The 60,590-nt window shown below is 45.4% G+C and overlaps 2 protein-coding genes across 3 annotated transcripts; one reads left to right on the forward strand and one right to left on the reverse strand.

Moving 5' to 3' along the window:
- Positions 1-18,410: 18,410 nt before the first annotated feature.
- LOC102934704 (tachykinin 4) lies at positions 18,411-25,088 on the forward strand. The gene is made up of 3 exons (XM_037886903.2): positions 18,411-18,822; positions 20,897-20,996; positions 24,691-25,088. The coding sequence occupies exons 1-3, from the start codon at positions 18,709-18,711 to the stop codon at positions 24,741-24,743; spliced, it is 267 nt and encodes an 88-aa protein (XP_037742831.1). The 5' UTR covers positions 18,411-18,708; the 3' UTR covers positions 24,744-25,088.
- Positions 25,089-26,839: 1,751 nt separating this feature from the next.
- KAT7 (lysine acetyltransferase 7) lies at positions 26,840-43,943 on the reverse strand. 2 transcript variants are annotated; one of them, XM_037886901.2, is made up of 15 exons: positions 43,338-43,943; positions 40,350-40,497; positions 38,444-38,620; positions 37,987-38,226; positions 36,682-36,764; positions 36,359-36,448; positions 35,309-35,407; positions 35,023-35,133; positions 33,883-34,074; positions 33,420-33,509; positions 32,499-32,639; positions 31,140-31,233; positions 30,278-30,424; positions 29,269-29,375; positions 26,840-28,682 (listed from the first exon to the last, which is right to left on the reverse strand). In XM_037886901.2, the coding sequence occupies exons 1-15, from the start codon at positions 43,350-43,352 to the stop codon at positions 28,581-28,583; spliced, it is 1,836 nt and encodes a 611-aa protein (XP_037742829.1). In that variant the 5' UTR covers positions 43,353-43,943; the 3' UTR covers positions 26,840-28,580. The 2 variants fall into 2 exon arrangements, with proteins under 2 accessions (XP_037742829.1, XP_037742828.2); XM_037886900.2 differs by lacking the exon at positions 43,338-43,943 and adding an exon at positions 40,977-41,117.
- Positions 43,944-60,590: the final 16,647 nt, after the last annotated feature.

Raw genomic sequence — 60,590 nt, forward strand, 5'->3', positions numbered from 1 at the left:
GCCGGATGCACAGACTTCCAGGGCTTGTGGGGATTCACTGGGCTGATCTGGTCCCGAGGCACCTATCATAAAACTGTGACGGCCGGGAGTGCTGCTGAGAGAGTGCTCTAATGTCCTGGGTCCAGGCACATGCCATGGGTCAGGGTTACAGAAGGTTAACACCATTGTTAAATGGCAGGGGTCGGTCTCCATTGACTCCTGCCGCGGTTGAAATTACAGTCCCTTCTTCCCCACCACCCCTTAGCTCTCTTTGCTCTGGCATTACCCCTGCGTTAGCATCATCCTCTCTCTTGATCTCCCCCAACTCTTCTCCAGTTTGTCATAGCTAGCCCCGGCCTGCTGAGAAAGGCTGGGATCCTCACTGCCTTTCGATCACCTGTCTCAAGGGACAGCCTTAAGTGACAAAATAAGGTAGTTAAAGCAGCGGGTGATTCATTTAGTCGGAAGGAGCAGTAACAGATCTGCTCAGCAGCCTCGAGCCGCTGGGGGGCGGGGGAGGGTGCAGCTGAGCCTCTTGCTCCAATGCGTCAGCTCATCAGATGCAGATGGAAGTTGCCACCTGATGTGCTCTGTGCCTCTCTCTTTCTGCTGCAGGGGAGCAAGCAACAGATGCAGAAATGGCAGGGAGAGAATAGAAGCTTCCTGTTCCCACTGGCGTGCCTGAGCTTGGCTCAGAAAGGCCAGGGGAAACACAGCTGCCCAAGCTGGCTTACAAGCCCATATATCTCCCTGCAGAAGATCCATAGATACCCCTCTGTCTCACTGCACATGACCCATAGATACACATATCTCCCCACAGAAGGTCCCATAAGGTATCGAGAAGGCCCATGAAGACCTTAATGATCTGTCCAATGTACATCAATGGCAGAACTGGGACTAAAACCCAAGAGTCCGGGGGTGAATTCCTGACCCCTTGAAGTCCGTGGGAGCTTTCCCAATGGCTTCAATGAAGGTGGGGTTTCACTCTGACTTGCCAGTTCACCGCTTTTGCCAAGCCAGACAGTGTCCCAGACACAGATTAACCTTGCATTGTCCCTTATACACCAGTGCTAGTGAATGTACCAGCTGTGCTCCTTTAGAAAGTTATGCTATCTAAAGTCTCAGCTGTGTCATGGAATGTGGGGTGAGGCATCACTAGCCAGGAGCTCCGGAGGATGGCCCAGCACTGATAGACACACGGACAGACTGGCCTTTCTCAGTCCATGCAAAATGCGAACAGACTGAAAACAAGCAGCGACAATTAAACCTTTCATACTTGATAAGTGCAAAGCGATGCACATTGAAAGGATCAATTTGAATGGCTCATCCACATTGATGGGTTCTAAATTAACTTGCAACCACTCATCAAAGCGGTCTAGGTGCCTCTGAGGTCAGGTCCACAAAAACCTCAGTTCACTGAGACCTGATAGTAAGAAAAAAAGCAAACAAGACGGCTGGCTTACGAAAGGGATAAGGAACAACACTTAAACAGATCATGCTGATATATACAGATGGCAGTGCATCACCTTGAACTCAGTGGTCATCCCATCTCCTAAGGGATATACCAGAAATAGAAGCAATCAGACAAGGACAATGAAAATAGAGAGAGACCTGGACAGGTTTCCATGCAAGGGGAGAATACTTAACATTTTCAAAAGTGCCTAAGGCCCAGCTGCGGGAAGGTATTGAGGCAGCTAATTCCCACTGAACTCAATGAACCTAAATACTTTTCAGGGTCTGGGCCTAAATGGCTTCAGAGCCTAACCCCCATTTTCAGAAGCGACACTTAGGCTCCTAAGGCCCAAGTCCTCAAAGACAATTAGGTGCCTAACGCCTATTGATTTAGGAGCCTAAATTCCAGTGACTTTCAATGTCCCCTAAATGCCTAAGTCAAGTTTGAAAATGGGACTTAGGCTCCTAAGTCACTTAGACCTACTCTATGCTTAAAAGTTTTGCTGGTATAGCTATACTTGCAAAACCCTCCTAGCAGTAGAGGGTGCAACAGTCCAACCTAGTAAGGCAATTCCTATGTAAGTAAACAGGCAACAAACTCCTCTGCCAGCCCCAAACTGTGTGGTAACAGACAGCAGCCTTTCTAGCTGCGATAACATGTAAAATTCAAATCCACGCTTCCAGCCCAGTAGCAACAAAGAATGGAACTTTTCAAACTATGAACAGACACAAACAATTCCTCTTCCACTGTGGGAACAACATATATCTTATCAAACCACTGGTGCACCAGTTCTGAATCCTGCAGCTGGTAATGGGCAATACCTGATGTTTCAGTGAAAAACAAAATATAAAGGCATAATATACCTAGGAAATTGCTCAATGCTGCCCACTTCAGAAATATTCCTTCCTGGTGTCCCTTGGGTTATACCCTGTTTTGTAAAGGGCCTGCTCAGTGCACAAGAAACACACGCTCGCTACAGCACTGCAGGCTGAGAAGCTGCTGCTTTATTCACCTACATAACAAATGGGGGTGGGGGACACCCACTAATGAAACAAAAAGTATGGGAGGTATGGAGCATAGCCCAACCCAAAATACTCTGTTAACTCCTTGATGACCATTTCACAATGTCTCCCCTCTTAATTTACAGCCCAGATATAACCCTTTAAATAACTAGGGTCTCCCCTCTCTTTCATGGGTAGCGTCTCTCCTGGGTAGCCAGGCAAGCCTCTGAGGGCAGAGAAACACTTACCCAGTCTCAGGCATTCTAGGCAAACAGGTGTCCTCCCTTGGCCGTGGCTCCTTAGGTGGTCATCACCCAAGGGCACAGGCTCTGGTGCTTGCACGTCACTCCACAAGCAGACAAGATCCTGATGTCGTCTTACGACTTGACCTTCACTTAAATGGACTTCAAAAGACAAAGGTCCAGTTTGTTCTAGGATAGCACCTTCTCCAGTGTGGACAGATATTCAGCATCACTTCTGTCTGCTATGAGGATATTGTCAACCTTCGCTACAACACACAGAATACCTTTCAATATGTTTCCAGGGCTCTCCGGAAAATCCCTGCTGTGGACAATATTCCATATGGCAGACTATTGTACAGTATAAGCCCTTGTGAGTATTCATAGAGTCCACCTCCAGTTTTATATGCTGGTATGCCTGCAACATGTCTGGCTTGCTACATTTTTTACCACCACCTAGCCCCACCAGCAGATCCTTGTCCCTGGAACAGGGTCATTGTCTAACTTGGAGACTCTTGGCTGCTTTCACCACGAGCACTTTAGGTGTTGGCCATTCAGAAAACCGCGCTGATGAAATACTCCCCCCATTTTCCAGCCTAACTCAGGCCGTCCTTTCTCTGAGGGCATAAGGACCTGGTCTTGCTCTAAAGTATTTTGGCTTGACTCCATCCTGGATATAAATCCTCCATCCAAGGTCCCTAACTCTTTTTTGTAAATGGCCGGATAAGCATCCAGGACTTTCTCGAGTGCTGGTGTTTGCTAGGCTCTAATTTGAAAATTTCCTTCCAATTCAGTTTTAGTTCCTACAACCAATCTCTGTCTTAACAGTTGTTTGCTGTTGCCCCCAGATCACAAGGACTCATAGCTTTTCCTTCTGGCTTTTATATTTTAGAAGGATAAGCACAGACCCTACCACCTAGCTGGGTTATCAGGTGTATGTCTGCAGGGTAACTCCTGCATTTGCTAGTGAGCTCAATCCTGCTTTGCATTGCTGACATGTATATTCATTGATCACAGCAGCTGAAGCCCCATTAGTACTGATTGATTGTTTAACTACTGTTACTTCCTTAGGTCCCACTGTCTTCCCTTTTAAGCAATTCATAGTGTAAACCTCCCCTCACTTCTTCCTCCCACTCAAGGTAAAAAGTCCTTTGCTTTGTCTTTTCTTCTGGTCTTTTAGCATCTACCCTCCTGGGCTTCCCATACTGTTTGAGAGTCACCTTCGCATTGTCTGGCTGAGTGTCCAATCTTGAGGCATTTATGGCACTGGGCCATTTTAAATTTACAAACTGATGCAACATAAGTTCCTCCATGCTGGAAATGAACCCCTGGAAGCTTGAGTCCCTTGCAGCTGCCTCTGGATTTTGTTTACTGAGTCTGTTTGATTGTCCTTGCAGTCAAAAAGTGAAAATTTTGCAAGTTTTTCACGCTGCTTCCATTGCGGTTGCTAATTCTGCTGCTTTGGGCCGGGTTAAGTTCCTGTCTGCCAGCAATTATCTTTGAATTGTCTCATTATTAACAGATTAAAATTTTTTATTAAAGCTAATGTTAAAAAATTATATAATACACAGGTTGTGAAAAGAGGGTCTGTACATCTGGGTATAGCGTTTGCAAAGTTTGTTTTAAAAGTCATAAGATACATATAGTGCATAATCGGCAATAATCCAAATTAAGGTGAATAAATTTACCAATACAGTTTGAATATTAGCATCCAAGTACTTGGGTACATCACTCATGGAAAGTTATACAGAGAGATGGTTGTGGAAAACACTAAATATATTATTTTAACGGTGGAGTGTGTTTAGGACTAACCACTAAATATGTTATTTTTTCTAAATCTCATGGTTTTAAGCCAGTCTCATGATTTTTGGGGCCTGACATGTGATTTTCCAATACCTGGAGTTGACAACACTACCAGGAGCTCTTAATACGGGAATGAAATTAAGAAATGGCAAATTTAGGCCTAGTAATAAACAAAACTACCTAGCATGAAATCTGCTAAACCCTGGAACAGTCTCCCATTGCTTGGGACACCATGAACGAGAGACAGCACGGCTGACTATGCTGTAGCAAACGAAGCTGTAATAGTTTAGCATCTTTTCTGTTCCATATGCCGCTTAGTAAAATCCTCACGGATGAAGGAAGAAACCTGCATAAGGGGAGAGCATTCTCCATCCCCATGGCCCGATAATCTCATTTTCTTCCACCTGAGCATGTGAATTCACATTGGCCCTCAGCTACGGTCACCCCAGAACCTCTGCTTTAGGGGATATGCTACTGTGGCAGATCCCCCAGGAGCCCTCTAGCTCCCTGTGCTGGTCACAGTGCACTGGTGACTGACACGCTGGACCCAGCTGAGATCAGGATGACTCTTGCCCAAACTTGAATACTGCTTTTGAAAGAGATCCCAGGGCTCATCGGGATGCACTGAGCATCTTGCAGACGATGGCACTGTTTCCTCCTTCGTTTTAGCTTGAGGCCTGTTTTCTCTCTCTTCCTCTGGCTCATTATAAGACAGAGGGACGAGCCATGGGTTTCGAAAGGACAGCCTGATACAACCCATTAGGCTGGGCAGTGAAAGCCTTCCCAGTGCAGTATGAATCTCTAGGCTGCTGCTAGGAGGACAGCAGCAGCAGGAGGGATGGGGGATGAGGTTAATTCACTGTGAAGGAATCAAGGACTCTGCCTGCAGTGTTAATAAACCAGGAGAGATTTGTAAGTAAAACAATCACTCACTCTAGCAATACCAGGAGAGGTTGCAGAGCTTTTGTTTCACTGAAGGGCTTATGGTGCCGGTGGAGAGGCCACAGCTTGTCAGGATTTAGGGCCCACTAAAGTCAATGGAAAGTCAGTGGCCCTATGGGTTTTGCTCTGAGCTGGAGTCTGCACCCACCCTTAATCCCTGAATTGGCTGTGGGGTGCGGAGATGGGTCAGTCAGTTAATCTGGTGTGGAGAGCTGCAAAGACTGATCTGAAGAGATGCTTCCCTCCCATTCAGGTGCTGCAATCAGGGAGGGACTGGCACACAGCATTACACTCAGGATTACAGCGACAAATCTCTTCCCTGGCCTGTAGCCTCCAGACAAGCGAGATCTCCCATTGACTTCAGTGGATTTGCCATCTTGTTCCTCTGTTGGTGTTTACTGAACATACAATAGCTGAGTTAAATCTAAATCAAGGGGGCAAACATAACCCCCCCCACCCCCGTGTGTGTGTCTAGAGGTCTCTGAGCTGGTTCCCAGGAGTCCACAGAACACAGCTCCACAGGGGTTCTCCCTGTGTTCTAACACACACGGGGCAGGCAGGAATGAGCCAATAGATCTGCCGTTCCAGCTCCCACGGAGTTGACTGCACTGGGGTAACAGCCATGGAGTAGCTCCAGTATGGCTCTGCAGCCTTGTAGTAGGGGAGGAATCCCTGTACCTCACGCACACCCCTGTCCCTCTTTCAGTTCTACCCTGTGTGCAGCCTGGTCACTGTGGCTGGGTACAGGGACCAGGATTGCCCCTCACCCCTGGTGCGAGTCACCACTGTGCAGAGGGGCCAGCACAAAGTCTAGGCACCACTGAAACCATGAGAGGCTTAAGTGGAAGTTCAGGACTAGGCCTCATGCTGGCCCTCTGTCCAGGGAGGAATGCTACCCCCAGTGCAACCTTAGAGACACTGTCAAGGATTTGTGGCTCCAATTTGAGGCTGAGGAGCTGACTCTGGCCCCTGCCCCAATATGCCTCTCTGGCAGCCATAGGGACGGCTGAGAAGCTGACAGGGACCATGGGAGAATCCCGCCTGCCCCCCATGTAAGTGACTGTCTGCTGCCCTACTCACAGCCCCAAGGGTAGCACGTGTGCCAGGGTGACTAGCTACCTTAAGGGAAGGCTACCTTAAGGCAGAGCAGCCCCGTGACTCTGCAGCAACCCCCATATTGCAGGCAAAAGCCGGGCTTAAAGGCACCTTTGCTTCCCTCCCTTCCTCTGTGCTGCCTCCCTCAGAAGATGCAGCGCAGAATCGGCCCTTTAGCATTTCTTTAAAATATTAATACAAACGTTCTCACGATGTTTCCTTTCAATAAAACCTGGAGCGAGGGGTGAGCGTCTTTTGCATTGGTTAAACAATCCCCTGCCCCTGCCGGGCCGAACTTTCACATGCTCCCCCAGTAGCTTGGTATTAGTGTGTGTGCAAGCCAGGGAAGAGAAGAGCCCCGTGCACCGTCCCCTCTCCAAGCAGCGTGCAGAGCAAGAGGTAAACAGAAAGGTAATGCCACTGCAACTCAGTTCTGTTCATTTTAACCTATCCTATCCATTTTAACCATTTTAACCATCTCAGGTATTTTTAGTAGCACATTGAGGGACACTTCAGATATAGCGGCTAATTCTCCACTGCACGACTCTTCCTTAGTGAGGCAAGAAGACCCATTCATTAGGGGCATTAGCCTGGACATAAGAAGTTACACGTTCAATTCCCTACTCTGCTACAGGCTTCTTGGCCATTCACTAGTCTCTCTGCCTCAGTTCCCCTGCTGGTGCAACGTGTGTTTTGTCCTCTCCAAAGTAGGGTTGCCAATTTTGATTGGACGTATTCCTGGAGTTTTCATCACATGACACAATCATTAGTTAATTATTAGTTGCTGGAGACTCCTGGCAGGGCTGGCAACTCCAAAGCGCCAGTGCACGTATGAATCTACTGCTGCTAGCAGCTCGCAGAATAACTACTCCGGCTCCAGAAGCAAAGGCCTGTCCTGAGTTCAGATCCCACTGATGAGATGACACACGGGGGAAGATTACTGTTGCTTTAGCACCTTGAATAGCCAGTCACACCTGTGCAAAGCGGACACTAATCAGAATAGGGGCCATGTCACATTCTGTGTGCACAGGTGTTAATGGTGAGCCAGGGAGCCAGGCAGAATTAGGCCTATGATTCTTAACAGCATTCCTTAAATTCAAAGCACAAAACCCCTTGACTATATAAAACAGGCAAGAGCTATTCACTTCCCCCGAGGCTGTTTTTCTTCCCTTTTGTTTTCTCTTTCTTTTCAGATCCTCTGCTATCATCCCAGACTCGGGCTGGGTGTTTTCTTGTGGTGCGTGGGCAGGAGCGCAGGAGGGGGGTGGGAGGGGAAGCAGATTTAATTATAGGGGACGCTTTAAAAAATAGAACTGAGTTTGCCCTCCCCTGTTTGAGCTGGTGGGAGATGCGGCTGTTCTTGTTCTTTCCATGGTATCGGAATAACACGGAGGAGGGATGGAGTCACTGGCAGATGGACTGTCCTACGTGAATTACAACTGAGCTCTGCCTTAAACTGCAATCACAATAGAAATGACCAAAATAATGTCACCTTCCTTCCTGCTTCTCTCTCCCTTTCTTTTTCCTCTCCCACGATTGATAGGAATATTAGCCACCTTGCAGAGCCTCACACGCGGATGCATCATTACCACATCCTGCCCCGGCCCACCACAATTACATCCAAAAAGAAACGCCAGCAGGGATTTCAGTGCTCAGTGGGAGAAAAGAAACAGCAGCAGCCAAGGGCTGGATTCCTGGGGCTCTGCCTGCTGAGGAGTGTATCGTTGAAAAAAAAGGAACATAAGAACCGCCACACTGGGTCAGGCCAATTGTCCATCTAGCCCAGTGTCCTGTCTTCCGACAGTGGCCAGTGCCAGGTGCTTCAGAGAGAATGAACAGAACAGGAAATCATCAAGTGCTCCATCCCATCACCCCTTCCCAGAGCAGAGGTGGGCAAAATACGGCCCGTGGGCCACATCCGGCCTGCGGGACTCTCCTGCCCGGCCCCTGAGCTCCTGGCCAGGTAGGCTAGCCGCCCGGCCCCTCCCCCACTGTCCCCTCTCCCCCGCAGCCTCAGCTCACCGTGCCACCGGCACAATGCTCTGGGCAGCGGGGCTGCGAGCTCAGCCTCACCCAGTGCTCTGTGCTGCGCGGTGGCATGGCTGGCTCCAGCTGGGCGGCGTGGCTGTAGCACCGCCAGCCACCGGTGCTCCAGGCAGCGCAGTAAGGGGGCAGGGAGCGGGGTGGGGGGTTGGATAGAGGGCAGGGGAGTTTGGGGGGGTGATCAGGGGGCAGGGGTGTGGATAGGGGTCAGAGCAGTCAGAGGACGGGGAACAGGGGGATTGAATGGGGGACAGGGGTCCCAGCGGGGCAGTCAGAAAGGAGGGCGGTGGTTGGATGGGGCAGCCGGGGGCAGTCAGGGGCAGGGGTTCCAGGGACAGTCAGGGGACAGGGAGCGGGGGAGGGGGGTGGATGGGGCTGAGGTCCCAAGGGGGCTGTCAGGGAAAAGGGCTGGTTGGATGGGGCAGGAGTCCCGGGGGGAGGGCTGTTGGGGGCGGGGGGGCTGGGCCACACCTGGCTGTTTGGGGAGGCACAGCCTCCCCTAAACAGCCCTCCATACAATTTCCAAAACCCAATGCGGCCCTCGGGCCAAAAAGTTTACCCGCTCCTGTTTCAGAGTATGGTTTTGCATCCCTGCCCATCCTGGCTAATAGCTATTGATAGACCTATCCTCCATGAATTTATCTCGTTCTTTTTTGAACCCTGTTATAGTCTTGTCCTTCATAACATCCTCTGGCAAAGAGTTTCACAGGTCGACTGTGTGTTGTGTGAAGAAATACTCCGACAGGCCCCGCCGATCAGTGCCTCCCCCTCCCTCCCCGCGCCTCCCGCCTGACACGATCAGCTGTTTCACGGCGTGCAGGAGGCGCTGGGGGGGGGGGAAGGGGAGGAGCGAGGGAGCAGTACGCTCAGGGGAAGGGGTGGAGCAGGTTGAGAAGAGGCAGGGTAGGTGTGGAGCGGGGGAGGGAAGAGGTGGAGCGGGGCAGAAAGAAGTGGGGAAGGAGTGGGACCTTTGGGGAAGGGGTGGAGTGGGGGCAGGGCCTGGGGTAGAGCCGGGGATCAAGTACCCCCCAGGACCTTGGAAAGTCAACACCTGTGTACCAAACTGACCCACTTCTGGTGAGAAGCAAACTCTTGAGTGTGCAGCTATTCTAGGGGTCCAGAATAGATGAGAACCAGGGGACCTGAGGCAGTAGTGGTATTTCAAAATGATACTGAGGAAAGAAAAAAAAAAGAAAGAAAGAAAGAAAGAAAAAGACAAGAACAACCTTAGACATGGTCCATTCTCTCCAGGTCATGACAGCCCCAACACTTTGTTTCTGACTTTAGGACCCAGCCCTTCAAGGTGCTCAGCGCTCCTCCATCCCCACGGGCTTCAGTGGGAGAGGAGGGTCCAGCACATTGCAGAATCAGGTCCTTACCTGGCTTGCTGCTGATCCACCCTTCACCCCCATATGCCCACTGCTATGGTCGTCAGCTGGAAGGGCTGCTCTCTGTCTGCTGCCCTTGCAAACCCCACGGTCATCCCCTAAAGAGCCCAGGGGCCTTATCATTACAAACAAAGTTATTGTTGTGGTGATGATGATGAAAATGCCAGTTGGAAGCTACAAAGAGAACAGTGCTTCCCCGCCTGTTTACCCGCCCGTGTCAAGCTGAGCAGCCATCTGGCATGGAGCGTGGTTGTTACGCAGTATTTTGTCCCTTGGGTTCCCCACATATGCTCCCTCTGCCTCCTCATTAACCTTCCCTGAAGAGTCAAGTGTCTCCATTGTTTCTGGCCTGTCCCCCTGAGAGCAAGCGGGGCTGGATTTGCATGACAAGGCTGAAGCACCCAGCTGTCCTGCGGGGTTTCATGATCACTGCATCTAGCAGCACCTGCCATCTCATTACCATCTCATTACCACTACTTGCATCAGGGCTGTACACGTTTCACTGTGCTCCGGGAACGAGATAGGCTGTGTTTTGGAATGGCCGTGGCTCTGAGCAGAGGATCTCTGGGGATCACTTCACTGCAGTTGGAAGTGTGATCTGCAGCTCAGGTAAGCATATTCACATTAGCTTTAACCTAGCTAGCATGGCTAAAAATAGCAGTGGAGACATGGTGGCCAAGACCCTCGTGCAGGCTAGCAACATGAACAAGTACAGTCCACGCTGCTGCATCTTCTCTGCTATCTTTAACTGCGCTAGCTAGATTAAAGCGAACGCCGGAGTGCCTACCTAAGCTGCAATCATACCTCTAATTGCAGTGTAGACATACCTTCTGGCTCAGGAAACCTCGCCAGGCCATTCCATCCCGCTCTAAAGCTTAGGCAATTTAAATGCACAGTCCATTCCCCAGTAACTGAACTACCCCTATATCCTCGCATTCAGTTGTCATTCTGTACCTGCTGAACTGGTAGCTGAATCTTTCCTAGGTGCTGCCAAGGCGTCTAAAATACAGCTTCACGAGCCAGGGGAGCAAAGGGTAGGCGGGTTCCCCTAGGATCACTATTGGCATTTTAATATTGCTGATGGTAATCTGCCGGTCGGGAAAGAAATTCCCTGCTCATAGCTTTCTGTACAGTCCTGTTTTCTTCTTGAGACGAGGGTCATGCATCTTCCCTGACCAGCCAACACTGATGTTGGTGAAGTGTCCCCAGTGATCGACCAACGCTTGCATAGCCATAGAAAAGTAGCCCTTTCTGTTGATGTGCTCTGTAGCAAGGTAGTCTGGTGCCAAAACAGGAATGTGTGCCATCTACCGCCACACTGCCGTTCAGGAACCCCATTGCTGCAAATCCATCCACTATGTTCTGCACATTGCTGAGAGTCACAGTCCTGCACAGCAAGAGACGATCAGTGGCCCTGCACACTTGTGGGACTTTGGTCTCTGCAATGGGGTTTCCAACCCCAAAATAATTTCCCACTGACCAGTAGCAATCTGGCGTTGCAAGTTTCCACAGCATGATGACCATTCACTTCTTCACTGTCGGTGCAGGTTTCATTCTGGTGTCCTTGCACTGGCGGGCTGGGGCAAGCTTGGCACACAGATCTAAAAATGTGGCCTTGCGCATCTGAAAGATCTCCAGCCACTGCTCATCATCCAAAGCTTGCATTACAATGCGATCCTACCCGTCAGTGCTCGTTTCTTGGGCCAGAAGTGGCGCTCCACCATCTGCAGCTGTTCTGCATACACCTTGAATTGGTTCTTGCTATGTCCCACAGCAATCTGACCTGAAGAAGAGCTCTGTGTAAGCTCAAAAGTTTCTCTCTCTCACCAACAGAAGTCGGTCCAATAAAAGATATTATCTCACCCGCCTTGTCTCTCTAATATCCTGGGACCAACATGGCTTCAACAACACTGCATACTCCAAGAAATCATCATGTTCAGTGAGGACGGCCACGTGGGTTCGTGGAATTTTTTTTTTTAAAGGCGCAAAAATTATGGGATACAGATGATAACATTATGGGATGGAGACAGTTGCACACTGGGCAGTTGACCCTTTGCTCCCAGTTAATTCTGCATGACTCATTTCTGCCCCACCATATATTACCAAAACTTCCCAAAAGACAGTGTGCTGGATGGTGGCAGGCTGAACACTGGGATACCAATCTATGGTGCACCACGCTGTGCATTGACACAAGCACTCCTGGTGATTACATACAGCGCCAATGCAAAGAACTGAGTATGCACGCACACATGCGATATATGAACTGCAGCGGCTTTATGCCTACATAAATTGTGTCTACAGAAGTTTGTAGTTTAGACGTGGCTTTGCTGTGAATTTCCCCCCTCAGGAAGAAACTATTCCAGGGACAGAGACTTGGGAAAGATTCCAGAAATATCTTATTATTATTTATTATTTGTATTTCGGTAGTGCCTGGGTCTTCCAGTGCTGAACCAGGACACCCACTGGGCTAGATGCTGTGCAAGCTCAGAAGAAAAAGATGGTCCCTGTCCCAAAGAGGTTACAATGTAAGTATAAGAGAAAAGACAACTGAGAGATGGAGAGACATGGGAGAAGAAAGAGTCCATACTTGTCAGCATGATGGGCAGCATGATGGGCAGCAGTCACAACACACCAGCTGCCTTTTGGTTGTTAATTTTTTTGTAGGCATCATGGCAAAGGAGAGCTTTTAAAAAGGGATCCCTTCATCTCTCCCCAAAATGCCCTCTGTTCAGGGAGTTCCTTTTTCTAGGAGGACCTTAACTTTTCATTTCCTAATTTCTTTAGTGTTTAAATTCATAACCTTGATTTTGTATTATCTAATCTAATCTATTTTCACAATACACACCGCAATCTCTCTCCACACACATAATCATAATTTATCTCCACAAATAATTATCTGTTTATTTAATCTGCCTAGACACATCAGGCTAGATTCTTATCTCATTACACCAGTGTGATATCTAAGTAAGTGGGGTTACTTTTGGATTTGCACCAGGGTCATTAAGATCAGAGTCTGGACTACGGCCACAAAAGTATTCATTGCATCAGAACGACCGGGAATAGAGTCACACGCTACCCTGTAACAGTGAGATTCCCCCTGCCACTAAGGGAACCTGAAACTGTGACTGGGGAATGTACGTTACATGATAATCCGTTAAGCACTATATAGCCATGCTAGGGGAAAACATAGACGACTCCCCTAAGTGTTCCTGATAGGACTAACTCCCAACCCTTCCTGTATGATCCCCAGATTTCTTTCTCCTTCTGGGGAATCAGGCTCAGTGGGGGGGTCCCCAACATTTTTTCCTTTGAGATTCCCAAATTACTAGCACTCAGATTTTCCCCAAACATCTTTGCATTCATATACCAGAATCCTTTGCAATTTATGCCACTACAATAATAATCATCAATCATCATCTCTTTCTCTAGAGGTTACAGCACAAGACTCGAAGCCAAGACTTCTGATGTCAATTGCTTGGCCACTGGGTTGCTATGTGAACTTGGGCAATTCACCTCATCTCTCTGTGCCTCAGTTTCCCCATCTGCAAAATGGAGATTAATAATACTTAACCTACGTACCTGTGAGATTTAATTCAAGCTGCTAGAGAAATACAAAGGATGTTATGCTGTGCAGCAGCATGGTGTCTTGATTCCAGTGACCTATGCCGAATTTAGCAGCCCTACTTCACAAATCCCCACCTGCACCAGGTCCCAGCAGAACTGACTCATTGAGGCATGATGGTTCATTACGGAGCACTCTATGAGGATGAAGGATAAAGTCAGAGCTAAAAGCACAACATCCTATGTTAGGAAGGCTTCCTCCTCAGCTCCAAGCCCCTGTAGACCTGATAGAGCCTGGCATGAATAAATTAGGCTCTGGCTAGTCTGATCATTGACAGAGACTGGATCTCAGAGGCACAGACATGGAGGTAGTTATATGGAGCTGCTCTCTGTACAATGCTGGAGTTAACAGCCTGTCCTCATGTCTATTAGAAACCCCTTTTTTCAAAGTTTTCAGCTGTGAAAACTTGCCCTGGGCAGAAGCACAGCCAGAATACTCTCTGTATAGGAACAGCATTTATTTCCTTCCATTTTTGACTAAATTCAGGGAGCAAATTAATTCAAGCATGTCCAAGTTCAAAGGGGAAAAATAATGAGCATTTGCCAGTTTGAGATTTGCTGTAAAAATCACGGGTCTGATTCTTAGTTACACTCTGGCAAAAAGTGGCCTTAAAGTGGGTGGAAATTGCTCCTTGAGAATGCCCCCTCTACAGGGGATTCTCCGACCAAGATAAAATTACTGCAAAGTCTCTAGATCCACCCTGCTCCCAGCCTCTGGGGTTGGGAACATATTGGGGGTATGGTTGGAGTAGTGCGTGCTATGACTGTCCTCTGTTTCCCTGGGCCAATGGAGGCCATGGGAAGCAGGGCATATGCTAGAGCAGCCACAAGGCTGCTACGACATACATGGAGGGGGCCGAACAGCGTCCTGCATGGCTCCAGAATACAGTGAGCACAAACATGGCCTAAAGCCCTCTTTGCCCCCAAGTCCATTCCCATTGCTGCCCCAAACAGTATGAAAAAGCATTTCCTTTTATCAGTTTTGAATTTGCCACCTTTTAATTTAATCAAATGTCCTTTACTCTCATGTTATGAGACAGAGAGAACAGAAGTTCCAGTCTATCTTCTCTAGACCATTCATTATTTTACATAATTTTATCAGGTCTTATCTTATTCGTCTCCTTTCTAAAAGATAAATTATCCCCATTTTTTCACTCTCTCTTCATATGAGTTTTTCCATGTACCTCTGCCTGTGAGAAGATTAAATATCTAATGCCGGGCGGAATCTGTGTTGCCTTTAATAGCTAATACATGCTAGAGGCTGCAATTTCAATATTAATAATACTTTGAACTTCTCTAGCGTCTTTCATCTGAGGGCTTGTCTACATGGGAAAGTTTTACCAGTAATACTGGTATAATAATACTGGTACAGTTAAGCCAGTATAACTCCCCAGATGCACATTTTCATTGCAGGGACTTTTTTTGGGTAAGTTTAAACGGCTTTCCCAGTGACATAAGATAAACTGAAAAAAGGCCCCCTTATACCAGAATATAGATGCAGGGAGCTAAACTGGTATAACTACACTGCTTTAAATTTGCCCCTTAGCTTATACTGCTAAAACGTGCTCATGTAGACAAGCCCGGAGAAGCTCAAAGATCTCTGTAAGCAGTCATTAATGAAGCCTGTTTTTCAGATGGGCAAACTGAGGCACCATGAATTGTCTAAGGTTACACAGGAAAGTGATGAATCGAACCCAGGAGTCCTGGCTTTCAGATCCCCAACTAGACAGGCTCTTTTCTGCAGTAGAGGAGCTCTGCTGGAGTGTTTTATACAACAGATCACCAAGGGAAGTTGTAAGGAAGAAGAAATTTTCACTGAATATCAATCTAATTTTTCCTAATCTAAACTTCATTTCAAAGTGTCATTATTTCAAATGAGGGTTTAAAAAAATCCCTCCTACACAGTGTAAGCAGTCAGCCAAGGAGAATGCTGGGTAAAGGTCTGGCTTCTGCTGGCAAGGTATTTAGCGGCAGTGTCTATAAACAAAGAAGCAGCGGGAGCATACAGCTAGCAAAGCAGGATTGCAATGAGATTCCTGAAAACTAGAGTAAGATGGGGACGTTTTAATGAAGTCCTTGTTCCATTAGTAACTGTCCGTTCTAGGGTTTAACTATGACAAGATGCTCTCAGAGTGGGTGCACAGAATGTATAGACTGAGTCAGATTCAGGTGAAATGTAGAAGCTATTCAATGGGTGAAAATGTACTGTTGATGTCATAGCAGTTAAATAAACTGATAAGGAAATACAGGATGAAAAGAAGTGGATCAGAAAAGAGGTCCACCTCGCCCAGTGCCCTGCCTTCAGCAGCGGCCAGTGCCTGATGCTTCAGAGGAAGGTGAACCCTTTCCCCCAGCATACACACATTTGCCTGGCCAGATATGTAATGCTGTATATGGGGTGGATAAGTATTCCTTTTGGAGCCCTTCAGCTATCAGCTCATGTCTGCTTGGTTATCCCTGTATTTGTGAGCAGCTTTGAAAAAGCTTGTTGGGTTATGTTTTTAGAGGTGGTATAGCTGGAAGATCAATACTGTGTTATGGGGAGGGGAGAGGGGAGGAACTCACCGGCTGGAAACAATGTTTGACAGGTTTAATTGGATGCTTCTTTGTGGTTGAGCTGTGGAGTCAAATTGACTCTCTTAACACTGTGGCTGGTTGTGTTGTGTGTGATTTCAGAGAAGTGAGACTCAACATATCATTTCCTGGCTCAAAGGCGGGAGCTGTCTCTTCTGATGAGCATGAAATGGATGGCAGGAAGAGGGATAAAATGACACTTGGCAGTGGAAGATGAAGCCCTAAACTCCTGAATTCCTGAGGGTCAGAGGATCTGGCATCCCCCCTGAGCAGAGTACCCATTGGAATAAGTTTCAGAGTGGTAGCCATGTTAGTCTGTATCAGCAAAAAGAACAAGGAGTACTTGTGGCACCTTGGAGACTAACAAATTTATTTGGGCATAAGCTTTTGTGGGCTAAAACCCACTTCATCGGATGCATGCTGTGGAAAATACAGTCGGAATATAATATATACACAGAGAACATGAAAAAATGCGTGTTGCCATACCAACTCTAACGAGACTAATCAATTAAGGTGGGCTATTATCAGCAGGAGAAAAAAAAAAACTTTTGTAGTGATAATCAGGATGGCCCATTTCAAACAGTTGCCAAGAAGGTGTGAGTAACAGTAGGGGGAAAATTAGCACGGGGAAATAGTTTTTACTTTTTGTAATGACCCATCCACTCCCAGTCTTTATTCAAGCCTAATTTTATGGTGTCCAGTTTGCAAATTAATTCCAGTTCTGCAGTTTCTCATTGGAGTCTGTTTTTGAAGTTTTTTTTGTTGAAGAATTGTGACTTTTAGGTCTGTAATTGAGTGACCAGGGAGGTTGAAGTGTTCTCCGTAGAGACTGTCCTGTTTGGCCAATGTGCATAGTAGAGTGAAGAAACAGATTGCCAGAGCCAGAAGAATACCCAGAAGTCACCTACTCCAGGACAGGCCCAACAAAGAAAGTAACAGAATGCCACTAGCCGTCACCTTCAGCCCCCAACTAAAACCTCTCCAGCCCATCATCAAGGATCTACAACCTATCCTGAAGGACGACCCATCACTCTCACAGATCTTGAGAGACAGGCCAGCCCTTGCTTACAGACAGCCCCTCAACCTGAAGCAAATACTCACCAGCAACCACACACCACACAACAAAAACACTAACCCAGGAACCTATCCTTGCAACAAAGCCCATTGCCAACTCTGTCCACATATCTAATCATGGGATAGCATCACAGGACCTAATCACGTCAGCCACACCATCAGAGGCTCGTTCACCTGCACATCTACCAATGTGTAAATATGCCATCATGTGCCAGCAATGCCCCTCTGCCATGTACATTGGCCAAACCGGACAGTCTCTACGCAAAAGAATAAATGGACACAGATCAGACATCAAGAATTATAACATTCAAAAACCAGTCGGAGAACACTTCAACCTCCTTGGTCACTCAATTACAGACCTAAAAGTCACAATTCTTCAACAAAAAAAACTTCAAAAACAGACTCCAACGAGAAACTGCAGAACTGGAATTAATTTGCAAACTGGACACCATAAAATTAGGCTTGAATAAAGACTGGGAGTGGATGGGTCATTACACAAAGTAAAAACTATTTCTCCATGCTAATTTTTCCCCCTACTGTTACTCACACCTTCTTGGCAACTGTTTGAAATGGGCCATCCTGATTATCATTACAAAAGTTTTTTTTTCTCCTGCTGATAATAGCCCACCTTAATTGATTAGTCTCATTGGAATTGGTATGGCAACACGCATTTTTTCATGTTCTCTGTGTATATATATATATATCTTCCGACTGTATTTTCCACAGCATGCATCCGATGAAGTGGGTTTTAGCCCACGAAAGCTTATGCCCAAATAAATGTTAGTCTCAAAGGTGCCACAAGTACTCCTCGTTCTTTTCATTGGAATGAATGTGTGTGTGTGTGTGTGCGCGCGCAAAAGGAATGTTTCAAACATTAGGGAAAAGGAGAGCACTCATTGGAATAAGTGTGTGTGTGTGTATCTGTTATCAGAAGCCTTTACAAAGGCATAAGGATATAGCTTTGCCATGCAGCACAGTCAACCTGCCTTGAGGTTTGAGTAATGGAAAGAGGGAATCAATGACAGCAGGACAGGGGACCAGAGAGCATCCCTCCCTCTCCTGTACAAAGCCCTCCTCCTCAGAGATTTACCCTAGAATCATTGGGTACTTCGTTAGGTCATAGGTGTAGCTGCTCATTGATTGGACTGGGGAAGGTAAATCCCTTTGAGAAATCTGGATAAATAGAGCTCAGATTTGCAGACTGGTAAAAGAAGAATCTAGGACTTTAACAAGACAGAGGAAGAACAGAAACAGGGGCTGAATTAGGGAATTGATGTCTTATGAAACTGATGTGCATAGCTCTTGCTCTTACCAACTTACAGTGCAGCTATAAGACAGAAATAAACAAAAAAGAGGGAGGAAAAAACCCAAGAACTCGCTTCTATACTCCCTCAGCAGAACACGAAAGAGCCCCGACCTTCTCACAGAGTTCTTTAAAACCCAACTATTTAAACATTTGCCAGTAGAGGTTTAGACAAGGATCTTTGTCGAGAGCTATGGAAAGCTTTAGAGCTTTTTTCCTGCTGATTTTTCTGTGTTCACAGATTTTCTGTTTTGAGGAAGATATGCCCAGTTTGGAGGAAGACCCTTGGACAGCCCCGTCTCTGAAGGTAAATAGCTTATTCTTCCTTTCTTTGTCGATTTTTGAAGGCTGGGAGGGTGTTTTGAAGCCATTTATGGCATGGGGAATTCATTCTCTCAGTATCTTAGCACAGTCTGATTTAACTTTATAGTCTCCTGCAAAGGAGGACCACTAAGACCTAGCAATGATGCTTTGCACTGATGTAGGACTTGATCTCGTCGAAGTCCTTTCCAAACAACAATACTCACACCACCCCAGGAAGGTGTGGTAGGTAGGGAGGTATTTATTATCTCCACTTTACAAATCGGAAAACTGAGACCTAGACAGGTTAAGTGACTTCACCTCAAGCTTCTCCGGTTAAAAAGGAAAAGTGTGTAACATTTTTAAAGGAATGATTTCTAAGAAGTGAAAAAGATCCATCAGCAATCCCATTGGTGCTAGACACCACAGCAATGGGTACATTAGAAATAAGGTACTTCGAAGCGTTACCACATATGGTATGTTTCTAGTCAGCGTATCTGCTTTGAAGCGCAGTTGCATACAGAAAAGGGGCTACGTTAAATATAGCACCTTCAAGTCCTATCTGCTCAGTTCTCTATCACTAGTAAGTGTTAGCCAACGCAGCTAAGGGACAGCAAGTTAAAATATATTCTGCTCCATGTATCAGCAGCTAAATTGTCATGCAAGCTTCCACCGAGTAATCTTTTCTACTGGTGAAAAAGGGAAAAAACAACAACTATACTTACCTTGTACGCAGTGCTTTTCATTTGTAGTTCTCAAAGCACTGTACAGAAGAAGGTAATGATGTTCATCCCTACTTTACATATGGGGAAACTGAGTCACAGAGCGAGACCATGATGTGCCCCAGATCATACAGCAAGTCAGTGGCAGAGCTGAAACCAGAATGCAGGAATCCTGACTCACAGTCTAGTGCCCTTGCCACTGGACCACACTACCATCCCTGTATGGCTTGGAGTTTCAGATCTCATGGTGAGTTGGCAGGCCTGGTAGTCTGAAAACTCCTCTTATGATTTGTAAACTATAAGCAAATTTGACTGGGAAATTGCTGAAAGCAAAAGATGGAACCCTGTAATGTCTTAATGATACACAGGAAGTGCCAGACTGGATCAGATAAGTTCGCTGTCCTTTCCCTGACAGTGGCCAGTACCAGCTGCTTCAGAGGAAAATGCAAGAACCTAACAGGTAGTTATGGGATAACCTGTCCATCAGGAAATTTTCCTTCTGACTCCCATCCATTAGAGGTTGGCTCGTGCCCTGAAGCAGGAAGGCTCATGGACCTTCAAAAATTCTGTGATTTTTTAATTTGAAACATTCTTTTTACTAACAGCACAATATATTAAACAGGAACTAATTCCTACCCTCTATAAGAGTTCCAGGGCATGAGGAGGTTAGAGTTAAAAAAACCCACGTTCATGACATATATTAATGCATCTGAGAATCTTTACATTAAAAGTGGCAGAAATCACTTATATGCTAGATCTCAGTAATAAGGAACAAAAGAAAAAGAGGAATTGTGAGTTTGTTTAAAACCAAACACTGAAACACACACGTCCCCGCAGTGCACACACTGAGCCTGATTCTCTATTGCAATGGAGAACTGGGCCCACACACACACACTGGAGTTTCTTTTACCTCTTCATTTGAAAAGTATATACAGCAAGGCTCCTGCTTTGCCTCCTGAGGATTAACAAGAGCCATGATCAAAATCACTCTTTGCCATTGCATGTTGTATTATCATTAATGTTCACAAGTGGTTAAAATTATCTGAGCTCTGAGCAGAAATTTCATAGCCTGGACTATCTAGCAACAGGGATTGGATCTCCTGGAGTCAGTTCAATGGAGGGATGAACTGAGGCAATGGCAATTAATGTCAAGCTGTGTTGAAATCCTATCAAATCTCTGTGGATATCAGTATCTGCATGTGTAGCAAGCTAACACATCCCTTAACTATTTCACCCTCAATGCTCCAAGCTGCTGCTTGAAGGGAAGTTTTCACTTCCAAACTCTCAGCTCTTTGTTCATGACTAACAGTAGAGATGGGATTTCAGCTTCTGTCCTTGGCTCTCCCTTTTGCTTTCTAGGATGAGGGCTTGCAGAGCAGCTCACTCCAGCGCTTTGCACAGCTGGTGAAAAGGGGGAAATTCCAGCAGTTCTATGGCCTGATGGGAAAACGGGCTAGTGGTAAGTTCAGTGCTTATCAGAAATTAAAACAACAGGCGTCCACCCTTGCTTAGCCCATCAGACCAATGCATGCAAACTGCCACTCAATGCAAGGACCTAGTACTTTCCCTCTTTCTACAAGAGAACTGTTGGGCTTTTCTTTTGGTGAAGGGGAGGTCAGTTGCTTTCATACTGCAGCCCTAATGGTCTTCTATTTTCCACTCACTTCTGTGATCCTTTGTGACAACCACTATTGTTCTGCCTGAAAGAGATTGAAGAGATTTCATTCAGAACGTATCAGTGGCACCCTGATAGACAAAGGCAGGGCTGGCCTTACCATGAGGCAAACTGAGGCGGCTGCCTCAGGTGCCAGACTGGGGGTGGGTGGGAGGGGGCGCCACTAGGTCCCAGAGTTTCTAAATTTTGGCCCAAGCGAGGGGGCATGGGAGTGTCATTTGAGCTCCCCGCCTCAGGTGCCAAAATGTTGTGGGCCGGCCCTGGACAAAGAGTCCATATTTTCACAATAAAACCACTTATCAGCGGAGCCAAAGGTTACCAACATTATCCCCATTTTAGAGATGGGGAAACTGAGGCTCAGAGAGGCAAAGTGACTTGACTCAGCTTACAGAGCGAGTTAGTAGCCGAGCTAGGAGCAGAACTTAGGTCTCCGTCCTCCCAATCCCTTGCTCAAATCACTAGACCAAATGGCCTCTCTGAGGAACAAGCCCTCCCTTGGCTCAGAGTGCTTCCTAAACAGAACAACTAGTCCCTGCTGGTCTCCACTCCACGAGGCTGAGACTACATCCGAGCACCGGGCAACACAGTATTAACCCATTGCCTCTTCCTCTCCTACATTAAATAATCACTCAAGAGGGAATCCCATTTCAATTATAGCATGTGACCTTGTACATCTCTCTTGAATGTGGGCAGAGTAATAAGCAAAATGCATATCTGACTTTACACGGATCACTTGGGAGAGGTTCAGGGGAAAAGAACGAGGTGTTCACACCCAACCTTCATTTCTCTCTTTCTTTTTAAAAAGGGGTGCCACATATTTCACTGGCAGGGCATAAGAGTGTGTGTTTCTTTTACCCTTGTATTTCCGTTTGTAAAGCCAGTGATGCATGTTCACCCCTACCCACAGCCCAGAGAGGCAGCCACATTGATTTTGCTTAGAGTCACCTGCCTCTGTGTCCCTAAAAATGGTCGATGAGCTTTTTCACCACCCAATCCTAACGGGAGTCTAAGCGGTACCTTGATCTGTTGCTAAGGGGAGGAGAAATGTTACTAATGAGATTGCTGTAACATGCTTCTGTATGAAAGGAAAGAGAGATGAGCACAAAACCCATCTTGAAACATACTCATGCTGCTTACCGCCCCCATAAAGGCAGATAAATACCAATCCTATTTTACAGATACAGAAACTAAGGCAGGAGGTGAAGTGACTTGTCCATGGCCACTGGAGGAGTCAGTGGGATTAGGACTAAGGTGGCCCAGGGTCTCAGTCTCACAGTCACACCCTCAGGATATACCTTTCAAAACAATGAGGGGCAGGGAGAAGCTCCAATCCTCCATCCTGCCCTCAAAGGATTCTTATTTGCACAGGTCAACACAACACCTAGTTCCGGGCTTTCCTGGTCAGTCAGACAGACTAACTTTGTCCAAGCTTTTTTTTTTTTTTCCTTCTTCTTCCTAGCTTTGCTTCAAAAGTTTTTTGTGGTTTAAAGTCCCTTCTTAGTGACAGTACTGTCCTCCTCGCTCAGCTCCAGAGTGGCTCTGGGCCTGCGGCAGAGGAAGAGACACAAGGCTCTTTGCACTTCTGGAGTATGGCCGTTCGGTGATGGACAGTGGCTCACAATACAGTAGTATAGGAGCAGGGGAATCTATGACAAACCCACAGAGTAAGGGCTTGTCTACACCCAGTGTGGGTATTGTTTTAGCTAGTATCTGTTTGAAATCCATATAGTTAAAGCTGTACAACCCTCCCCTAGTGTGGATGCAATAATGCCAGTATAAAGATGCCTTACATCAGTAAACTGCAGCCAGACGATGGGTTTTACTGCTTGAAACGATTTTGGTAGAAAAATAGTTTTACTGGTACAAAAACTGTGTGTAAACCAGGCCTAAAGGAAGCCGAAATGACCAATTCTCATTTCCACTGTAAATGTGCTATTGGTATGGGTCCCCGTCTACTTTTCCTGCCTGTAATAGGCTGCGTTTAACTTTTATAAAAGTCTCCTTGCCAACCTCTGCATCTCTTTGCCGTGCTAGGGCACCAAGGAGAGACGTTCATGGGACAAAGATCCTCCAGTGGAGGTGGGTGAGCTCCCATGCCTGACGCTCCTTAGGAGATCAGTCTCTCTCCCCTGTCAGCTATTCTGACAGGGAGCTCTCAGCTCATTATTCACCTGTCCTCCTCCTCCGCCCACTTATTTATAGGAATCCTCTCTAGCTGCTGGAGTTTGCAAGAACCTTGCTTGATGCAGACAGACGCTCACTGGTTCAAGTCTCTCTTGTGGCATTTGCGCGTGCATAGTTGTGTCTTAGTCATGCAGCACAAGGGGTTTTTTTTACCCCCTCTCCCAATCCCTTTCACTAAGGAACTGCCCTCTTGCAATTTACCAGCATATATACTGCATTCTGCTGATTTACTATTCCAGCTCCATCTCTTGAGAAGCAGCTGGCATTAACTAATTGGGAAATCTCATCCAACTCTCCTACCAAAATTAGTTTGTAGCACGTTTTTAAAAGAAAGATACTGATTCCCAAATACTGAGGTGTGGGGGTGGGGCATTTCCCACCTTTAAGTCCACATAAAACCACAGCCTAAAAGCTAGGAATAACTACTGCACATGATAGCATGACTTCATCCCCTCTGTGCAAAGTTATTCCAAGTCGCCATTTTTCTCTTCCATGAAATATTTTGTAGCTGCAGTTTATATGATTTTGAAGGAAGCTAAAACTTACTGGAACACAGGTCTCTTCTTACACCCACGCCCACTTGCATTTATTTTCTACTCCAGAATTATTATTTGTATTAGGGTAGCACTTAAGAGGTCCCAATCAAGATCTGGGCCCCAGTGTGCGAGGCTCTGTGCAGATACATAGTAAGAAACAGTCCTTGACCGAAAGAGCTTACATTTTCAACAGACAAGATCAACAAGCAGTGGGAGAAATGATCCCCAGTTTGCAGATGGGAAACTGAGCCCCAGAGAGATTGAGTGACTTGCCCAAGGTCATACAGGAAGTCTGTGGCAGAGCCAAGAAAAGTAATCTGGGTTCAGGAGTCCCAGCCTTGTGCCTTAACCAAAAGGCTACCCCTCCTATCAGGACTGAAGGTCTTCTCCCCTGCAGAAACTGGATTTCAGACCTGGTCCATACTAAAAAGTTAGGTGGACCCAGCTATGTGAAAAGTCCACCCCCCTGAGCGACATAGTTAAGCCAACCTAACACCTGGTGTAGACAGCACTATGTTGACAGAAGAATTGTTCCGTCGACCCAGCTACTGCCTCTGAGGGAGGTGGATTACCCACAGTGAGGGGGGAACCCCTCACTGGCACAGGCAGCATCTACAGACACCGAAGTGCTTCAGTGGTGCAGCTGCAGGGCTACAACTGTCCTGCTATCGCACTTCAAGTGTAGACAAGCCCTCGCTACTCTGGAAACCAACGCAAACAGACTTCCCTCACGCAGGCGTTTTTCTCTCCTCCTACAGATTCGACACAGGACTGGGACAACAGCCAGCCACTTCCTGCATGGCAGCCATAGCATGACACTCCATCAGTGACCAGCAGCCGCTCCTTTCCTTCACAAGCACTAGATTAGGATAGCTACGCCGTCTGCTCACGTCTATTCACGCCCCAGGAACGGAGCGACACAGTGCTTTCTAGTACCGGATAAGCACTTTAGAGTCTTTTCTTTTGTCAACCTGCTGTGATGTATAAATGTATTGCTCTTGCTGGGAAGAGTTGGTGCTTTCTTTACATCACATTCGAGGAGCAGGGCACAGGGTTAGTACATCCGTCCCTTACTCCTGTAGACCAACAGATACACACTTTGGTTTCCTTTTTGCATTATTTCTGCTGAGGTGATAAAGCCTGAAATTTAAGTTCTTAAAAATCGAGAGAGGAAGAGAACACTTATCTAGTATCCTTTCTTCAGTTTTTTTAAGTTAATAACCTGACTGCAGGGAGCTATTGGGAACATAAAAGTTGTGTAACTAAAGTACACAACTTATATGGCACAAAAGCTTTATTTTCTCTCCATCTCCCATTTCAATTCATTATCCAATAAGCACCCATTCTGGGGCAAGCACAAAAGCAGCACCTGAAAAGCTTTCAGTCACCTCTTCTTGGGCAGGGATGGAGATATTTTTTGTTCTGTATTTGTACACAGAACAATTGCTCAGCAGTGTTATAATGGGGGTTAGGTGCATCACTCTGGTAGGTTAGGCCACAGTGTTCTGTAGTCTAAGGTGGAGAGTGCAATTAGGTGGCTACTGCATTCAGTAAACTTTCAGCCATTAAGAGTATGAAGAATTTTATAGTAATCAAGAGCAGCTTCAGCTCAAAGAGATTAGTGTGTTTCAGCACCATCTTCCTCTCAAGAGATACATACAGCTGCTGGCTGAGAGAGAAGAGACGCTCCCCTCTACACCCCCACAAATATTGTGCAATCCATACAGAAGCCTTGAGCATCACATTAAGTATTTCCTCTTGTCCCTGTAGTCTAATAAATGGGGCAATGATCTATTGGTACAGCTACAAAGATCAATGGTTCTCTGCCAAATTCTCCACGATAGTCATTTTCTATGGCAAGAGTATCAGACAGGTGAGACATTCCCTTATTTCTAATCGCCAACCCTTCCACTATAGGAGAAGGGTGGGGAAATGATGCCAGCAGAGCTATTTGGCAATGCACTCATCATCATCATCATCAAGGTTTCATATATTCTCCTTGCTGATCAAAGGCTCTTCCTCTTCATGGAGTAACATAAGCAGATGGCAACACAGGGTAGGTGCACAGATGCTCATCCCAACCAGAGTGTAAGAGAGGGAAGCAGAAAAAAGGGGAACCCAGGGTGATTTGCTTCCCACAGCAAACCTCTGGAGAGAGATGGGACCAGAGTGGTTTCATTAGCTTCCAATTTAAATCAGAAATTGTAGCAAAGGCTCAAAATCTTTGTGGTCTGCCTTGAACTTCAAACTTTTGATCTTCAAAAGACAGAGACTTAGCTCTTCAAAACTCTCCTGGGGGGAAGAAATAGGTCTGGTTTCAAAGAGTTTAAGGCCAGAAGGAACCATTAGATCACTGAATTTTACCTCCTCTATAGCACAGCCCATTAATTATCAACAGCCAGATACCCGTATATTAAGCCTGAAGACTTCCCTTAGACTAAAGCATTTCAGTCCTCAGGAGGCTAAACTGTGTGCCACCAGCAGAGAACAGGAGACCAAAAGGTGCCATGGTCATGGAAGAACGGCTAGGGTAACCAACTAGGACCATCAGTCCTAGGAAGCTCCTCCCTTCTTACAACAACTTTGGGGGCCACTACAGTCAGACTTGGTATGAACGTTGGAAGTACGGTCTTAGAGCTATCGTACATTAGAGTTATACGCTCCCAACAGCACCATCCACCACAGAGAGGCATTTCTAAACAAAGCTAATACAGGATCTAGGACATTTTTAATGCAGCCAACCTGAAGTCTGCTTCAGTCACTATCCCCATTACAATGACAGCATAAAGGAAGGTTCAAAATTCAAGAATCTTACATGTTAGGAATGGAAAAAGCAGTCTCAACTCAACAGAAGAGCCACCTTAAATCCCCACTGCTCAGGAAAACTAAAAGGAAGGAACTGACGACTTGAGCAGAGAACATGCTTTATTGAGAAGTAGATACAGGAATAGCACATTCTACCACATCAGGGGAACAGGGTTTAGCTTGTGTACATGACTGGCCTTCTTCCCCACTCCCCAGAGTTCCACCCTGCCAGATGGTTCCAAGAGTATGTCTTCAGCTACAACGTAGGATCCAAGGGCACTTGACAGCAATCCTCAGTAATGCCCACAAAGATATAAATCCTGTGCCGAGATCTATTTATTTAGGGAGGCAAAGAAAAAGGCACAGCCCAATATGAAAGGGCCTGTAGAGAACTTATCCACACTGGGAACGGTCGGTGATTAACAAGAAATGGCCCTTACTTACCAGCACATGGTAAGTGCTTCATTTCAGACACCACAGAACAAGAGATCATAGGAAGGGTCTAAATGCAGCTATCACTCACCTCACACCTGTCCCCTTGCAGACAATAGATAGGAAACGCATGGAACAAGGACAGCGGTTATACCTGAAAGCCATTTTATGGAGGTTTCTTTTGGTAGTGCAGAGGGGCGTGTGTGTGTGTGGGGGGGGGGTCGGGTCACTGTTGTTCTACAAGAACAGACAGGATGTACTGTTAACAGAAAAGCAACCATCCATACAGCTAACCGGAGCCACTGTCGATGCACAGAATGTATGCTTTAGACAATCCAACAACTGATGATATTGCTTTATAGACTTGCTGTGGCTGTTTGGACAAGGTTATCAAAAATTCACCTGAAATTAACATTTTATTCCTTTAATATAGAGAGAGACTTTTCAAAAAGCTACAATTCAAAGACTGTTTTAGGAGAACGACTAAGTTGAAATACACTAAACTCGTTTCTATATGTGTAAAGGAAACCACCAACTCCAGCAACAAGGAAACTAGTGATATCTGACCTCAGAGGCCTGTACTGCCATGATACTAAACTCAGGAGCGCCTGCCACACCCAAAAGGGCTACTCTCTAACAGTATGTCATATCACAGTGCTCTCACACTATTAATCTGGACTCTTCCAGTGTAACACCAATGATCACACCACTCAATGACAGGTGCAAGTTGTGCAAGCTTCAGAGTGTACAATATTAGCAGTCAGTTTTTGTTACATGAAGACCCGGTATATTATGTGGGCAAGCTCTCTTTAAAGAGGTGTCATGCTGTCTTACTGAAACTAATTGATACATGGGGTAAGGAAGTTCATCAGACAGGGTTAGTTATAACAATGCTAAAGTCAGTAAACTGGCAACATGTTGGGAACCTGCTTGGATGCAGTTTTACAACCCTTTTCCCAAACAAAACGTTGATAGAATAATTTGGAGAACAGATTTGTAGACCTTGTTCAAAGGCCACAGAAGCTGTCCTGTCCGTTACTTAGAAAGCAGAGTGCCTGCAGAAAGGAACACAAACAGATTATAGGACACAACACAACCTCATTGGAATAAGAACATGAGGGCAGGACCAGTGACTGGACAGGTACAGTACCAGATATCAGAACTCCTTGGGCCAGTGCTTGGGTCCTATACAGATCCAATCCTTGCAACCTCATTGAGGCCGAGACATAAAGTTCCTCAGAACCAGCATCTGTGGTGTGCACAAAAGATCTGGGCCAGAACAGTACCAAGGGGAACTGATCTTCCTGGAGGGTACTGTACCAGCCAATCACAACAGCAACAGATACAACAGAGATCCCTAGGGTACTTCCTACTGCTGGGGTTCTTCACTGGCTTCTGGAGTGATGGCCAGTTAAGTTCCCTTGGGAGGGGTCCATTTCAAACAACTGGGATCCATTGTCTTATTGGTGTTTGATCTTTTTGCCTCTTTGGCTATCCATTCGTCAATCAGATCCTGAGAAAGAGAGCATGAAAGGGCAGGTTAAACCAAAGAGAATAACTGATGTGAATTATCCATTGGACAACCCACATGTGAGTCCAACACTTTGGAGATGACCTGCACACCATCTGCTTGGTACCACAGAGATGACACATTGTGAATGGAGCAGCCCATATTACTTTCTAGCAACTCCACTGATAACATAGGTCGGGCTGTCTTCACCTGCAGGTGAGAGCCCCAGGAAGGGGAAATAAAAAAAACAGTAAAGAAGGGAGCTGGGTTTGAGGATTTACTTGCTTAAGACTAGCAATGGAATTTCCCTATGTCAAAAACCACCACAGAAGGTGGTTAAAAAGCAGAGGATTTCTACACTAGTCGGGGAGAGGAGGGAAAAATCAGACTGGGGACCCACCTGACACTTTATCAGATATTTTGTTTCACTTTAAGATTAGAAAGTTCCCTCACCACAATCAAAGTGCAAGAAAACCCAACACAATGCATAGGGAATGTAGATTAAGATAGGATATTATCCTATGGACCTAACACACAAAGCTGAACTGTAAGAAACTAAAAGTGCAGGTGCAGACACCAGAAGTCTTACCTGTCTCTTTAAGACCAGGTGTTTGCCCTTCCAGTACTTGAGCATCTGAAGTGCCTGCAGAGTACTAACGATGTCAACAGGGTTCACTGCAGTCTCCTGGCTGATTTCTGAAAAACAAGATCACAGTCCACAAGAGGATAGAAGGCAACAGGCCAGACCACCAAGGAATTCCCTCAAGACTGCAGCTGTCGTACTTGTTTAGTTCTCAAATACCACTTCATGTTATGCTGTACCCACCCTTCATAATTATATCCACAAGATGCCTTGTGAATACTGAGATCTTTAACTTTAATGCCCTTACTCATTCTTCTGCTTCAGCTTGCTCAATGATTAGGGAAGCAGTGTTATCTAGTGGTAAGAGCAGGTACTGGGAGCCCGGAGTCCATTCCCAGCTGTGTCACTGACTTGCTATGTGACCTTAGACAAGGCATCACCTCCGTGCTTCACTTTCCTCACCTGTGAAATGGGAATAATTGTTATCGCCCAAGGGGTGGCTGTGAGGGTTGATTTTTGAAAGCATAGACATGAGCTAAGCAGCAGTCCATGTGCCTGCTGCATTCTTAATAACTAGATCTGCATAGCATCAAAGGTGTAAAACATTACTCATTTGTACCTAGTTATTCAGTCTTGCTTTTCTGGAGACTGAGCTGTGCAATGATGCTGACTTTCAAGCTGCTGTTTTGATCCCTATCACTCATTGTTTTTCTTTTTATAAATAAACATTTAATTAAGGGCATACAAGTGGGTGCGTTGTGAACCTTCAAAACCCAGCAACCTAGCTTAAATTTAAAAAATAGTGGCGTAAGACAGCAAGACAAAAACCCATCTAATTGCAGTCTAGAGGAGCCATGTCACTTCAAGAACCCCAGTAAGAGAAAGCAACTCACCCATGAGGGTAAGATGGGCCAAACGTCAGTCACTGCAGGTTTGGGGAAAGGGGTGATGAACAAAGAGCACAGAAACATTCCTGAACAAATTCTCTACTAGCTCATTTAGCACTAGAACACACCTTTGATAGAGATCTCTTTGCCTTGGAAATTATGCAGATAACGAAGAAGAACTTCCTTCCAGTAACTACGGTAGCTGATAAGGCCCAAGTCAGACAGCGGGCGTTCTGGAGAGCCAACCTTTTCTTCCACTTTGGAGAGTAAATAACCTGTGAGCAAGAGAAGACGTTTACTAACAGTATATCAGGCTCTCTCCTGACTGTCAGCTAGTTACAGCTAACTGCAGGGATTTGTCATCACGGATGCCCAATGAGCAACATGTGTGTTGCACAAGTTCACCAAGAAATAGTTAATCGGGGGAAGTCAATGCCTCCTGACTACCACCTTATGTATAGCACTGGAAATGCAGCTCAGAAGTCTTTTTCCATGCAGACAGACCAACTATAGCCTGTTAAGTGGTGAGCAATTATAATTCAGTCCAGGAAATACTGCTGACTTGCATCAGTATGGTCTGAGACACATTTGGAAAGAACCACAAGAGACAACTGTGCAGGTTTTGTTAGCATAAGTTTCCCTAAAAGGGAGTAACAGTACCTGGATATGAACTATCTTAAAGGCTCTTCTTTTGATTGGCCACTTCTGCACCCATATATCTGTTACAACCCTGCCCTGAATGGCCCCACTGAAACACACATGCAAAAGCGTGTGCTCAACAGCTCTTCTGGGAGTCAAGGGCACTGATACACTATGTACAAGCTTGGTTTGAAGGAACCTTATCTGACTCAGCTGTGCATTTCTCTGCTTCTCAAAGGTCAAGGAAGGAATACAGTATAGAGACAAAAGCTGAACTCTTGAAGATAGAGGGTTTGCCTCATTTCACAGACACTGCTGAAAGATTTTGCCATAACTTTTCCATATACTTACTGAAGTCGATGAGCATTTTGCCATAACCCTGCCTCATGTACTGGGGCATCGTCAGAATACAAGACACATTGTAGTTGAGGAAAGAATTCTTCTCCTGAAAGCGAGAAGAGGGAGAAATGAGTTCAGCAGGTCCCAATCTGCACAAACAGCAAGTACATCGCTATTGCGGCAGGCCAAACAAGGCAGCACAGCTGACGCAACACAAGGTGAGTGAAACAGCAGTGTAATAGCCAGCCTGACAATTAACTTTCAATATGAGCGTCCTCCACCCACCAAGCTGGCTTAGAGTTTATTACTGTATTAACCATTAAACTGGACCCCCACTCTCATGACTGCTGGGAGTAGGATGGAAGGCACATAGAGCCTTGTCGTAAGAGATTGTTGATTTAAAACAACTGCCAGGTCATTAGCTGGCACAGCAATCTCTGTTCTGAATCCAACAACCTTCTTAATTGCACACGCAACATAAAGTTAACACTGCACAAGAATGATATACACACTGCACTAGTAAAAAGTTTGATGAGGGAAGAGACCCACTAGGACAATGTAATCCGCAGGCCAACACAGGATATTTCTTTATGTTTCCCCAGTGCTTTATCCAGTCATAATTTAGGTGGTTTAAGAGATGGAGCTTCCAACACTCTCCTTGGGAGACTATTCTACTGTCTAATGGCTTTCATTTGCTGCAAATTTTTACTCTCTCAGGACAATTGCACCACAGAAACTGCATTTAAGTAAAGACCGCTAGGAAGTGTGCTTCACAAAGATGTAACAGGCATTAAGTAAAAAGCCTAGAGACACTTCTGTCTATTAAGGAGGCAACATGGGTGAGCAGACAAGACACAGGACTATGGGACAGGAGACCTGACTTTTACCCCAAGTTCTGCCACTGACATGTGGTGTGGCCATGGGCAATTCACTTCACCTTTATTCCTCAGTTCCCCATCTATAAAATAGATATATTTTCCTATCTCAAAGTGCTTTATAAAGCTCTAGGGATAAAAAGCATTGGAAGTGCTAACTACTCTTAGAAAATGAATCTAAATTTATCACAAAGGAATTCATCTCCATTTGACACAATGAGATCCTAGCTAACTTGTATACAAGTGGTTATGAATTACAGTTTAATATAACAATGTCTCTTTGCAAAAGTTTGATTTTGCTAGCAATTAGGAAAGCTAAATAGCAAAGCTTCTGAAAAAGCTTTTGTAGTTTAGCTTTGAAATTTTAGCTCTTCCTGGACACTTGGATGTTGGGACTTGTAGAAACCGAGGAGTGAGGGCCTACACAGATGACCTCTGTCTTAAGCTATGGCATTAATACAGGATTTACATATATTGGTGGTTGATTTCTACTGACCTTGGAGAAATACCCTATCAGGTGGCAGCCAGTGTTGTCAGCTTCTGTCATGACATAGAAGAGGAAGGGTTCAACATCATAATACAGAGTCTTATGATCCAAGAAAAGCTTCGCCAGCAGGCACAGGTTTTGGCAGTAGATCTGGAAGCAGAAGGAGAATCTGACACACCTGTTTGTCATGGTGCAGCATCTCTGAAAGAGAACCCCTTCCACTTTTGAAAGGATGGGAACTGTAACAAAATACAGATTAGAGTAGATCTGTTCTTCCACCAAACGAGTGTCTTCTCAAAACAGCTTCATTCCTAGCCATGGCAACAAAACCCCTCAATATCCAGTTTCTAGCAGGGCTTAGAAGGGTTTTCCACTATAGCAATGGCTCTAGCCATTTGGAGGCAACTGTACCACTTCACTAGACTAAGCCCTCAGTTGTACCTGCCAGTACACACTACGTGCTAGTCAACTGTGAATGCTCTAACCAGCAATGGAGCTGGGCTGCTCCACTGCAGTTTATAACATTCGTAACTGTATGGGAGACAGGTAGTGGTGGCATGAGTCCAGGAACTGAGGGTCCTCATTAAGGTTCAGAAGGGGAACCGAACATACAGTTGACAGCGGCGACTGTGCTTGTACGTGAACAAGCCGATGGAACCATGGATCTGCAGGAGGGCCAAACAACAGCCACAAGGAAGATGCAGACAGACATTATTCAGGGGCACTGTTGCAAGAACCAACCAGTGCACTGAGATAACGGCTAGCACTGAGAGAAGGGGCAGTGTAGGCACTAACACCCCTTCTGGAATCAGAGGGAAAGAGGCCATCCCATCTCCTGCTTCTCTACAGTGTGAGGCAGGTGACATATAAAGTGCATTAGAAATGTGAACGTCAGAAGCAAGACTCTGCCACCACTGCAATTCCAGTTACCTTGTTCTTTTTCCCATCCACTTCAAACACCGAAATCGAGCCTTTGCGGTAAATTTCATCCCCCGGTGGATGTTTCCAGACACATTTTGCCTACAAGAAAATGACAGTCAAAGTTAGGGTAACAATACTGCTCTAGCAGCTGCTTTGAAAGCAGAAAGAGCCTCTTGGATATCAAATAAGTGTTCCTAACAGGGAAACATTCATTCCTGTTCAGCTACAATGAGAAACTGGATTCCCAGCCCCAACTCCTACTCCACTGCGGTCCATCCAGCTGGCCCAGGGATTAAGGCAACCTGAGAAAACCTGTCTTCCTTTCAAAGCTGTGCAGAGCACTTAGCATTCTGGCAGGCAGGCTCCAAAATGGACTACTAGAGCCCAAAACAGCTCCTTTGTTTTGATGTGTTTTCATTATACTTCCGATCTCTAAGCCTAAGGAACTGGGCAACGACCACCAAGGATTTACCATGTGTCTGCGTAGTATTGTCTGACTCTTCATGTATTTGAGACAGAACTCGCACATGTAGAGGCGTCCCAACCGAGCATATTCTTCTGGATAGGGAGAATGATACCAGGTGTCCAGCTCATAGCGGCCAAAGGCAATTGTTTTAATCATGTTGCTGCCTTCTGTGATCTGGCCTTGAAGCCGCAACTTCTCCTATCAGCGGAAGGAATAGCGGAAATGTAATAAAAAAGGAAAGGGAAAAACAAACATTTATTTCCCTTCTGTGAGCTTCTTCCAGAACCATCTTACAAAATGCAAATCCCCAAGGAGCCCTTCCATGCTTCCCCTCTAGCCTGACACATATTAACAAGTTTCTTGTCATGCTGGTATGGCCTGTGATCTCCAGGACCTCACATCACTCAACCTTACCTTGTATTGTTAACTTGAAAGCAAATTTACCCTCCATGCCACTTTGTATTTTCTCCCTCCCACAAGGGGAAAAGGGCAATTGACCATTCTGGTCAAGGTGGGCCCAAGCTACCACCAGAGACCATCAAAATTGCTTCTGGACCAGCTTTAAGGGGTGGGAAGTGGCATCTCAAGAAGCCCTTATCAGTCTAGCTTAAGGCACAGTTCTGAACTCCAGGATGGCAGCGGGCTGATAGTTTAAAATGCTGTGCAAGAGGCCAGCCTCTCAACTTAATCAATACTCAGCTATTGTTTCAGTGTGTGAAGCTGTTGCCCATTCTGCCCAGGAACACATCGGTCTTCTCTCACAGGAGGAAAGCTGCAAATGAGCACTTGATAAATGGGACCGAATCACTCTCTTGCCTCAGAGCTCTTGCAATGTCCAAGACTGGAAATGCACAGCTCCAGCTCTGCCGTGGACATATTCATGGTTGTCAGACACCTCTAGACTCGTTATATTTTTAAGACCTAAATACAGGAAGACAGTCAGCCCTTGTGTAACTCCACTGACTTGGCTCTTATTTTGAAGATGTTTCACTCTGCATTCTATTGCCATTTACACTTTGCATGGTTCAGAGGCTCTTGTCACACACACTCACTTATCAGCATAAACACTGCAGATTCTGGGGACGTTCAGCTCTTGGAAAAGCAAAGGCTGCTGCTATCAGACATGATAAGGATTAGGAGTCTCACCAGGTCTTCAGACGCCCGTGCTTGTGCTCTTCGGAAAAGCTCCAGGTCATACTCGCTAGTCAGGTTTTCCAAGAGGGGTTCTCTGGTGTTGCCATAGGTTTGTCTGTGTTCCTGAAACAATTAAATATTAGGAGCTTTAAACCTCTGAATGATCTATGCCAACCCTGGGCTGCTGATCGCCACAGCCTTGTTAGCCCAGCATTCTGTAGAATGAGTGGAAAGCCAAGTCTCCATATGCTTGTGGCATACTATAGAAAGGAACTAAAGAAAAATATTACTGTCATACCATGTACTTTTCTTTTTGCTCCTTGGTTAGTCCCGCATTCCTTTTCTTCCTCAGCTCTGCTACTTTCTCTTTGTACCGCAGCTGTCTCTCTGTTGGTGCCTGAAAGAGAGAGACTAGGAATAGTCAATGCACTTAGCTTACTTCAGACATTGCCCGTATCCTTTCAGTTCTAAAGGACTCAGCATTCCATGTGTTCCCCCTTTCATCAAGTCTTTCTCCCCTGAAGGGTAGGCTCAGTTGACTGCTCGCCACCGGTAGCTAGGAAGGGCAACATGAAATCACAAGACAACATAAAAGAATATAGAGTATGTTACGTGAGCAATGGGTTGATAATGTGTGCTAGCTGCATCTTCCATAAAAAAATGTTTAAATGAGTTTTATGAATTTCAAAGCTCATGAGAGAACACAGATTAGAGTCAGGCAGAGCGCAGGCATGGAAAGGACAGAGTCCTCTTTCTTCCCCAGGCCCTGCACTTCTCTGCTAGTACGTCTCAATCCCAATGCACAGAACCATACTCTGTCTATGTGGGATTTTATCATGTGGACAAGTATTCCTTAGAAACAGACTCAGGTCAAACTTGTTACAAAGATAAACTCATCTAGATTTCAACCCATGTGTCCAAAATTTGAGAAGCATAAACCACTGAAGGCCTTCTCTTTGGTTTAGCAGAAGGTATACTGTCCAATGCGTTTCTGTAGAAACACATTTGTTCTGCATTTCAAAAAGCGCTAACGGAGAATAATCCCTCAGAACAGCCACAGCCTATTTCGTGCAACTATAATAGATTGCTGGATTATGATGTTTCCTATAGCAATCAGGGCCAGCCACATCCCATGCTCTCACCAGCAACTAGGGTTTGGGCTGCTCCAAACCCTCATCTCATGATTACAATAGAGAGGATAATGGTGCATGAGAGCCCAGGACAAAAGCCCATCTCAAAGATGAATCAGGGAGAAGAATGCAAGAATTCTAGTCACAAAAGCCTGAAGGCCCGAATTGAGGTTTTGCACCTAGAATTGGGAAACACTGCTTATGCAGAGAATGCATACCTGATGTCTGGTGGCATGTCTGTTGTTGTCATCCTGTCTGTGGGACAGCATCCTCTCCTCGATCTGTTTATCTCGGCTCTGCGCTCTCACCTGGAAATCAGAACAAAGCCGTCAAAGCATGTTAGAAGTCTTTTCTAGTTCCCCTTTGAATTCCAATATACAGAATGCATATTGTGACACAAATATGCATGGCTGTTTCATGTCTGAAGTGAGACTACACTTGGAGCATAACAACCACCAGTTTAACCCCAGGGTATTAATGACAGGCCTTGACATCTCGTATTGTAAAAGCAGAATGAAAACAGAAGAGGAGAGAAAGTTACCTTGCACTCATCTGCTGAGAGGTTATGATATAGTGGGCATCCTGATATGGAAAAGTGTCTCTCATGCTTCCCTGTTAGGTGTCCTGTGGAGAACCAGAGAAAAAACCTTACAGCCAGTAAGTAAAAAAGCCAATAATTAAAGCAACTTTAGATCAGGTAGTTAGACATGGTGGCTGGGTTTCAAAGAGGGGCCAAATAAGTTTATTCCCGTAAAACAGGACGAACAAATCTCATGATTCAAGAGATAAGCTGTAGGGGCCAAAAAGGAAACCCAAAAATATACACACTACACCACATTATCAGGTTAGATCATCTTCCTTCCAAGTACCCCGCTTCTGGCGGTAACAAGGGTCTTACCTCCAGGAGCCTATATTTTCCCCAAGCCTTTATGCTGAAGTCCCATCTTCTTTCTGACAGATCACTTTCCCTTCACATCACATCCATTCCCCTCCACTCTCACCCCTCCACTGCAGGGTGCAAGAATTCCAAAAGGATTTACTAGGATTGGAACCAACAAATTTCACTGATGTTCCATCCAGAATACCGCAAGATATCAATATAAACAGGGTTTTTTCATTTTGCTTCAAAGTGAATTTAGTACAGATTGCATTTGTTCACAGAACAGACAACGTTCAGACAGCAGCAGGGCAAGCTTCCTCCACACTATCCTGTCACAGCACTGACACACATTGACCACCTCAAGTGAGAAAGGGTATTTCAAACTCCATAGCCCATTCAGTTGCTTTCTTTGCTGAGAAACTATTAAAAAGGGGGCAACTGAAGTTTGTGTAGGAGGAAACTGAAACAAGATCAAAACTATTTCCACGTATGCCAAAGAGCCAACAGGTGGCATGGCAACTAGTCACTACTAACAGACGGATCTCAACTACTGACCTAGAAGAATATTCCATTGACCTTCCAGGCCCAACTCTGCAGAGAATTTTGCAGTAAACGCAGAGCTTTGTGTACAAGTGATAGTGCATCATGAGAACTCCACTGATCTGGGTGCAGATAGAGAAACTTGAAAAGCCTGAGAATGGATGGTTAGAGTGCCGATTTTTTCCTTCTCCACACCACCCTCAACCATTTCTGGCCAAAAGACACCCCTGAAAAGTACGTACTGCTGGCGTGTTCCATTCCCCCCAAGTGGTTTTCTATTTCAACAAATATCCTGATCCCAATCAAGTGCATGCAGCGGAGACATGCAACTCCACCCAGTGGGGTTCTCAACCCTGTGAAACGTGGGCTACTGAGCCCATTGTCAGAAATGGAAGGGAGAGGAACTAATCTTGGAGCTGGCTTTACCTAGGGAGTTGCAACCAGGTGTGGGACACTTCATGTTGAAGTTGTAGCTTTCATGGAAGCGGCGGCGCTTGGGGCGGTGAGACAGGTCACTTCCAGAATCCTTCATGGACATGTCCTTGGCAATGCTCTCATCATGGGACACATTTGGACTGGATATATCTATGTCAGACTCTGAAGAGGGGGCATTCCCAGTTGGGGTGCGCGGTGGAGACTCGTCATGATCCACTGCATTTTTGGTATCTGAATAAGAGTTGAGACGTTATAGATTTGCATGAAGGGAAACTTACAAAGAAATGAATTACATGACTTCATACAACACACAGCCACCTGCTGCAAACCCTTATCCTTAGGGCCCTGTGTTAAACGCTCAGTCTCATCGGGCTCGTCTCTGAGGGAAAGCACACCACTCAGCTGACATCATCTTGCAAGCATTCAGAGCCACACCTCGCTCCCGTACCTCTATCGGAGAAGTCGACCACTTGCTCTGTTTCCGATCCAGATGAGCGGGTCTGTCGGAGTGGGTATTTTTTTGGAGTCACAGGGGTGGGTTGTTGTTGACTGCGGGTCACCCTCCTAGTAGAATAGGCAGGCTCCTCTGTGCCAAAGGATGGTGGATTACGAACCGGGCTGGAATCTAGTTTAATAAAAAAAATAACAAACAAATTTAATTGAGGGCAACCACTACCAATCACTAAACTGCCTCCCCACCTGACCCCAAAGCCAGGGTCAAATTACCTCTGATTCTGCTCTTATCAACAATCTAAACTACAGGTTCAACATCATCTGACAGCTTGACCCCAACAGCAAGGTCTCTCTTCCAACACCATTGATACATCTACTGGCATCGAGATCTGTTCTGTTTGTCTAAGCTGCCCTCTTTCCCAGTTTTACAGACACTATGAGCCACCAACAATCTGAGGAATCGGGCACAAAGTCAACTTGCTCTGTACTCCATCATTTAGCCAATGGTTACAAACAACCTCCCACTGAGAAAGAGAAAAAGCTGCCTGTGAAGATGAGACTCATTACTAGTTAGATCAGCCCTCTGTATACCACAGCTGCTTTTGGTGCAAGGCAGTAGAATTGGGACCCTGCATGTAACCTTCCAGCGTTACCACCTTCTCATGCAGCAAATTCTCCGGCAAAAAAAAATGTTTTTTTCCTTTTAATTACTGTCAGCCAAGAACAGCAGTCCTTAAATCAACTATGAGAAATTGGAAAAGTAAAACATACCCTCAGTCTAGATGCCAAAATGTAGAAACATGCAAAATATATCCTACTGACACAATATATTGATTACACTCCATTATACAAAAGGCTTTCAACTAATCAGAAAATACACTCCTCCTCACAGCACAGAGCCTCAACTTCCATTTCTGAGCACCTCCAAGCAGCCTGAAGTCTCCAAATACCAACTTCCCTCTTTCTGTCTAGTTATTTATATGCTGTTCTCATCACCATGGTATCCAAGAGCTTAGTGATATTACTAAGCTAAAATTCAGGAGAAAAAGCCCTGAGGTCCAGTTTCAGGGATATGGTTACAATGAAGCCTTAACAGAACAGCGAATTCCAGGTGTGCCAGGCCTTTTTATGCAAAGGCATGTTTTGAACATTTCTTTTGATTACAATACAAACAGCTGTTCCTTAAAATAACTCAAGCGACTTTGAAAGTTCCCAAGATTTCTTTCATGTGAATGATACTTAGCACTTCTATATAACTACACGCTTAAGAATCTTTAAGTGCACCAAAACCACTAAACTGAGCATCACAAACGTTTGTATTAGGTAGGTAGCATCCATTACACACATAAGGAAACTGAGTTAGAGAGGTCAAGTGACTTTCTAAAGGTCTCAGAAAATCAGTGGCAAAGCTAAGAATAGAACCTAAGGATTCCAACTGCCAGTGCCTTGAACTACTAGACAACACTACCTCTCAGATCAGGGAATAGATAGGAGGTCAGACTCCCAACCCCCTGGTTAATCATTAAATTGAACAGCCTCATTTAGAATCATAGAATATCAGGGTTGGAAGGGACCTCAGGAGGTCATCTAGTCCAACCCCCTGCTCAAAGCAGGGCCAATCCCCAGTTTTTGCCCCAGATCCCTAAATGGCCCACTCAAGGATTGAACTCACAACCCTAGGTTTAGCAGGCCAATGCTCAAACCACGGAGCTATCCCTCCCCCTTGCAATGCCTTTGTTCCTTTCCCTGGCACACCTGTATTCAATGAGAAAAAATAATGAATGGGATTAACTAATGTGAAGGTATAGATTCACTAAAATTCCTTTAAGTAATACCAAGCCAAGAATACTGTGACTGCCCAGCCAGCTGCTTCTGGTGGGGCTAGGAAGAAAGGCATTTACCTTGAGAGCTCTGACTGAGCCTGGCTGAGGAGCGGGTCACCCGGGCAGATCTTCGCGACGTGCCATCACTTTCAGAGCTGTCCGTGTGCTCAGGATCTGTAGAGAAATCGGAGTCTTCGGTTCCATCTGAACTACTGCCTGCATTCCTCTGTAACACCACAGACCCAGACATTAGCACAGGAGCACTTCTACTTGCATTAATACTAGAAATAAGATAATTTCAATACACAACAAAAACAAACTAATGGCATTCAGGTAGTTTGCTCTGGAGGAAAAGCACGCTTTAGTACTATAAACATGAGATATCAGACAGTACCATCCATAATACAAGATTTTTTGCAAACAGATCAGGTCCATAAAGCTACAGATGGCACCAATTTCATTTAAGAAGAACATACTTGAAGTAGAGCCAAGGCCCAGTGCATCCTAGTGATGTGCAAGCACTGGCAGAGTTAGCAGTGGGGAAGACGGGACCCAAGACTACATGTTCTGACCAAATGACCATTCACTTGCCCCACTGGAGCAGGGTTTGGGGTCCAGAGCAGGAGTGATGTGAAAGAAAGCCCAGGACTGAGTGAACATGCAGGATTTCATGCCATGGCAGGTTGATGAATGCAGGTGCATCACCTTGAGTCTTCTAGATGCTCCTATATACAGGGAGTCCCAGCTACACAACCCTGGGATTTGGGAAGGAGCCCAGGAGAATCTGAGGGGGTAAAGAGGGGAGCATAAGGGGTAGCTGATGAAGTCCATCAAGGGTGAGCTTTGGCAGTGCACAATGGTCTAGTGTAGAGGGAGGTATGGGGGAGGGGTGAGATAAAGGCAGTCCTGTGGGAGTGGTACACTATAGCAGGAATATCTAAAGCAGCACACATTGCGGGTGCATATATGACATACCGTGAAATATGGGGGAAGAAATAAGGCCAATTGTAGGAGGGTGGCATAGACACAAGAATGGGGAGAGCTAAGGCAATCGGGGCGGTACAGGAGAGTGCCTGGGGAGGGGAATTAAAGCAGCCCAATGCAAAGGGATACTATAGAGGACCGTATGGGGGAAGAGCAAGGCAGTCCTGTGTGGGATGGTATAGAGGAGAGTATGGGGGAAGAGTAAGGCAATCCTGCGACAGGGGTGCTCTAGAGCAGTGGTTCTGAACCGGGGTACTGTACCCTTGAGAGGGGACAAAGAGGTCTTCCAAGGGGTACATCAACTCAGCCAGATATTTGCCTAGTTTTACAACAGGCTACATAAAAAGCACTAGCGAAGCCAGTACCAACTAACATTTCATACAATGACTTGTTTATACTGCTCTATAGACTATACACAGAAATGTAAGGACACTAGTTATATTCCAATTGATTTATATAATAATTATATGGTAAAAATGAAAGGCAGCAACTTTCCAATACTAGTGGGGCTGTGACACTTTTGTGGTTTTAGGTCTGATTTTGTAAGCAAGTCGTTTTTAAGTGAGGCAAAACTTGGGGGTGCGCAAGACCAATCAGACTCCTGAAAGGGGGGGGTCCAGTAGTCTGGAACGATGGAGAGCCACTGCTCTAGAAGACAGTAAGGCAACCCTAGGGTGGGGATGCTCTAGTGGGGAGTAAGGCAATCCTGCCCTGGGGATGCCCTAGAGGAGCCCACCGTGGGGGAGGGGGAGGCAAGGCAATCCTGGTCTGGGGGTCCCCTAGAGGAGCCTATGGCGGCGGCGGCGGGCGCAAGCCAATCCTGGCCTGGGGGTGCCCTAGAGGAGCCTATGGTGGGGGGCGGGGGGGCGCAAGGCAATGCTGGCCGGGGGGTGCCCTAGAGGTGCCTATGGCGGGGGGGCGCAAGGCAATCCTGGCCTGGGGGTGCCCTAGAGGAGCCTATGGCGGGGGGCGGCACAAGGCAATGCTGGCCTGGGGGTGCCCTAGAGGAGCCTATGGCGGGGGGCGGGGGGGCACAAGGCAATCCTGGCCTGGGGGTGCCCTAGAGGTGCCTATGGCGGGGGGCGGGGGGGCACAAGGCAATCCTGGCCTGGGGGTGCCCTAGAGGAGGCCTATGGCGGGGGGCGGGGAGGGGGCGCAAGGCAATGCTGGCCTGGGGGTGCCCTAGAGGAGCCTATGGCGGGGGGGCGGGGAGGGGCGCAAGGCAATGCTGGCCTGGGGGTGCCCTAGAGGAGCCTATAGCGGGGGGGGGGGGGCGGCGCAAGGCAATGCTAGCCTGGGGGTGCCCTAGAGGAGCCCACGGGGGGAGGGGCAAGGCAATCTGGGGGAGTAACGGAGACGAAATCCAGCGCTGCGCCCCTGTCCCTGGCTTGGGGGTGGGGTGCCCCTACCTACCCCTGCCGCAGCCGCTTTGTTTTGCCCCCGCTGCGTTACCGCTCGCTCGGGCGCGCTCCCCCGCCGCGTCCAACCAATCACGGCGGGAGAGGGGAGGGGCGGAGAGGAATCCTCTCCAATAGAAACATGAGTGAGAAAGCGGCGCGGCCCCCGGGCGCGACGGACGGGAAATTCCGGCCTATCCGCGTGCACCTCGCTGCCACAGAACCAGCCACTAAGGGAGGGCGGACTGAATGGGAGGGAAGGGAAAGCGAACGGGAGAAACAAGGCACGCGTGGGGAGAGGACGGTGGGAGGGAGAGACGGGCAGCAATGTCGTCCAATCAGCGTCCAGCAGTGGCGTAAGGCGGAGCCAATCAAGGACCAGGTCTCCAAGTAGGTGTCCAATCAGAAAGGCAAAAAGGCGGAACGTTCCTCAAGAGGGGGAAGGGGAAAAGATGACCGTTGGGGTGATGAGTGATAGCAGCGAGGACCAATCAGTGCTCAGCAGGCCCTACTGGGGAGCCATTCAGGTTGCAAGAGGGGCGGGTGCCGGGGGCTGAAGGCCGCTATTTTCGCTCGGTTTTCATGCCTGTAGGGGGCTGTTCGGTGGGGGGCAAACGGGGGCAAACACGGTCTAACCCCTTGTCCCTCCCCAGGGCCTTTCCAGCCTGCCCGGCCCTGTACTCACCTTCCTGCGCGGCATCCTTGGTGGGGGCGGGGGCAGCGAAGGCGGTTGCTCTCCGGTGCCCCCGGCCCGGGAAGCGGCGGTAGCCGCCGCGTTAGCACCGGTGGGCTCCGTGGTGACAGCCGTGTCTCTCGTTCTATCCCGCTGACGGTCACTCCGCGCCAGGCCGCTCCTCCACCGCCAACAGACCCCGTTGCCAGCTAGGTCCCTCACGCTTCCGCCGGGACACGGTCCACACCCCCCGTCACGTGACTCGCATCTAGCCTCACGCCAGCGGCCGCCGCCATCTTGGATTCGGACAGGTAGAGTGAGGCTCTGTTGACGATGACGCTGGTGGCAGCCATTTTGGATGTGGGCACTGACATTTCCAGGTGGGGGGGCAGCCCGCCATCTTGGTTTAGGGCATTAAGAAGGATTCGACCCTGTTGGCGCTCAAAGTTTGAAGGGACGCTGGGGATTCGGACACGATGTATTCCAAGGAGCCTGATGTCTGTGATGGATTGGGGCAGGCCAAGACTGCCTCTGAGGCCATGACCGGCCATCTTGGATGCTGTCACTAGAGCCCCTTGCTGGTTTCATTGATCGATTCGGTGGGAGTAGGTCGGTGAGTATCGACGATTTCCCTTTGGGAGGTGGGAGAGTGAGGTATTGTGGTCTCGGTACTGCACCTTGCCTTCCTCTCTTTCTGACCACCGGGGGCTTATGGGACTTCATCCCTGGGCTCTGTCTCCTCCAGACTCAGTCGGGTATCTGCTGCTGAGGCGGAGTTAGGACAGGGGCTGTCAGGGGGACTGGGAAACTGGGCTCCTGAGTTCTTTTTTGCCCAGCTTGGGGTGGCACCGTGAGTTGGTGGATGGAGCACATCACTAGGAGACCAGTGCTTATTGTAGGTTTGGGGCCTTAGGGTACTTTTCAAATGAGAATTCACAAATTATAGCTCTTTCCTATTTCAGTGAGCCAACACAAAAAAGTCAAATTTCAGGGGCTTAAAAAAATGGCCCACGATTATACAGGCTACTATAGAAAGTCACTTACGCGCTTTTGAAAATTTTGCCCATAGTGATGATTAGGGTGAAATTTTGCAAAAATAAACAAAAAGCTAGGAACCCCAGTTCCTCCTTTACTATTTTCACACTTTGCTGTTCGTTAATCTGGCATTGAGATGCTGTGTGATAAAGTCACTTTACCTTTCTATGTCTCACTTTTCCCACCTTTCAAATAAGGATAATAATACTTCCTATATGGATTGTAGGCATAACCCATTAATTTTTGCAATATGCCTAATGCATTAAGTAAAATCTACATTAATAACTATTTATTTATTATTTTGTTATATTCTGCTGTTACAAACCTGAGAAGGAGAGAACTCTGTCAAATGGAACATTTGTGTGCCAGTCACGAATAATGAAAAAGATTAATAGAAATGGGGGAAATGTTATTAGATTTTTAAAACGGCAGTTCCCACTAAATTAAATAGATTTCTTATTGGTATGGGTAAACAGTTAATGAGCTAAAAGGTCATTGTGAGGTTTGTTTATCGCTAAAATAATACTTGATGTTGTTTATATTTCATTAGCACCATATGGCAGTAGGAAGATCTCAGAGTACTTTTTCAAAGAAACAAGCAAAAAAAACCCTCTCAACAGTCTTATGGGATATTCTAGTTAAGGCCAGACCCACCCTAGAAACTTTTGCCATTATAGCATTTTTATACCAGCAAAAAGCCTTAGTGTAGACACAGTTATGTTGGCAAAAAAATCATATTTTTGGGGGGAAGCTGGGTAGGAGCTATACATTGCACTTCTACTGCAGGGAGATGGGGCCTTGCTGGTATAGTTATACCAGAAAATCCTTTCTAGCATAGACAATGCTTAAATATTATCCCTATTTCTAGAAATATAAAAGAACGCCACTAGCTGTCACCTTCAGCCCCCAACTAAAACCTCTCCAGCGCATCATCAAAGATTTATAACCTATCCTGAAAAATGATCCCTCAGTCTCACAGATCTTGGGAGACAGACCAGTCCTCGCTTACAGACAGCTCCCTAACCTGAAGCAAATACTCACCAGCAACCAGCAACCACACACCACACAACAAAAACACTAACCCAGGAACCTGTCCTTGCAACAAAGCCCGATGCCCACTCTGTCCACATATTTATTCAAGTGACACCATCATAGGACCTAATCACATTAGCCATGCCATCAGGGGTTCGTTCACCTGAACATTTACCAATGTAATATATGCCATCATGTGCCAGCAATGCCCCTCTGCCATGTACATTGGCCAAACCGGACAGTCTCTATGCAAAAGAATAAATGGACACAAATCTGACATCAGGAATCATAACATTCAAAAACCGGTAGGAGAACACTTCAACCTCTGTGGCCACTCAGTAAAAGATTTAAGGGTGGCAATTTTGTAACAGAAAAGCTTCAAAAACAGACTCCAACAAGAAACTGCTGAGCTTGAATTAATATGCAAACTAGATACCATTAACTTGGGTTTGAATAGAGACTGGGAGTAGCTGGGTCATTACACATATTGAATGTATTTCCTTAAGTTAAGTATCCTCACACCTTCTTGTCAACTGTCTAAATGGGCCATCTTGATTATCACTGAAAGTTTTTTTTTCCTCCTGCTGATAATAGCTCATCTTAACTAATTAGCCTCTCACAGTTTGTATGGTAACTTCCAACTTTTGTGTGTGTGTGTGTGTGATCTTACTATATGTTCCATTCTGTGCATCCGATGAAGTGAGCTGTAGCTCACGAAAGCTTATGCTCTAATAAATTTGTTAGTCTCTAAGGTGCCACAAGTACTCCTGTTCTGTTTCTGCTGATGATGAGTGACCTATCTCCTCCAAATCCTAAACCTTACAAAAACAGGTTGTTTCCTTCCAACCCAAACAAATCATGATGTTCGGAGGACTTAAAAATTCTAAAAAAGAACAGGAGCTGGATGTTCTTCTGTAATCTTGATATTTGATGCATTTGAAGACAGGTTATGGAATCTAAAAGAAAGGTCTTGATCATTTGTGGTCACCTTTTCATTTTTGCCAAAGTGTGAACTCTGGTGTTTTGGCCCAATTCTAATGTGGGCAGTTATATTCTGCCTCACTTAAATCCTCTTTCAGATTCAATTGGGTAAAGAAGCCTTTGCTAAACTATTGTATAGTGTTCCTGCACATTACTAAACACTGCCACATCCCACCCCAGCAGTTGCTGTATTTCAGTGTTGGGAGAAGGATTTCTCTGTACAGCTTGTACATCAGTTATAGTTTGTAGAGTGTTTTGAGATCAGTCTGGCTGAAAAGTTCTCTAGAACTGAAGTTCTATTAAATGTGCATCTGACACCTGTGACTTATGATTTTTGTGGAATGTTGCTTAAGTTAACTTCTTGCAAATGTGCACATCCTGTCACGTTACATACTTCTCTGGAAGTGTCTGTGCTGACAGGAAACTATTGGCTAAATGGGACAGACAATCCTGCTGTGACAAGACTTTGATTCAAGTTTCTTTGCAGAAATTAATAACCAGTGAAGCTAAACAGCATTTTGCAAATTGGTTAGAAAATTGCTGTATGATCCTGATATTATAATTGTCTGTTGCTCCCAAGGGACAAGAACTGTAGAATTGAGAACAAAGGTCATTTTGTGGCCAAAGAGACATTAATTTCCATATTTAACATGGCCAGGGCTTTATTGTAGTTATAGTTGCATCTTGTTGTTATGGCAGCAGAGCTCTCTAAGCAACATACAGTGTATATAACCATGATTAGAGTTGGTTTATTAGGCTGTTCCTGCTCTGTATCTCCAGAGTCAATATTCACTTAGAAGTAAGAGTCAGGATCCTGTGACTGGCTGTGCTCTAAGTGAATGGAAAGTCTATTTCTGGGAGTCTTTACTTGCAGTTCTCCAGTGTGCAATATTCTGCACTTAGCCATAATGTTTCAGTTGGGAATCTCAAAGCATTTCACAAAAGGGGGTAGGTATTTGACTACATTATACAGATGGTGAAACTGAGATGCTGAAGTTCAGCAATTTGCTCAAATATTACAGAACTTGGAATCTAGGCCTCCAATCTCCTAACAGCAACACTGGCTCACTTCACTAGTTCTTAAAATAATTAGTCCTAGGGGAATTCTGTGCCAAAAAATTCTGTGCATGATATTTTCAAATTCTGCATATTTTATTTGTCAAAATAACACAAATATAATCATGCCAGTTTCAATTATTTTGATAATTTATTTCAAAATACCTGTCTATAACAGTACAGACAACAAAAAAGATTCAGGAAATGTTTTTTGACAAATAGATTCCTTACTAGGCATATTAATACAGAACTTTGAGTAATAATTTATTTAAAATACAATACAGAAAAGTATTTCCTGCACCCCTCAGAAGCCGTGCAAAGGCTTGGGGGAATCAGGGGTAATGGGGGAGCTGAGGGAGAGGGAAGTAATTGCTGGGAAGGAGCCTGGGAGTGAAATTGAAGGGTTGTTTGGATTTGGGTGGGAGAAGTTTTTGGGAGGGGGATTGTTAGAGGGTTGGGGAGCCTCCCCCTTGCAGACCCTGTCTGACCCCTAGCCTCTCCCATTGATTCAGGCACATCTGCCCCTATTCCTGTGTGTCCCACCACCCTTCCTCCCCCATCCCTCAAGGAATCAATTCTGAAGCACTTAGAGGAGAGGAATGTGATCAGGAGCAGTCAGCATGGATTCACCAAGGGCAAGTCATGCCTGACTAATCTAATTGCCTTCTATGACGAGATAACTGGCTCTGTGGATGAGGGGAAAGCAGTGGACGTGTTGTTCTTTGACTTTAGCAAAGTTTTTGACACGGTCTCCCACAGTATTCTTGCCAGCAATTTAGAGAAGTATGGGCTGGATGAATGGACTATAAGGTGGATAGAAAGTTGGCTAGGTTGTCGGGCTCAACGGGTAGTCATCAACGGCTCCATGTCTAGTTGGCAGCCAGTATCAAGTGGAGTGCCCCAAGGGTCAGTCCTTGGGCCGGTTTTGTTCAATATCTTCATAAGTGATCTGGAGGATGGTGTGGATTGCACCCTCAGCAAGTTTGCAGATGACACTAAACTGGGAGGCGAGGTAGATACTCTGGAGGGTAGGGATAGGATACAGAGGGCCCTAGACAAATTAGAGGATTGGGCCAAAAGAAATCTGATGAGGTTCAACAAGGACAAGTGCAGAGTCCTGCACTTAGGACGGAAGAATCCCATGCACCGCTACAGACTAGAGACCGAATGGCTCGGCAGCAGTTCTGCGGAAAAGGACCTAGGGATTACAGTGGACGAGAAGCTGGATATGAGTCAACAGTGTGCCTTTGTTGCTAAGAAGGCCAATGGCATTTTGGGATGTATAAGTAGGGGCATTGCCAGCAGACCGAAGGACGTGATTGTTTCCCTCTATTCGACATTGGTGAGGCCTCATCTGGAGTACTGTGTCCAGTTTTGGGCCCCATACTACAAGAAAGATGTGGAAAAATTGGAAAGAGTCCAGTGGAGGGCAACAAAAATGATTAGGGGACTGGAACACATGACTTATGAGGAGAGGCTGAGGGAACTGGGATTGTTTAGTCTGCGGAAGAGAAGAACGAGGGGGGATTTGATAGCTGCTTTCAACTACCTGAAAGGGGGTTCCAAAGAGGATGGATCTAGACTGTTCTCGGTGGTAGCAGATGACAGAACAAGGAGTAATGGTCTCAAGTTGCAGTGGGTTGGACTAGATGACCTCCTGAGGTCCCTTTCAACCCTGATATTTTATGATCCCCATGTTTCCTTGCATCCCCTGCCCATCATGTGTCAATGCATCCCACAGCCACCCCTCCCCTCCTTCCTTCTGTCCCTGTACCTCCACTCATCCACCCCTCCTCCCTCATTCCCATGTGTCCCTGCACCTCCTATTCCCCCTCCCCGCCCCCAGCAGCAAATAGTATGAGGATGATTGACAATACCCCTATTTTTACAAAGTATGTGTGAATGGAAAAAACACATTTTCTTTCTGTAAATTGTTATAGGTTGTGTTCAGGTGCCTGATGAGAAAGGAAGATAGATGCCTTCATTGCTGAGTTTTTCCATCCTCTGTTGGAAGGAGGAAGGGACCAGGTAATGACTGTTATGCTGCAGCTTGCCAGAACTTTTCTCACACAGATAAATCTATGATGGAGCTAATTTTAGGGACTGGGTGGCTCAGGGGATTGGTAATGGGATACAGAGGCTTTTGCTGTCTGCCTGCTAGTTCAAAATCCAGTTCAAGCTGGGAATGTCTGGAAAATGTAAAATCTGATGGCTATTCAGTGACTTGTGTGTGGAGCATGTTCAAGGTCCCTATCCCACTCCTCTCAAAAATTCCACTATCACTAGTTCTGATTAGTAAAGTGGTATGTATTGGGGTGAGGTGCATGATCCAGGGAGCTGTAGATCAGTACTGAGGTGAATTGACAGAGCTATATAGTAAAAGTTCGTTGTGCCTGCCCAGGATATGCTTGATTCAAACCCTAGTACAATCAGTCTCTTTCACTAGCACAGATTGATTGACTTTTTAAAGGTGTATTAGGGAGAGGCTTTGTGGAGGACATTCATCTATTTCTTTTTTGGCCATTTTGTTTAAATAAATTCCCTTGCATGCAGAGCAGTAGGCTGTGTCAGGAACGAGGATCCTTCTTTCTGTCTGGGTTTTCAAGAGTTACCTTCATCACCTCAGTTTGGAATAAGGCATTTACAGAAGTGTCATTTCTACACTGACTTAGCATTACCACTAGATGTCACTGTATGAAGTGACTTATTCACCCTTCTAAAACAGGGTAGCAAGCTCTTAAATTAAAGGGCTGGATCTGAATTTACTACATGCAATAATCAGATTAACTTTTATCTATTAAGAAAAAACATCTCTGGCTGAGGTTCTGGGGACAGATCCCTGTGGTCCCTTAACCAGGACTGAAAATCTTCCAAGGAAGACCCAGTTTCTGGAGTCACTTTGGGTTAAATTTTCAAAAGCACCTAAATAGTTTAAGAGCCTAAATTCCATTTTCAGAAGTGACTGGGGAACCTGAGTCTCACTGAAAGTAATTGAGATGCATTGTCCAAATCTTAGTAGTACAGCAACTGTAGGAGGTGAAAGGAAAAGCATTCCTGAAAAACGGTGTGACTCTTGTGAAGAAAAAGCAGTCTTCCTAATAACTAGAGAGGCAATGGTATGCAGTGGTTAGGACAGAAGATTGAGAGACTGGAGTTCTGTACCTGGCTCTGTCACAGACTTGCCAAATCACTTAACTCTGTCCTAGGTTACCCACCCAGAAAATGGGGATAATACAAACCTACCTTAGCAGGGGAGTCATGAGGCTTAGTACATGTTTGTAAAGTACTTCACGATCTTCAGTTGAAAAGTACTGTACAAGAAGTGTTATTCTACATTATTCGTTGCCAGGGTGGGGGGGTTATTTTTAGTGAGACATTAAGAGCTCACTTTACCTGCAGCAGCACATTTAGGTGAAGAACATAAGGAAAATCTCTCGGTACCGACGATGCCAGAGTACTTGTGTAGCAGCACAAGACCTACTCTGCCTTTCAGTGACATTGTCCAGGGGACAAATTGGCTGGTAACAGTGGATCCTCCGGCCCCAGCCATGGACTTAGCTCTGAGTCATGATCAGCCCTTGGTACCGTGGGGAGGCTAGATTTTCAGAGCATCCAGAACTTTCTCTACTGGTGCAGTCAAAGGATAAACCCAGCATGTTTTTCCTGGTTTTGCTATCTCTGGAGAGATGCTCCTTGTCCTCGGCACCATCTAGCATAGTGTTTAGGCAACTCAGGGTCTCGTATGCCCCTTAATCCCAGGGTAGACAATGGCACTTCCCTTTTCCTTCATCAAGGGAATTTTTGTTAATGGTAGCTACCAGATGTCCAGAGACAGGGACCCGTGGGTCCTATCCTGTACTGATCGCCTTATGAGAACCTAATCTGTTTACCCCCCTTTTCCAGATCATTTATGAATATGTTGAATAGGACTGGTCCCAGAACGGACCCCTGGGGGACACCACTATTTACCTCTTTCCGTTCTGAGAACTGACCATTATTCCTACCCTTTGTTTCCTATCTTTTAACCAGTTACCAATCCATGAGAGCACCTTCCCTCTTATCCTGTGGCAGCTTACTTTGCGTAAAAGCCTTTGGTGAGGGACCTTGTCAAAGGCTTTCTGAAAATCTAAGTACGCTATATCCACTGGATCCCCTTGGTCCACATGCTTGTTAACCTCCTCAAAGAATTCTCATAGATTGGTGAGGCATGATTTCCCTTTACTAAAACCATGTTGACTCTTCCTCAACAAATTATGTTCATCTATGTCTGACAATATTGTTCTTTATTATAGTTTCAATCAGTTTGCCCGGTACTGAAGTCAGGCTTACAAGCCTGTAATTGCTAGGATCACCGCTGGAGCCCTTTTAAAAATTAGCCTCACATTAGCTATCCTCCAGTCATCTAGTACAGAAGCTGATTTAAATGATAGTAGTTTTGCAGTTTCACATTTGAGTTCCTTCAGAACTCTTTGGTGAATACCATCTGGTCCTGGTGACTTACTGCTGTTTAATTTATCAATTTGTTCCAAAACCACCTCTAATGATACCTCAATCTGGGACAGTTTCCCAAACCTGAACCATTCTTTTGAGGTGACAGATCTGAGGATCTCCCTCACATCCTCAGCCATGAAGACCGATGCAAAGAATTCATTTAGTTTCTCCGCAATGGCCTTATCGTTCTTGAGTGCTCCTTTAGCATCTCAATCATCCAGTGGCCCCATTGGTTGTTTAGCAGGCTTCCTGAGTCTGATGTACTTAACAATCTATTACTTTTTGAGTCTTCGGCTAACTGTTCCTCAAATTGTTTTTTAGCCTTCCTAATTGTATTTTTACACTTAATTTGCCAGTGTTTATGCTCCTTTCTATTTTCCTCACTAGGATTTTACTTCCACTTTTTAAAGGATGCCTTTTTGCCTCTCACTGCTTCTTTTACTTTGTTGTTTAGCCACAGTGGCTCTTTTTTGGTTCTCTTACTATGTTTTTTTTTAATTTGGGGTATACATTTAAGTTGAGCCTCTATTATGGTGTCTTTAAAAAGTTTCCACGCAACTTGCAGAGATTTCACTTTTGGCACTGTACCCTTTAATTTCTGTTTAACTAACCTCATTTTTGTGCAAAAAGAAAAGGAGTACTTGTGGCACCTTAGAGACTAACAAATTTATTTAAGCATAAGCTTTCGTGAGCTACAGCTCACTTCAGTTCCCCTTTTTAAAATTAAATGCTACAGTGTTGGGCCACTGTGGTGTTTTTCCTGCCACAGGGATATTAAATTTAATTATATTATGGTCTCTATTACCAAGTGGTCCAGTCATATTCACCTCTTGGACCTGTGCTCCACTTAGGAGTAAATCAAGAATTGCCTCTCCTCTGGTGGGTTCCAGGACCAGCTGCTCCAAGAAGCAGTCATTTAAGGTGTCAATAGAGCTGCATCAGAAAAGCTGCTCGTGTCCTAGCATTATATGCTTGGGAAATTCCCATGCTCACCTATACTGTCCTTGGAGAGATCTTCAAGTTGTACATGACAAATAGTCATTGTTTTTCAAAAAACATCTCTGCTTCAGGGCTGATGGTGTCTACGTGCTGCCAACTGGATGGCTCTGGCTAGGAATCTTGGGCCTGATTCTTTACTGTCTTGAACCTTGTGTAGTTCTATATACCTGTGCAAATAAGGTGTAAAATGCCAATGTTCTGATTTGGTAGTTCTTACACCTTCTTCACATGTGTACATAGATGATACAAGGTGCAAAGCAGTAGTGAATCTAATCTGGACTAAAGAGAGTGGATGCAATTTCACAGCAGTAGGCCTGGCTCTTCAAGCTGTTGAGCCTCCACTTCAGTTGGAGTTGAGGGTGTCCAGCACTTCTCAAGAGGCCCTTCGCACGTTTCAGGGTTAGGCCCAGTGTGAGTGAACTTGTGTATATCCCAGACTGTAGCAGTCATGAAGATAGTCTAGGATGTTGGATTTATTTCCATGTTGGCACAGTGTACTTATTCATGGATTTAGTCATGAAAATATTCATCAGCTGTTGCATGCAAAGGAGACTCTAGTTTTGAGAGTATGTGCCTACAGTCCTTTCAGCAAACAGCTGGCTGAGATGGACAGATGCCTCTTCTTTCCCTTTCTGCTCTGATTTCCCATGAAGCAGAGGGCAGCTCAGAATCCTTTTGTCTGGCAACCTCAAGTTCCTTTTCCAAGCCAGTTTTAATGTAGCAAGAATATGGATTGTAGTGTAAACAATAGCTACAAAAATCTTCAATATCAAGAGACAGTTTTGGCCACCTACCACTTATTGAGTTGGAAGTTTTGCAGGGCACAGCTAGCTTAGGTAGACAAAGGTACTGCAGGAAACTCCAACAGAACCCTTGCAATTGCTTTTTCTGCTGTGGATCTGGCATGCAGGCAGTTCTCCGGAGCCAGCATTTTCTGGCATCCAGGAACAAGGTCCAGGCCAGTTTGGCCCAGCTGACTTTCAGAGTAACGGAAAGCAATCCAGTCTGAGCTTTGCTGAAAGCGGAAAAGTTTTCACTCCATTATAGAGCCAGATTTCCTGGTTCTTCCCCTGGCTCCAATGTTATAATTGAATTTATTGAATAAGCCCATAATAAAAGTAATTTTTGCTAAGCAGGGTCAAAACACCTCATGATGAGCCAAATTTTTTATGCCTTCCCTGCCCAGCGCGCCTCCCCCCTTCCCCCCCAGTTTGGGTGTGTTTTATCCTCTTGGCTGCTTTTGAATTCATGACCTGCTCCTTTAATACATTCCTTCCAGTCTAAGCAGTGCTCTCCAACTGCCTGGCACTGATGTTAATGTCTTGCTTCCTGATCAATCAAGTCCTTTGCACACTTCCTTAAAGGAAAACTCTGCTCATTTTATTCAGTCCAATGGCCCAAACATTCACATGGGTAAGGAACATTTATCACCAGGAATAAAACTCTGACACACGTGGGAAGGGAAATTAAGATGTTTATCCCACTTGGCATTTCTGACTCTGTCCTGTGGGCAGTCATTTCCCCCTGAAATTGACCCAGGCAATGTGGATAATGAGTAGCAGAGACTGTGTAATTTCCTACCAATCTGAATAATGGTTTGACTATAATAAAGAGAGGAGGGAAGGGGGAAAAAAAAAAGTTTTTAAGATCAGATAGTCAGTTTCCCCGGAGTCAGTGGGTGTCGTGGGGACAGAATCTGGCTTGCAGTGTTTCAATATTAAAACAGTGGCCCCAATTCCTCATTGTCCTATGCCTTTTGTAGTCACACCAATATGTATAAAATGTTATCCGATCAGACTGCTTGCATTTTATACCCACTTTACCTTGGATTACATGAGTGCAGTGGTGAGTTGGGCCAGTAACATGTCCTTTTTCTAATGGGTGTCAAACTGTTATCAAAGCATGTGGCGAAACAAGATGACAGTTCCTTTCAGTAGGCTTGCACTCTTGAACAAGATGGCCGCCCTAGGAGAAGGTTCAGAAATGCCAGCTGGAATTGAAAGTTTATTTGAAAACTCCTGTTTTCAGTTTATTCATGGTAAAACAAAAAAACCCAAATATTCTTTCCATTGGAACTTCTAGACTGTTATGCTGAGCCAAATGTGGTGTTTTCCTGCAGTATCTGCTTTTTCTTCCTATATTCTGCCAGTTACTAAACAATTCATGGGGTCTTAAGCTTTTTCAAAATGAGAAACCCATTTTAATAGAAAAATTGTCATTGGAATCACCTTGCCTCTGTGATAGAATAACATTCCTGTGCCAAATATAGCAGTTTACATGGAAAAGTAACATCCGGAAAATATTTAATGCATGTTTAACTTATTCTAATGCAATTTAGTAGCTAGAAACAAAGCAATCCAACACCAAGTGACCAGCCAGCTGCCTGCAGGCCACCAGCTAATGCTCTTTGGATCACAACTGGTCCATAGATAAGCATTTTAATTATAGAGGGTCTCATATACTAGTTCAGAAGCCATGTTTCCCCCCACCCCAGGAATGCAATGCTTCCTCCTGCTGGTTTTTAATTCATTCTCCTAAGCAAGCCATTATTCTGTGACTATTAACACTTTGCATTTAACGTAGCCCCTCTTCTCAAGGGTATCTCAAAGCATTTTAACAAACATTAGTTAAGCCTCTGAGGTAGGGTAACCTTTTATACTCGTTTTATTGTGGTGCAGTGATTTTTTTTTTTTTTTCCCCTTTCCCTCAGTGTGAGTCAATGGCAGAGTTGGGAACAGAACACGTGAGTGGGGATTTGTCTCATTCTATCCACGGGACAGCATTCCCACACTGTTTCCCTAACCAGACCCTTTATCTTCTGAATCAATGAATTACCTGGCATTGATTCCTCAGTGCTTGACTGGCTTCCTCTCACTGGTGTTATTCTTTATTCATTTACATGCTCCCTTACTGAACTGGCAATGTTTGACATCAGTGATTCCTCTTAAGTGAACTTATTACTTTCTGCTGTATGATAATACATAACTTAGTGCAAATTGTCTGTTTCATAATACATTGTCTTACGTTTATTAGGAGTTAATGGCAAAGGTCCCACTGAATTCAGTGTGAGCCGGATCAGACTCTGAAGTGGCTTAGATGTGTGGTGAATAATCTGTCAAAGCCTCTAATTTAAAAAAATAAAATCAGTTATGCTGTTTTACATTCTATAGAGCCTTTCACCTCAAACCATGTGAATGTATGAACTGCCCACTAGTGAAAAGCAGCCATCTTTGGGGGATGGGGATAGTAGGCAGGTAGCCATTTTATGTAACAATTTAGAGTGAGAAGAATTTTGTTCAAGGACACTGAGGGAAAGCCTGGTTCATACAAAAACATACCCTTTGAAGTTTCACTCAAAGATCAAGATCTTAAAACTAAGCTTTGTCTCCCTCCCACCCATAGCAAACAGCAAGGAATTTACTTTATCTTATTCAGGACTTGTGTGATAGACCAGAATGGTGATACTGTAGCTGGATCTGTTCATTCTGAGAGATTTCCAGTTTGCTTGTCAGTCCCTCCAGTGAAGCTGACAGACTCAGAGCCAAGGAGTGGGAGATGGAGTAGTTGTTGTTGTGTGTCTTTTTTTTTAAGGTGTGACTCAGGGCAATGAGAGGAGGAAAACCTGTTACACACAAATAGACGCTCTTACACATACAGTCTATAAATACTGAGCATAGTGTTGAACAGACTGTGCTTTTTACAAAGGCTACTCTTTGGGAGAGTATTGACTAGATCAGCACTTTGCTTCAGATACCATGGGACAGATTTGATAGATTCTGAAGCTCTGATGTAGCCTTTGCTCTTCCTAATGAGGTAGCTGGGGTTCTGCAAACAGAGAGATGGGTGAGAATGGTAGTTGGCTGGCTGCAGTAGATTAGTTCTGCTTCTTGACTGTTCAGGATTGGAAGGTTACAGAAATTACAACAGCAGGATTAATAGAAACTAGCAGATATATTACAATAAACTAAATTTGGGTTCTTAACCTATGGCCTTTTAGCACTCACAATAAGACTACATCACTACTTCTGCTGTTTTACAGCACAGCATTCAGGAACCTCTGTTATGAGGAGATGACTGCATTGTTCAGCTATATTTGAGTGCAGCATCCAGGATCCAGCACATCAGAAACCTTACTGCTAAGGTGCCCCAAGGACTCCTCGTTGTTTTTGCTGACACAGACTAACACGGCTACCCCTCTGAAACCTGCTTTACCTCTGTCATTCTCAGAGCTGTGGCAGTGACTTCTGGAAGTGCAGCAGCTCTTGAAGAGGTCCAGAATGCACAGCATTTAGACGTTTGCTTCTGTCACAATAGACGCAAACCTTCCATCCTGGGCTGATTTGATGAGATTGAGGTGAGATTTTTAAAATAGCTGCAGCCCTCTTGATGGATAAAAATTAGTTGTTTTCCCATTGTGGGGTAAATTAAAACCAACTGTTTTTAGCAGGATGCCAAATACTGCAGCTGTCCACCTTGTTAATGATCAACTCAATCCCACTCCTAACCATCTTCCTTCCTTACAGTTCTTTTCTCCTCTTCTTGGGGATCTCTGCCTAAAGCTCTTAGAAGCATTGGCAGAACGAAGTAAAACATGGTCCCAGGAGACCCTATAGGTAAGGCACTGTAGCTATGTCACTGTATTCTCATAGTGTAGATGCTTTCTACAGTGACGGAACGTTTTTTTTTTTTTTCTTTCCCCATTGCTGTCGGAACTCCATCTCCCTGAGCGACAGTAGCTAGATCAAAAGAAACAGTCTTCCGTCAACCTAGCTGCATCTACACCAGGGATTAGCTCATCGTAGCTACAGCGTTCAAGGGTGTGGATTTTTCACATCCCTGAGGGCTGTAGCAGTGTCAATGTAACTTTTGAGTGAAGACCAGGCCTAAGGATCTAGGGGAGGAAGAAACAACTTGGTGGGGAAGACTGGATCATATTGGGAAGATGATCTGAGGCAGTGCTCCTCCTCAAAGTAGCAAAGCTAAGCTGCATCCCATTGCAGCCTGCAAACACCCCGGCAGTATTTATAACACACAATCTGGTTAACTCTGGCACTGTGACACATTTGTATTACCTCTGTTATGCCAGAGTGAAACAGCATGGAAACACCAGTGCTGAGGTGGCATGAGGTGTGATGGTTTTTGATTTGTGTTCAGGTGTAGAAATTGTTTAAAAGGTGAGTTTGAACTTTCACAAGGTGTGGACTGATTAAATGATCAGGGATTAATAGAAGGGTGAAGCTACCAGTCAAAAGCTGTGACAAGAGAATGCAGTCACAGTTGCCTCTAGTCAGCATTCCTAATTCCATTCTTCACTGTTTTCTTATGATGGAGCTGTTCTCTCACCCACGTGCCCTCATCAGTTCCTACTCCATTCTTCTTTCTTATATCTTGGCACTCCCAGCTGACATACATGCATCTCCTGTTCCTTTGACGCTATTCCATGTGGACCTTGATAGTTAAGTGTTGTTGTTTCCAAGGCCAGTGGTTTGCTATTGAGAAGGTTTTTTGTACAAAAAGGCAGAAACAGCCTAGAAGAGACTGTCTTTAACCGATTTTACTCCTAATTTCATACACACATTTTGAAGGGGTGGGGGGATTCTGTGTAGTCTACCAGGAGAACAGGCTCAAGGGATCTCTAATTAACAGGAAGTTAAGGTACTGGTATGAGGTCTTAGGTGAATTGAGGAGAACCTGTAGAAACAGCATCCAGCAGAAGAGAGCCATCTGGGAATATGTAGCATAATTTTTCCCCTGCCTTCAAGAGAGTGGTGCTGTGAATAAGGTCACTAGTATGTCCTTCTGGGAGAGGCTGGGACTAAAGTATTATTATTAATTAATTAATTTTTATTTATTATCATTATCATCCTCTATGAATTATTTGTATTACTGTAGCACCTAGGGACCCCAGTCATGGACCAGAACCCCATGGTAGTACTGTAGGTGTTTTACAAAAAGATGGCAGGTTTGAGAAAACACAAATGGAGATCCTAAATCATTCCTGCCCATGAAGGGGCAGGATTGGAGTAGATGTGAGCTCACAGTACCATGTGCTAGGAGAGGGTAGGCCGGTGGTATCACAGTACCAGTAGTTAGGAGTGATTGGACTAGGGAATTTTATGGGGAATGGCGGTGGGTGGGTGTGTGTGTGTGTGTGTGTGTGTATATATATATATATATATATATATATATATATTTTTTTTTTTCTTTTAAAATTGTTAGTAACAAAATTGTAGCTTATATTTCATCTGTGCTTCATTTACAAGATTCATTCTGTGTCTGTCATTCCCTCATTAACTGAAGTATTGCAACATACACATGCACACCCTTTGTAAGAGGAGTTCTTCTTGAAATAAGAAGACGATTGCGTTCAATGCAAGAGTTATGTCCTGAGTGTTCCCTATGCAAATTGAAGCAGCAGGCCTTATGAGAAGGGAGATACAGGAAGACAATGAAGAAGACTGTTCTGCTGTGATATCCACTAAAGGAGGTCAGCTGCTCACTCCTGTCACATAACATTTTCTTGTCTCCAGAAAGTTTGGAGTGGAGCTGAGGCTGCTTTGCCACCTCACTCCTTTCCCCTCTCTCTTATCTAGTTAAGCCACAGCTTCCCAGGCTCTGCTGCGTCTGCATGAGATATGCATACCACACCCGTCTCTCAGCACACCAGCCATCACCTCCTGAAGGCACCCATGGGAAATCAGAAAAATGATGTCTGAAACCATTAGACAGAATCTGATCCCAGGGTGGGCCAGGACAGGATTACAAGAGCCACTGTAAGTTTTTTATAACAAAATGTCTCTTGGCTTGAAGTTTGATCACATACCTTTCAGTTCGGACTAGGACATAAAACTATATGTTGCGTAATAGCTTTCATACAAAATGTGTGAAATATAACTACAAAGTTCAAATGAAAGCAAGAGCAGGAAAGATGATCCCAAACGATATTTGAGAATTGAGCGGGGTGGTGGAATAAGAGACAAAGAGGTGAAAGGCTCTTCCAGGCAGTGGGAGATGCAAGGGAGAAGGTCCTTGCACCTGAAGGGGTGAAGGAATGGAGAAGTAGATTGGTTCTAAGAATCACGTTTTCAAAGTAGCTCAGGACCAGATGCGTCTCAAATAATTCCAGGTGTTCAGCCCCTACAGTTGGAGGACCAGATTTTCAGCACCCAGCAGCTCACATTGTGGCACTTTTGTGAACAGCTTTGCAAAAGAACTCTGCACCCAAAATCCAGAGTAATGGTGAAAATTTGGCTCTGACTCTGGGTGCTGAGCTCTCTCTAAAACTCTGGCCTACGGTAGTGGAAGGGGTAGGAAGGGGAATAGAAGTGGATGAATCCTGTGCGGAAATAAAATACAATTCTGAATATCGGTTCTGCAGTCAGACTTGTGCGAGCAGACTCTTGCACCCATGCAGAGCCTTTGAGTTTACATGTGAGTGTAGGAGGTCTGCCTGCCTGCATGGATCTGATTTGTAGGATTGGGTCTTATTTTTGTACGGAATAGAGTTATTTTCAAAGAAAATGAGTTAGCTAATTCCAGCTATCAGACAGTAAATGGTGTAAATTGCAGAAAACTGGTGCGAAGGCGTTGTATAGTGAATAAGTTTAAAACAGTAAGTGAGGCCAATAGCAGAGGAAGAAGCTATTCGATATGATTAATAAGAAGTTTGCG

This window comes from Chelonia mydas, chromosome 27 (assembly GCF_015237465.2).
Source record: "Chelonia mydas isolate rCheMyd1 chromosome 27, rCheMyd1.pri.v2, whole genome shotgun sequence".
NCBI lineage: Eukaryota > Metazoa > Chordata > Testudines > Cheloniidae > Chelonia > Chelonia mydas.

What these genes read in the sequence shown, in the direction of transcription:
- LOC102934704 (XM_037886903.2), top strand. Translation starts at nt 18,709, where the DNA reads ATGGAAAGCTTTAGAGCTTTTTTCCTGCTGATTTTTCTGTGTTCACAG. An exon ending in GGACAGCCCCGTCTCTGAAG is followed by an intron (nt 18,823 to 20,896) that starts GTAAATAGCTTA and finishes TTTGCTTTCTAG; the next exon opens with GATGAGGGCTTGCAGAGCAG. An exon ending in GATGGGAAAACGGGCTAGTG is followed by an intron (nt 20,997 to 24,690) that starts GTAAGTTCAGTG and finishes CTCCTCCTACAG; the next exon opens with ATTCGACACAGGACTGGGAC.
- KAT7 (XM_037886900.2), bottom strand. Translation starts at nt 41,102, where the DNA reads ATGGACTTCATCAGCTACCCCTTATGCTCCCCTCTTTACCCCCTCAGA. An exon ending in ACCTGGTTGCAACTCCCTAG is followed by an intron (nt 36,765 to 37,986) that starts GTAAAGCCAGCT and finishes GGTTCTCCACAG; the next exon opens with GACACCTAACAGGGAAGCAT. An exon ending in TCTCAGCAGATGAGTGCAAG is followed by an intron (nt 36,449 to 36,681) that starts GTAACTTTCTCT and finishes TCTGATTTCCAG; the next exon opens with GTGAGAGCGCAGAGCCGAGA.